The 72,089-nt window shown below is 37.7% G+C and overlaps 2 protein-coding genes across 2 annotated transcripts; one reads left to right on the top strand and one right to left on the bottom strand.

The window, feature by feature from the left end:
• Positions 1-30,381: 30,381 nt before the first annotated feature.
• On the top strand, positions 30,382-31,653 carry LOC131161021 (expansin-A8-like). The gene is made up of 3 exons (XM_058116884.1): positions 30,382-30,520; positions 30,785-31,097; positions 31,338-31,653. Exons 1-3 carry the CDS (start codon positions 30,382-30,384, stop codon positions 31,651-31,653), a joined length of 768 nt encoding a protein of 255 aa, XP_057972867.1.
• A 1,066-nt stretch (positions 31,654-32,719) lies between these two features.
• On the bottom strand, positions 32,720-61,930 carry LOC131161020 (MACPF domain-containing protein CAD1-like). Its single transcript, XM_058116883.1, has 7 exons — positions 60,973-61,930; positions 58,666-58,904; positions 58,392-58,587; positions 58,185-58,262; positions 38,267-38,450; positions 37,968-38,131; positions 32,720-33,604 (listed from the first exon to the last, which is right to left on the bottom strand). Exons 1-7 carry the CDS (start codon positions 61,243-61,245, stop codon positions 32,972-32,974), a joined length of 1,767 nt encoding a protein of 588 aa, XP_057972866.1. The 5' UTR covers positions 61,246-61,930; the 3' UTR covers positions 32,720-32,971.
• Between the last annotated feature and the right edge of the window lie 10,159 nt (positions 61,931-72,089).

The raw sequence follows: 72,089 nt of genomic DNA, 5'->3' as shown, positions 1-72,089 counted from the left end.
TCGACAAGGGCCAGTTTCGTCAACGAGAAGATACCGAGAGAGGATTTTTGGAAGTCTGAAATTCATTGATGAGGGTGTAGGTTCGTTGATGAACTTTCTACAGGACTCGTCGATGAGGTGATGTGACTCGTCAACGAATCCCGCAGTATAAATAGTACTTAAACTCAGTTTTATGTAGAAATTTCAACGCGGATTCTCTCTTCTCTCTCCTTTGCAGCCCTTCCCCCTTCTCTCTTCGATTTCAACCCTGTCAGTCGCCGAATTGATGATCTAAGGCCACCACAACGCTCCTCGGGAAGTTCTCTCCAAGACTGCTAGAGCGGATCGTCAGTGGGACGAAATTGGATTTCATCCCAGATTCAGCGTAAGGTCTTTAGTCAATTTTTGGCCTTTTGGAAGTTGTAGGAAATGATGTAGGAAAAGAAATATTGATATTCTATTCTGGCAAATGTTGTTTTCAGGGTGTTAAGTGGAGAGCCCTACGGGTATAGGACCCGCTACAATAGGAGTTTTTTAGCAAAAAATCAGGTAAGGGAAATATGCTATGCTAAACAGTTTTAGAATGATTTTTAGTATGAAATGTATATTTATCAGATTATTATTCATAATAGAAATTATACAGTTCATCAAGTATATTTAATATGTTTTAAATTACTGTATGGCTTGAGAATATTAATATAGCACAGAAGTATGTTTTGCAGTATTTCAGAGTATGTTATACAGAATATACAGATAGTGAACATGTTTTACCAAATTTTCAGAATACCATGATTATATAGATTTACAGTTTATTACAGAAATACAGTTGATACAGATACAGTTTATAGTACCATGACATACAGTTTTACAGTTCATTTCAAAAATACAGTTGATACAGATACAGTTTATCACGGCGTCATGGTTTATACAGTTATTACAGAATCATGGTAAAATAGATTGTTGTATATAGAGATGTATTATATAGTATCAGACCCTGTTGGACCATTACAGATTACAGAGCACGGTACCGTAGCTACATACAGTGTATAGAGTGCAACCACCTATTCAGATAATACGTGGTATAAAGGTCGATCGTATAGAGCCCATGAGTGGACATGCTCCCTATCAAATATGGGTTGAGGAGGGCCGATCAGACCTATGGAGTATAGTGATTTATTCCTGGTCGGCCAGCGAGGGTAGATCCAGCCTTCGAGCCGCACAACCCTATCATAAGGGGTTAAATCATGATACACAGTTATCCACAGGGAAGTTTTCAATTATTACTATGTTTATACAGATTTACAGATACAAAATATATATATATATATATGTATTAGAAGTATTTTGAGTAAAAACCTAAAGTACAAAAATGTTAAGCAACAAGAGAAAAATGATGGTTATATTACTGGTATAGTATTTTATAGTTTCAGTGATTCATGATTATATAGTAATAGATTTTCATAGTATTGTAACTCATTTGTCACACACTAACAATAGCATATTCCGTCTTACTGAGCATTGGCTCATCCCATTGCTTTAACATTTTTCAGGTGATCCAAGTAGGTGAGCAGACCAAGGTTGTAAATAGAGAGGCCTCAATATTGCCCTGTCAGTAGAGAGTGAGTACGTTTTTGGAGTATTTATGTATCGCCCCAGCCCAGTTGAGGGTATTTTTGGAAACAGCTGTACATGTATATTTTAGGAACATCTTAGCACTCTAGTATTGTATATTTTGGATATGGTTATATGAACTCATCTTCTAGCTGCTTAGGTTGAAAGTTTGGTATCAGACCATTATAAATGTTATAGTATTAAAAAAAAAAACCCAAGTTAAATAGCAGGTCGTTACATAATGAATATATGCCCACACCACGGATTCGAATCTTGAAGGTTAGTGAATTATTTTTATACTACTTTTACCCCTGAATGTAAATAGTTTGTCCATATTATGTGCAACGGGGAGTTCTTTAACAAGGAACCGAATGAGGCTCTATCATTCTTTGATTATTTAGTTGAAAGTGCCCAACAGTGGAACACACGGTATGAACGGGCACCAATGGCAGCATAAACTCTCAGACCAATTGGTGGTGGAGGTAGATACGAGGTCAAAGAGGAAACTAATTTATCGGCTCTTGTTTCCATTTTGTCTAAAAAAATAGAGATTATGGAGTCAGAGAAAATGAAAGTTACAAAATTGATGGAGGATTGTCTGATTTTACTAATATTGTAGGAGAATGGATCTGATCAGATGCAGTCCATAAATTGGATCAACAAATCTCAAAATTGGCCATTCTCAAACACTTATAATTTGGGATGGAAGAATCACCCAAACTTATCATGGAGGAACGATTTGTCTGGTCCATCTTCCTCACAGTTTTAGCAATTTCCTCAATCTTACGCGCTACCTCCGCATCCGCTATATCACTCAGTTGCAACTCCTCAACAGCAGTATCAGTCGCAACAAGTCTCTTAGAGCTACGCACCTCCGAGATTTCAACCAAATTTAGCTCATATTCCATCAAAGAAATCTTCTGATGATAGCATGACGCGGATGGCTAATATGTTTTAGAAATTCATGCAGATTCACTTCATGACCAACAGTCAGAATACTCAAGCCATCGGTGAACTGAGAGACACCATGAATAAGACAAAGTACACAACTGAATACCTTAGAAAAAGGGAAATTTCCTGCACAGCCTCAGCCTAATCCTCATATATATTGACAACAACAGTAACCAGTGGATACTGTTTTAGGGTATTCTATTGAAATGGCAAAGGCTATTATTACCTCGAGGAGCAAAAAAGAAGTTTACCGTCTTGAAATGCCCACTGATAAATAAATAGTTGCTCCAACACCTGAAGTGGCAACTGAGACAGCTGAGGGAAATGAAAAATCAGACGAAGCAGGCTCATATTCAAAGAATTCAGATAATAAGGAGGATGAGACTATTAAGGAATATCAACCTGTGGTACCCTATCCTTAGAGTTTGACATCTGATCAGAAGAATAAGTATCACACTAAGATTCAAGATATCTTCAAACAGGTGAAGATCAACATTCCACTTCTGGATGTCATACAGCAAGTTCCTGCATACGCAAAATTTCTGAAGAATCTGTGCACAGTAAAAAGGAAATTGAATGTGAAGAAGAAAGCTTTCTTGACCGAACAAGTTAGTGCGTTGATATTGAATCAGACTCCTCAGAAGCTCAGGGATCTTGGTTCCCCCACTATTTCTATCATGATTGGTAAATCTTGTATTAGGAGAGCCTTACTTGATTTGGGGAGTAGTGTGAACTTACTCCCATTTTCAATATACAAGCAGTTGGGTTTAGGAGAGCTGAAGAAAACACCCATGATGCTACAGTTGGCAGATAGATCACTAAAAGCTCCACGAGGTGTTATTGAAGATGTGTTAGTACAAGTTGACAAATTTTATTACCCAGTGGACTTTGTCGTTTTGGATATGCAGCAACCTGTCTCAAACATCTACCAGGCATCTATTATTCTTGGGCGACCATTCCTTGCTAATTCTAATACCTTGATTAATTGTCAAAGCGGAGTACTTAAAGCTTACGTTCGGAAATATGACATTGGAGATGAACGTGTTTAATAAGACACTAATTAGGTGTAATGATTCAGAGGTACACGCAGTAGATATGGTAGATGACTTGGATATGTTAGAACTATTGTCAGCAGTTGGTTCTGATGGTGCATTTAAGAATGAAGCTCCTGAGCAACCTGAGGTATTTGAAGAAAAAGTTCCCTTGATGAGAGAGTTACTTGAATCAGAGAGGCAGTCCACAGAGATAGATGTAATACCAGTCCGTGATGTGTGATGGAGACTAAACCCAACCATGATGGAGGTGGTAAAGGAAGAAGAGTTGAAGATGTTAGATGCTGACATCATCTATCCTATCAGAGACATGTCATGCGACCCTTGATTTAATGATATTGTGAACTACCTTGCCACCGATCGAACTCCAGAACATGGGGTAATGTAGGATAAGCGTCAAATCTTTGTAAAGATCAAGATCATACTTGAGAAGACGGGTTGCCCTAATCGAAAGGCCTAGTTTGAGAAACTGGTTGATGCACTATGTGCCTACCAAACTGCATTCAATACAAACTTAGGGGTGTCTCCCTACAGGTTGGTTTATGGTAAGGCATGTCATGTATCTGTTAAGATTTAGCATCACGCATTATACGTTATAAAATAGATTAACTTTTCACTTGATGATGTCATAGGCTTGAGAAAGTTACATGTGTGTGAGTTTAAAGAATCCAAGAGGAAAGTTTATGGCAAGGACCGCATAGTGAAGAAGCGGATGAAGCTGCTGCATAAAATCAAGGATAAACAACTTTTCCTGAATCAGCAAAATCTTCTCTACAACTCTAGATACTATCTATTTCCCGGGAAACTAAGGTCCCAATGGGGTGGCTCGTACATCGTTGAACATGCTCATTCCCATGGCACAGTAGACCTTGTGGATTCAACGAATGATAATAGTTTCATGGTCAATGGACAACAGCTTAAGCCTCTCATGATTCCCTTCGATCCAAATAAAAAGGTCTTGCGAAGGGGAGTTTTCTGACCTCTCTCTCATTACTTTTCTTTCTTTTTCTTTTTATTTTATTTGTTTTCTTTATTTACATTTCTCTTTTCTTTTTCTATTGCATTAGTTGGTAGTTCTTTTCTATATTTTTTTTTTCTATTAGTTTGTTCATACGTGCATAATTTTTCTATTTCCCCTACACTTTCACATTGAGGACAATGTTCCACTTTAGTTGGGGGGGGGGTGAGAATTTACATGTGACAATGTGCGTGTCCACTTGCTGAGTTTTGTATTAATTAAAAAAAAAGGAAAGAAAGAAAGGGTATTGAGGATAGATGATTATGTCATGATTAACACTGATATATACCCTTCACATACTTGCATATAACCTAAGAATTACACACTCGAGCCATTTATGGGTAGTTTCTCTTTATTTGACTTTGTAACTCCATGAAAGTTGATTGGTAGGTCATTCGTATTAATTTGGTTATATAAACTCTTGTATTTACATGGTATCTCATGAGGCTGAATAGATACATTCACGTGATTCATTGCACTTAGGATTCCTTATGAGCACTGAGACAACACCCGTGGTAACTACGATTCCTTGTGAGATATCCTTGAGCTATTTATTATCCTTTTGAGTGTTAACATCAAATTAAAGTTCATGAAACTCAGTTCTCTTTTCTTCTGGATGATTCTTTGTACACTAGTCTTTGTTTTTTGACTTGCTAGCCTAGAGGTGGCATCTAGTGGGGAGATAGAAACCTAGGTCTTGTAGCCTACTCAAGATATGAAGGCTGAGCCACTCCTAGAAATAGACTTAGTTCATGGACTACTGTTCGAGTTTAATTCCCATTGGTGGTATGAACACAACGAAAGAAGTGTAATGATTGTCCTAATTGACAATAAAAAGACAGAAATTGAATAATGAGTAGAAGAAAGAATAAGAAAAATAGAAATGCATATAAAATGAAAGGTTAATACCTGCTCCACACAAATACGCCAAAAATTCAGGAACACGACACATATTCTCTACATATGAAAACTCTTCAACCGCTTAATGCCTCAAATGTATTCATATCTAATTTGTGAATAAGTTGATCTAGGGTGGTTTTAGTTGGATATGGCAAGTAGGTGAGAAGATGCTAGGGTGAAGGACCTGACACCTCACAAATAGGCTAGATCCTTGTCAGACTAGTCCACTCCACATATTTAGTGTTTGTTCCTTGCAATATGTGGAATGTTTGATCCCGACACTCCTCCTCACATATGATGAGTGAACCTATCCTTTTTGAGAGTTTTTGAAAGTATACCAGTTAGGCTGAGTCAAAACGACCATTCTGTAGGTGTCCACTGGTATCTTGGGTGTGACGAGTCATAGACGTTACACATACTTCGAGATTTTGCCTATTTATACTTAAATTTATATGACTACATTAACTCTGAATTGTTCCGCTAGTTAACTTCATGTGAGTATATTGTTCTTAATGGCTATATAATGATGAAACTTGCGTGATGACTTACTTCAGAGTTGCGTGCATTGTATATGATGAGCTTGTGTGAAATTTGGTTATATTCTCATATGTGAATTGGTATGACTGTGTCGCATATGCAGTCTTTTCATGTTTGTTGGAGTTAGTATTTGTAGGTACCGTCCTAAAATTCATTCACGTTATTTGCTAGAGACTAGAAAAATGTTAGTTGGGGTGTGATTACGCGCTTAAATTGCGTAATTTGGTGTTTTAATTTATGCATTAAGAATTATATGTTTAATTAAATGCCTAATTATTCTCAATAATTTAACATTGTGTCTTATTTATAATATTTGGGTTTTATTAAGTAATTTATGAATTTTTGATATTTTTTATCGCAGGGCAATTATTGGAAGCTAAAAGCGACACTATTTTGTATTTTGGACATAACTTTCTCGTCCAAGCTCCGATTGAGAAAATTCAAAATTCTGAGGAAAAGCTCTACGACTTTTGTGTTTCAAGATTTAAGAGATACGGGCTCTAGGATGGTCAAACTCGGGCATGTTTGCTAGGAAACAAAAAGAATAAATAAGAAAAGAAAAGAAAAAATAATAATAATAAAAATAAATGTGATTTGACTCGGCCATGCAGTCGGGTCCTCATGTGGTGCTGGGTAGGACTCCCCAATAAGGAGCTTTAATATTATTATTTTTTTCTACAGCAGCCCCTTTCTCTATCTCCTCGATCCTCTCGCCGTCTCTTCCCTTCTCTCTCTGCTCTCCCCCTCTACTGCATTTTGTCGAAGTCCTTCCCAGCTGCTGTTACGGCCATCCACAGCCAGCCTCCCCCTCTGCCTCATTCTCTTCCCTTCTTGCTCGCAGCACCCCTCCTCCCTGCTCTTTTCCTCTCCTCATATTTTTTTTTTTTTCACTCTCTATTTTCAGCATCCCTCTTCTCTCCTCTCTTCTTTCTTAACTCTCCCTTTCCCTTCCTCTCTCTCCCTTACTTCTCTCCCTCTCTCTTGTCTCTGCAACCCGAGAATACCCGTAGCTACTGCACACGAAGCCACCACTGCTGCTGCCTTTCTTCTTGGCTGCGTGCTGCTGTTGAAACCGAACCACTGCTACTTTCCTCCTTGCCGCTCCTCCTTCAACCTGAGAAACCTCCTCTGCTGCTGCTCCTGCATGAAGAAGTGAAGACCTGAGAGCCTCTTTGGCCTCTTTGTTGTTTTTGCTCACTCACGGCCAACTATCCATACTTCTCTCTCTCTCTCTCTCTCTCTCTCTCTCTCTCTCTCTCTCTCTCTCTCTCTCTCTCTCTCTCTCTCTCTCTCTCTCTCTCTCTCTCTATTAATTCTTTTAAATATTTGGTTGAATATTGTTAATTTCCTTTAGAATTTTAGTTAAAGTTTTAACTTTTAAATTTTGTTGGGTTATTATTATTAAAGTTTATTTATTTATTTTCTTTCTTTTTCTTATTTAATATTATCATTAGTATTAGCTTTTGCTTAGGTTATTTTTTTGTTAAAGTTCAGCTTGATTTTAAAAATAAAATAAAATAAAATATGTCTTCTTAGGATTTAAATTAGTTGTCTTCTTTAAAATTTTATTTTGTTGGGTTCTATTTAGAATTAAACTCATTTAATTAAAGTCCAAATTTTTGTTATCATATTTAGTTATTGTTTAGTTTGTAAAGTCTTAATTTTGATTCAAGTTCTTAATTGCGTTAAAAATTTGGTTTTTCTTGTTTGAGTTTGTGTTTTATTGAGTTTTTTGATTGCATGCTTAAGTTTGTGCTTAAAGTTATCATTTTTAATCTTTTTCCAGAGTTCAACGCGTGTTTCAATTCTTACCTAGCTATTAAACGTAGGATTTTTGTTTCTCATTGTTGAATTTAGTTCGTGTAAGGATTAATAGTTTAAATTTCAAGTTATTTTAATTCTTTAAATAAATTTCAACAAACCAGAAAACTTGAATATGAACTGTGCTCAGTGACCTTTTTGTCTCTTATTTTCTTATTAGAATTACGTAAAATTTGGAATTAAACTGCATTCCTTGAGGAGACAATTTGGCCCTTGGGTTAAGTATTACACGACTAAACTTTTATACTTGGGATAGCTTATGACCTGCTCATTTTTTGAGTGAGTTACCAAGTCAACAAGTTGACTCGTCAAAGGTTCGGTCGCTCGAGGTGTTTTGGACACCTGGGGTTCGGTCACCCGAAGCTTCACAATTTTTACCTATAAGTCCATTTTCACTTCAATTAATTTCCTTGATATTATAAGTGATTTTGGGGACATCTTATGTTGGCCTAATAAGGCTTACAATTTTTATTTTAATGATAACAAATCAATGATATGTTTAATATGTTTCAAGTAAAATTTTTCAGGAAAGTGACAAAGCCCAAGTGCATAAAGAAGCCTATGAATTACAAAGAATTCTTGAAGAACACAAGTATAGTTTATGGATTACAAAGAATTCTTGAAGAACACAAAGAAAAGCTTATGGATTACAAAGAGCATGAGGAATAAAATTATACTGGTAAAAAGCTCAAATAAAAGATTGAAACAACAAAGATGATAGAAGAACAAGATTGAAGATTAAAGAATTATATTTTAGGATGTTCTTAATGTAAGTATTTCAAAGGTTAAACTCAAATATAAAGTGATTTGAAGCTCATAGAAAATCAAAAATATTTTTTTAAAACATATATACTCTAAAAAGTTTTTTTTTTTTTTAATAAATAAAAAGGGCTTAAGAAGGGAAGATTTTTTAAACCATTTTTTTAAACATATATACTCTAAAAAGTTTTTTTTTTTTTTAATAAATAAAAAGGGCTTAAGAAGGGAAGATTTTTTAAACCATTTTTTTAAACATATATACTCTAAAAAGTTTTTTTTTTTAATAAATAAAAAGGGCTTAAGAAGGGAAGATTTTTTAAACCATGTTTTTAAACATATTTAATTCAAAATATTTGGAAATGAATTTTAGGAATCTTTAGGAGTAATGGATGGCTTCTAAAAACATCTATAAATAGTTAAAAGCTTCAAAGGTTTAAAATAATGATCATAGAGGTAATATTGAAAGGTTTTTGAAATTAAGCAATTCTCAAAAGTTTTAGATCCAGAAATCTTCAAAGTTTCAGATCCAGCAATCTTCAAAATTTCAAATCAAGCAACCTTCAAGGTTTTTAGATCAAGCTACTTTTCAAAGGTTTTTAGAACAAGTGGTTTTCTAATATTCAAATTTCTCAAAGGATCTAAAATTTTCTTGTGCTTAAACTTTCTGATTTGATATTGATTTATATTTTTGAAGCAAAGCTTTAAAAAATTAGAACCTTTTATTTTCTTTGAAAAATCATTTGGTAATTCATACTAAGCGTTGAGCTTCAAATTTCTTATATTTGAATTACTTTGGAGTATAAGTGAACTGATCATTGTACTAATCTACTCTATTGTGAAAGTTCTCTTTTGTACACAAATTTCTTTATCATCATTCTTAAACAATTCAAAGTTGTTGAATCGTTGGACCAAACAAGGGGTTATTGTTTGGAGAGGCGGGCTCTAACCTGACAGAAGGAGTAGTTGTAAATTGGTATTGTTCCACCAGGTAACGGAACTGATATAGTGGAATCCTTTGGTGTTTTTCCAAAGGCGAGGACGTAGGCTGTGTTGAAACCGAACCTCGTAAAAATCTTGTGTCTTTCTCTCTGCTTTACTTTATATTATTTACTTGCTATTGTGGTATGATTTAAATGTGCAGGTTGCAGATTCTTAAGTGAGAAAGAAACAAAGATACTTGATATTTAGAAAGTACGTTTTGATTAATTATTTGCGGAAACCTAAAAAGGGAGTACATTGGTTAGTCTGCTGAAATCTTGATCAAGTAAAGTGCATACTAAGAGTTTACAGAAAAATTAACAAAAGCTTTTACATTTTGATTGAGTGATTGAATTATCATGATTTCATTAATTGACTTATAAATTTAAATTTCAATTTTCTTAAGTGTGGTTATCATTCATATATATCTTGTTTTTTGGATTGTTAAAATCAAAAGTCTAAAAATCATTAAAATATCAAAAAGAATCCAATTCACCCCCCCTCTTGGGAAGCTATTCTTCATTTCATCTTATGTGCTTGTGCATGGACCTAAGGTCTTTCTAAGGTCTTTTGAGCTTTTTAGAACTTACATGCATGATATGCATATTATTACAGACCTTGGAATAAATGATTATTACTAACCCAATTGAATGAAAAAATACAACACTTAAAAGCAATAAGGGTCTTCATATTTCTTCGAGTCTTCGGGTGCCATCATATGATATTGTCAATGAAAACCTGCACAACAACTCGGCAGACATTAAATACCTGAGTATTTGTCATAATCAAAACGGTGTATGACCCGTAGGGTCAACAAAGTACTCTGGCGTAATCATGCAATTGAGGAAAATCTCGTGGGAATTAGAAGAAGAAATACGTCAGAGGTACCCACTTTTGTTTAACAAGGCTCAACACTAAGTCAGGTAACCACGACTGTTTGTGTAGTTGCTTGGCTGTTTTGAAGTAGGCTTGTTTTGTTAGGACCGTTTGTTAGGTTTGTTTAGTTTTAGTTTTTCTATTTATGGTTGGTTTTTGGGAGAGTTTTATTGCCTATTTGTAATCTCTGAGAGACTTCGCTTGTAACCACGGTTTCCCTCCCCCACAAGTGAGGGTTTTTAATAAATTTGGGACAAGACTGCAATGAGGGTGACTACCAGCTCTTTCTTAGAGTTCGGTAACCATTTAGATAAATTCCTTATATTTTTGTTAAAAGTTAGGTTAACAGATTTTGAAAACGAAATTTTTATAAGGAGGTGAGGATATAGTGATCCTAAAATAATAATAATAATTATTATTATTATTATCATTATTATTATTATTATTATTTAATTATATGATAATTATTATTAATTAAATAATATAATATAGCATAATAATATATTAATATAATACATAAGGAAACTTCCTCATACTTCGGAAGATTGAAATTTCAATCTCCCCCTGCCTAAAGGCTATACTCTCCCTCTCTCTCTCTCTCTCTCTCTCTCTCTCTCTCTCTCTCTCTCTCTCTCTCTCTCTCTCTCACACACACACACACACACACACTTTCTCTGCCATTTCTCGGCCAAATTGAAGAATGGATAGCATTCCCAGGTCCCAACTCCGCTCTTCAAAGATTTAACCAGAGAAATTTCGTCTTTTGCACACCGTAGGCACTACTTCAGAGTTAGGGTAAGTCAACTAGATTATGTTAGGTTTTTTTTTTTAAATATGTCTTATTTAAATTGATTGTTTTTATTTTAATTATACTCATATGCCTGAGCTAAATTAACCTGCGGAGATTTGATCAAATCGGGTTTTTGGGAATATATTTTGGAATTTAATTAATCTACGGGGATTTGATCAAATCGGGCTTTTGGGAATATATTTTGGAATTAAATTAAACTGCATGGATTTGATCAAATCGGGTTTTTGGGAATATATTCGAATTAAATTAAACCGCAAGAATTTGATCAAATCAGGTTTTTGGGAATATATTGGAATACATGCCTAGGTCAAATTAAACCACGGGGATTTGATCATATGTTTATTTTAATTATATCTGATTAAATTTGAGTATATGAATTTGGTGATACCGGTTTTATTTAAATATTTATGTGAGTACAACCGAAGTACGTAGATTTGACCCTGTCGTATTTTATTTAAATATGTTTGAGTTATATTAAATATGCAAAGGCAATCATACCTGAATTTTTAATAAAACATACTCAATTATATTATTATATATCTTCTCCAGTAATTTATTAAATTATAATTAACACGCAAATTGTGTGGCATGAGTTTAATTTATTTTATTGCTTAATTAAGCATGTTGAGATTTTTACGGAGTTGTATTTATTATGTGTTTTATTATGAATTTTACAGTGCTATATTTATTACGTGTTTTACTGGGAATAATGATGAGAGTATTATAATATTGTATTGCATAAATTGCAATTATGTGTTTTAAGAATCGTGATGGATTTGATGTGGTGAATGCTCAGTACTGTAGCTATAGAGGAATATTAGTGCAATCACACTGTTCTATTAGTGTTGGCGGTGGATAATCAATTTGGCTTGAGTAGGGTTGTACCCACCTATTTCCGGACCAAGATGTGGTAGGTAAATTGATGTTGCAGACATAATATTTTGATTTAGCTTTGGTCGGCCAATCAAGTTAAGTTCAGTCTTCGAACTGCACAACCCATCATGGGGGTTAAACATGACATGCATCGGCGAAAAAGAAGTTCTTTACATATTTGGGTATTTAAGTGATTATGGCCTTTAATAGGAATAAATAATATTTTGAAAGAAAGTACGGATATTTATTTAAATATGTGATCTATAGTTTACAAATGAAATTTTTATTCAAATAAAATGATTATTAAATTAGTTTACACTAAAGCTCATTTTAGCCACACACTGATAATAATCTAGTCCTTACTTAGTCAGAGGTGTCTCACTCCAATAATTAATTCACATTTCAAGACGTTCTGGAGACTAGGCCTAGCAAGCTTCTGGGCATGGTTAGAAAAATATAGTTTAGAATAAGTGCTTGTGTAAAACTAGTTAATTATGTTTTTTTTTTTTTTCATGTGATGTAAATATTGTTACTTCATGATACTCATAATTTTTTTGTGGCTTAGTACTCTAGTATTATAATATTTTAGGTTTTAGATTATTTCGGCTGCTTGCATTGATTTCATTTATGGAAAGTGGCACCCTGAACCCCACTGGGTTCGGAGCATCACATTTTCCATAAAAAAAAAATCCTACAATTATACAATTTGAATTTACAAGACAACAGTTTCTACTTTATCCTTATTTGTGAAATAAAACAAAGTATCTACTTAGGTTGTTAAGTGGTTGGAAAGTTGGATGTTCTTGTTTCTGATCAAACGAGACAATAATTTCCATGAATCTTGAAGGAGAGAGGGAAGGCTGCCAAAATTACACCTTCCTCCTCCCTTTTCTCCCATGAACTTTTCTTTTCAGAATGGACCAATTTGGTATAACTAAAATTTGCATGGAAAAAAGAACATTTAGTCTTGTACACTGTATTTTCTTTATAGGGATAGAGAGTTCCAAAATTTCTTATTTGATAAGATGCAAGCACAACAATTTTAGCTTAATCATGGTTAGATTAATCAAACTTCAACCTTTATCCAACATTCAAAAATAAAAGACCCTTTAAAATAAACTCACAATCAATACATATTAGAAAATTTTTAAAAAAAAAATTTGAATTTTTATTATTATTTTTTATACTAATATAAATATTATGATGAAACAATCAAAATATTTGAAACCTCAAGTTTGGTTATAGACAATCCTCTTTAAGAATTAATTCAATACTTAGATGAGATTAAATTTAAATACGTTTTTTAGTTCATCCACACCAACAATCACCCAAATCTAATACCAATTGTTGTGCTCAACAATCAACCATCAGAAACCAATTTTCGATGCCAAATGTGTGCAATGGAAGACTCATACAAACTCTCATGAACAATCAATGGAGCAAGCAAGCAAACACTCAATGATAAACTATGCAAACCTAGCAATCACTCAACAATGAGAATCAATGAAAGCAATGATCAAAACACAAGAATTTACATGGTTCGGTAATTTGCCTACGTCCACGGGAGCAACGGTTGTTTTCACAATGAACAATGAACCTACAAGCCTAATCCCATCTAGGGTTATATAATGATCATAATATAACAATCTAATGCATACAGAAAACCTATAGTTTATCTAAAACACTTTTGTAGCAATCCCCCAAAGAAAATTCCTCCGATTAGCCAAATCTACTGATCTCAGATTCAAAAATAACTAAAATCTGCAAGTGAAACCATCGACAGTTTAGGCCAAACATTCGATAGTTTGAAGCCGAGAAGATTGCCTTCGTAGTGCTACCTAAAACTGTCAACAGTTACACCCCAAATTGTTGATGGTTTGCCCTTATGGTTGCACCCTGCATCTCTCTCTTGGTCCCTTGCTTCACGGTGCTTTCCTTGGTACATGTGTTCCACTCAGAATATGAGTCACATCCCTAACAATATGCACCTTGTCGAATATTCACCACTTAGTTAAAATCCATAAGCATAATCCCTCGCTGCTCCACCTGAGCTAGTAGATTAGGACCCAAACTTAGAGATGTAAACCAAGTCCAAGCCATGCTTGAACTTGACCATGGTAATAGGAACTCCACCTAATTGAACACCCAACTCCTTGAATAATCCTTTGAGCCACAATTCTACCTTGGCAGCCTTAGCCTCTACTAAGAACTCTGATCCAATTGTAACCAGTGCACCCTGAGACTGTACCCCGAATTTACAATAATTAGGCCTTACCACAACATACCCTGTTGCAAGCCTCCTATCTAGTATCCATATGTAAACCTCACAATAGAAGGAATGCTCTGTTTCCCAATGAAGTACCCCAACTGTACTGGGGTAGGAAACCTTTGACATGACCGAAACATCATCGTTCCCTATCCTCGAGTACTGAGAAGTAGATCATTGTCAGCTTAGATTCACCAACAGTGTACCAATGACCCATTTAGCATTAACCATGATAAACCTATCCAACACCTGATCTTAAAAATCATCCTAAGATAACCACAATCACCATGTGGTTTTGTTCATACAACCACCCTAAGATAACAACAATCTCCCTACAACTATGACTACAGTGTCACCTCGAGATAATCTCAATATCCCTGTAACTTTACTCTTACGAATCTCCAACCCAAGAACACTCTTCACAGCACTTAACATCTTCATGTCAACTTTAATTCCCAATTGAGTCCCCAACTAATTTACCTTAGTCAGAACCTTCCCAACAATCAGCATGTCACTCACATAACACAACAAAATAATTGCCTACTTGCATCTTATCTCCCTCTCCCCTTATAGGAGCTCCACTAACCCCCTCGTTTGATTCTTATATGATAACTCCATCTCCTTCACCATGGCACCTGACCAACTACCCTTCCCTTGGTCGTGCACCACTGCCTGAAAGGTAGTAGGATCCTTCCTGGCAGTAATGGTTGCATAAGACATTATATTATACCTGATCAGTGGTCTGATAACGCCTCTGAGCCCATTGTGGTCCTACTAGTCCCTCGAGCTTGAACTCCCTGCATCATGACCAATGTCATATCTACCCCGAGTTTAAAACTCCACCTGCATTACAATATTCTTTCTGATCCAGTTTATCATGTGATACTGTAAGTCTCATGAGTTAGAACTCCTTGCACTTCTACCCTGAGTCTCCAACTCCACTTGCACAACATACTCATTGCTGCTACTGTAGTTTTATCGCACCCGTTTCTCTCCATCTACCTAAGTATGATGTCCCATGGCTTTAACACCTAAAACCATGTCTCCACCAATTGCCAGTTTGTTTAACATTGGACCACCCAGCTTAAACCCATCTTTCTTATATACTAGAAAGATGCACTTTTCGGATATCACACCAAGCCTAGATCCTACCTCATTAAAAATGTGCATGGCTAGACGTCCAAAGTCTACCGCATAGCCTATCAAAGCCTCTCATGCAACTCTCTCATCTAGTGATACCTTTGCGATCGATTAACTGAGAAACACGCTATACTCGCTGACTTCACCAAGAAATCTCTTGCAAGCCCTGCATACACCATGTCCTGCTCACAAAACTCCTTGAACACCAACGTACTCAACACCAATATCTGACTTGAGAAACTCTCTCTCGGTCTAGTACTCCACCTCAACCACAAGTTATACCTAACAAAAAACTCCAACTTGTGTCACATGAGATACCCCCAGATCTTTCGCGATAATCTCCCGAAATACTCATGTCCAACCCGTGATGCTTCCCCCACCGGTCCCCAAATATCTGTAATAATGTAGTTAAGAATGCACATTGTCTTGTGTGTGGTTTCAATACACAAAATAATATTACTTGACTCAAAATTCTCAGCTGCAACTCCACCTACAAATGTATTACCCTGCAGTGTATAGAGATTCCATGTTATCCTTCATCCCTTCATCACCATCAATACGCCATCACACACCATCATCGTCTTGCCTTTGGACTTGTAACTATACTCATTACAATCCAAAACACCCAATGATATCATGATCTTCCGTAGTTCAGGTACATGCCTTACCTCACATAACATCCTTACCACACCATCATACATCTTGATCTTGATGTCCCCCATTTTGAAAATTTTATAGACTACATCGTTTCCCATCAAAACGGAATCAGGACTCACCAATCTGTAAGTGGTGAACCAGGCTTTGTTGGGCGTTATGTAAAAAGAACATCCCGAGTCTAGGACCCAAGACCTCATGAGGCATTCTTAACCTGATAAAATAGAAAGTATCTTACAATCACTGCTCCCTGAGTCCCCTTCTTCCATTACGTTTGAAGATTTTGATGAACCCTCTTGAGCTTTTTCCTTCTCTTTCTCCCACTCTGGACATTTGGATTTTATGTACCCTAGTTTCCCGCACTTAAAATAGAAAACATCCTTCCTCCTCCTGAACTAAGTTTTATTACCACACAATCCACTCCAGGATTTGGCTTTCCCATGATCCTGAGTACCCTTCGCTGGCCACAAGCCCTTCACCATATGAACCCTCATCGCTGGCCTTCTTCCTTTGCTAAAACCCCAACAATGCACTTGTAAGGTCCTCCAACTCTAGGGTTTCTATCCCCTAAGTCGATGTCGTAACTAGATTCTCATATGTAGGCGACTTAGGTAGGGAATTCAACAGCATCAACGCTTTTTCCTCCTCCTCAAACTTCACATCAACTAGCCATGGATCATTAATGATCTAATTAAATGTGTTGATGTGCTGAGTTAAGTCCAAACCCTCTTCCATCTTAAGCCAATATAATTTTTGCTTAAGAAACAACTTATTAATACTTGGATATGTACCGACACTCTAGTTTCAGCCAAAGCGCTACTAGTGAGTCCTCATCTATGACGTGATACAACATATTATCGGCTAGACATAACCTGATAGTGGACATGGTTTTCTCTTCTAGCTCCTTCCAACTTGTGTCGTCCATGCTTTCCGACTTATTTTTGTATATACCCTTCACCATCCCTTCCTGCACTAGCAAGTCCTTTACCCTCCTCCACCACAACCCAAAGTTTCCTGTTCCATCAAACTTACCAACCTCAAACCTTGCAGAAGAAATCCCAGCCATTGAGTGACAATAACTCTGATACCAATTGTTGTTCTCAACAATTAGCCCTCAGAAACCAATTGTCGATGCCTAATGTGCACAACAGAAGACTCACACAAACTCTCACAAACAATCAATGGAGCAAGCAAGCAAGCACTTGATGATGAACTATACAAATCTAGCAATCACTCAACAATGAGAATCAATGAAAGTAACAATCAAAGTACAATAATTTACGTGGTTGGTAATTTGCCTACGTCCACAGGAGCAATGGTTATTTTCACTATGAACAATGAAGCTTACAAGCCTAATCTCATCTAGGGTTACATAATAATCATTATATAAAATTATAATGCGTACATAAGACCTATAATTGATCTAAAACACTTCTGTAGCAATCCCCTGGAGGAGATCCCTCTGATTAGCCCAATCTACTAATCTCAGATTCGAAAATCCGCAATGTCAACGAGTGAAACCATCAACGATTCGAAGTCGAGAAGATTGCCCTCACAGCACTGCCTAAAGCCATCGACGGTTCGAAGCCGAGAAGATTGCTCTCACAGCGCTGTCTGAAACCGTCAATGGTTTGCCCTTATGGCTGCACCCTACATCTCTCTCTTGGTCCCTCACTTCACAGTGTTTTTCTAGGTACATGCATTCCACTCATAATATGAGCCACATCCCCAATAGGTATTTTGGCATTGAATTACATAATGTTGAATCATATGTAATATGATTTATTAAGTTGGAAGGAAATGAAATTTAATTTGTCAAAAAAATAATTTGATGTATCACGTGCAACGTGCGTGCCCTATACTAGTTATATCTAAAATGTTCCAAAGCTTAAAAGAAGGTTAAGTATATTTTAAACTATAAAATAGAAATACTAGTTTTAGCTCCGAAAATCTCTTATGGGTGTGAACTACTTTATCTTCGTAACGCCTTTCAATGTCAGCCTTGGGAGATTGGAAACATGACACAGACCCCATGTGCAAAGCAGTTAAAGAAGATGACTCCCCCTTACTGTTTTGGTCAATGCTCCCCATCCCCATTTACTACATAGAAGCACTATAGATGGGGAAAATTACTTAATTTCTTTTAATTAGATCTGGAACACATTAACTACAAAACACTATATTAATGTTAAAGCCTACGAATTAATATCATGGAAAAACTTCATCTAACTATGCTTCTCATTTATGTAACTCTAAAAATATTTATAGATTTATTCAAAAACAGCTTGATTTATATATAATAAATCAATGTTAAATAAAAAATGAAGAGCCAATAATTTATGTGATCGAGCATTAGTGTTAGGAATTGGAAAGTCCATTAGCAAGAGCAGCTCTTCACAATATGAGCCCTAGGCGAATGATTTAATTAAGGATCCTTAATATTTTATTTAATTTTTATTTTTATTTAAAATTAATTTTTCTAGATATATCAAATAATTTTAGCTGCATTGTATGTGCACTCCACACACCAAACACGTGAATTCCAAAAATAATATTAACATTATTATATTAAAAAAAATTTGTGAGCTCCAAAATTTTTGGAACCCTAGACAAGCACCTCAGTGGCCTTAATGAAGAGTCGGCTCTGTCCATTAGTGGGACTTACATACATGGATGACCACGAACTTGATTCAAAAGTTTAAATTCATTGGATTTTGAGTCCAAGCATGTATACAAGCACATATCTTCTAACTTACAAGTAAAATTCTCATCAATGAGTAAACAAGGGAATTCGTTCTTTTACTTGGCAAGTAACTCTACTGCTAAATTACTTTACTCCTTGTCACAGCAATAATCCATCAAGGCAACCTTCTGTTACATTCTAATGATTGAACAGACCTCCAAACTCTTTCTAGCCCATATTAAACAAATTAAAAGCTTGTAGAACTTACAAGTTGAGAGGAGAACAGAGAGTAAGAAAACCTCCCCAACCAAATGAAGAAGATAGAAAGCATATTCTGTTCCAAAAAAAATTCCAAAGGACTCTTCTGTGGACTAATTGCGTTTGATTGACTTTATCTTCAAAAAAATATTTACTCTATGTTTGGAGATATCTTTGATTTGGATTGAATTAGATTTAGATAAGATGTATAATATTGTGTTAAAATTTATCTAAATCTAGTCAAATCTAAATCCATGGTTCAAAATTCATACTTCCAAACACTACCTTAAATTCATCTCTTTCCATAATTCTTAGACATTTGCAGCAAGAATAGATAATTGATGTGATTTCTTCTCGCCTTTACATTTTGAATTTTTCCAACTTACCAACTCTTTCTAGGATTTGAGCATTATCTGTTGAAGATTCATCAATTGCAAGAAATGGCTCCATATATACCTACCAAGCACATTGAATGAGCAGGTGATCAAGTCTCCCAATTGTTTCCACAAAGATAATACATTGGTACCAATTGCCAACCTCTTTTATAAAATAAAATAAAAAATTACATATGTTAGAATTTTGTTCAAGGCAGAGAAACAAATAAAAATGGAAATCTTTGACCGAATGAAGGAATTCTACAATGATCTAACATGAACCTCCGCCAACATCCCAATGCTATTATAATTGAGTTGTAAGTAGAAGCTTTTTACCAAGAAAAATACGTTGATGGTTTCCAACAACAAAAATAACCACCTAAAACTAGGCTCTGCTTAAAGTTATTGGCAAACTCATCGCTAAAATGCATTATGTACTTATAAGAGATTTGTCAAATGCGATGCTCCAGTGTAGACTATTTTGGTTTCCACTAAGCACATAAGCTATCTTTGCTTCTTTAAAGGTGGATAATCTATAGAGTTCAGGAAACAAGTTAATAAGTGTGTCCTTAGCTACTCATCTAACATATTAGGAGTTTTCGCTGACCATTACCAATGGTGATCTAATGTGTTTCTAAACTTCCTACTTGACCTTTGAAATATTTCTCCACAAAAAGGCCATCCATGGCTGCAATTTGGTACAGAAGGCTCCTAGAATTCCTTATTATACCATATTTCGAACAAATCAGAGCTCTCCATAAATTGTCTAGCCTCTATTGCAGAATCGCCAAATCCATTTACCTAGCAAAGCAGAATTTATCAGTTTAGACACACCTTTTTGTCCACAACTTTATATAGCACAACCTTGTCGTTTTTTGGTTTTTCTTTTTTCTTTTAACACTAGTTCTTTTTACTTTAATTTTAGTGCTATCTAAGGTCTTTAGCTAGTCATTGTCTCTCATTTTCATTCACTCCATCTTACCATCGGGTTCAAGTATGCAAGCATTAGACTATTTTATAGTAATGAATTTTTTTAATTAATGCAATAAAAAAAATGATAAATAAATATATATATATATATATTTAAAAAAAAAAAAGGAAGCCTCAACAGCCTTTGAACTTCATTGGGTTAGTGTCCCTAAAATGCTGCACTTGAACACACAAAAGAAAAGGGATCCAGTTAGTCACAACCAAATAGAAAGCCCAATGTGGCCTCATTTTGTATTTTTGGGAGCCGTTAATGGGCCTGTGCAAGCATTGGGCCCATGCTAGGTTTGTTTTGATATTAGAGGCCCATAGTGAGCTTTGGTCTGGTCTAAGGTCTGGTGTAGAGACCCGAATAATTATCATAATTTAATAATAGAAGGAGGAAAGGACAGAAGGAATTAAAGAAGAGAATTAAATAGGGTCTCGTCGACGAACACAGGAAATTCTTCGACAAGCACACATGAGGGGCTCGTCGACAGGGATGTGTCTCATCGATAAGAAGATACTGAAAGGATATATCTTAGTTCTTAATTTCATTGATGAGGAATGAGCATTCGTCGCCGAACTTCCTTCTTGACCTCATCGACGAAGTGACGTGGCTCCTCAACGAGAGGAGCCAATGTATAAATAGCCTAAACTCGAATTTTATCAGGAATTTCACACACAAAACACACACACACACTCTCTCTCTCTCTCTCTCTCTCTCTCTCTCTCTCTCTCTCTCTCCTGAGTTCATCCCTTCTCACTTCTCTCTAAGATTTCGGGTCGGATTCTCGCCGGTTTGACGATCTGAAGCCACCATGACACTCCTTGGAAAGTTCTCTACAAATCTACTAGAATGGATCGTCGGTGGGGCTACCTTAGATTTCATCCCAAATTCAGGGTAAGGCTTTTTATTCAAAATTTGGCTTTTCCGTAGTTATAAGAAATGTTGTACACGGAGAAATACTGAAGTATTGTTCTAAGAGATGTTGTTTTCAGGGTGTTGAACGAGGAACCCTGCGGGTGCAAGACTAAATTTTATAGGGGCTTTTCAGTTGCCATGTAAGGGAATAAACTAAAACAGTTATTTTCCATGAAAATTACTATTATTTATTAGCAAATTAATTTTCAGGAAGCATGTATTATTTATATAAGTAGATTGGTAAAAATGCACATTTGGGAAAATACTACTGTTATACAGGAAGTATGATTTTAGAAAGGAAATTATGGTTTTATTCAGTATTGTGTGGTATGAATATTATTTTGCTGAAATTGTATTATGTTAAATCAGATTTACAGGAAAAGCATGTTTGCAGATATTTTAGTATAAAACGGTACCTTATGATTTTAGAATACATGATAAATAATGCATTTACTCAGATCAGTATGTATGATATGTTTGGCGGAAGGCCGTGATTGATAGCCGGCGCAAGGTCGTGGATTATGTATGTTTTCAGCGCAAGTCCGTATTTATGAATGATTTCGGCGCAAAGCCACAAATATGAATGTAATCGGCACAATGCCGCATTTATTTATGTTATTACAGAAAATGCTATCAATCTATTTACGTTAAATAGTATATTATCATGTATTATATGTTATTAGAACCCAGATGGTAGTTCAGTTCAGTTTCAAGAGCAAGGTACCATAGCTATCCAGTTCAGTTTCAAGAGCAAGGTACCATAGCTATCCAGTTCAGTTATTTACAGTTCATACTTGTGCTAACTACCCCTGCAAGTAGAAGGGGTGGGAGATGGATAGTTGATGTGGCTTTCAATGTAGAGTTGTAGACGTCCACCTAATAGTCCGGACCAGGGTGTGGTGGGCCCAGCGTACTTACAGACTTTTTTGACTCGGCAGTGGTCGGTCAGTCATTGTCGGGTCTTGCCTTCGAGCTGCACAACCCGTCATAGGGGGTAAACATGACATCAGCTAACTATACATCCTGGGTAAATTTCAGTATTACTAGTTATATCAGACAATTCGTGAACAGTATAATTTATTAGAATTGTGAAACTATATATTTACTCAACTATGTTATGATCAGTGTTTTCTAATATGTGAAATATACTGTATAACTACTATAACATTAAATATTCATATTGTCACAAAACTGTATTTAGTTTATTTTCCCTTACTAAGAGGTATCTCACCCCAACTGAAATCATTTCAGGGAACCCAGATAAACCGGCAGACCGAGGTCGCCGCTGAGGCAATATTTATCACCCCACTAGGAGGGTAAGTCTTTTGAACTAAGATCAATAGATTTTGTTGTAGGATCCTAGGTATACTTTTGTGGTTTTGGGGATTGTATATAAGCACAGTGTTATGGTGGATTGTAGATAAGTTTGGTATTATGCACTTTATGATTTGGACAATGTAATTTATATTTACTGCTGCTTAGGTTGACGTTGTGTATGGCAGGTGTGTCCCCGTTACCCACGGGTTCAAGTTGACCTTATTAATGATGAATTAATGGTATCAGGATAATAAATGTGATTAATTATGTAGTAAGTTAAGCAGGTCGTTACACCTAGCCTAAGGAGAGGCTAGTTTAAACAAAATAATATAATAAATAAATAAATTTCCTTTTTTGGAAAGCCCACCCTAGTCTAGCTCCCCAATTCTCTACCCTCGCAAGAAAGCTAAAAATGATCTTCCTACCAACTCCCTCTACAGTCATAAAATGGAGCAAGCTCCCTAGAGCCCCCTTTCCTCAATTGGCCTTAACACCCTTCCCTCAATAAATGATGGGTTAATCAAGGAATTTCTTGTTGTGCTCCCTTATCTATAAATAAGAGCTTCCTAAGAAGGAAAAAGGGGACTAGAGGTGGAAAGTCCTATACAAAGCAAGAGAGAAACAAATAGTAAGGATAAAGAGATTGAAAAGAAAGGGCAAAGCTTTGCCGAGGAGGAAAAAGGACAAGTAAAGGCTTCCTAAGGCAAAAGAAGTAGCAAAGAGTTGTTGAGGAAGAAGAATAGAAAATCATAGAAGAACCAGACTAAGGAAAAGGCAACCAAAGAAGGAGGACAAGTCAGAGCACAATAAATTAAACTAGAGGAGGAGTTTAAGAAGGTAAGTACCCCATTCCTATTTTTCTCAATTCAGCTCTTTATATTTGGTTGTGTTTGACTAAGTTGGCAAAATGTGTAATTTCTATCGTTTTTTTTTTTTTAATTTTTCCATGGTCTAAACCAAATCAAAACCTAGAGTACCCTCCCTTACCTAAACCCAAAGCCTTTGCTCCAAAACCTATTAACTAAACCCTTAAAATACTTAGGCCATAGACCTTAATATCTCAAAATCCAAAGCCAAAATCACCTAAACCCCTCTGTAAATACAAAGATAGAACTAGAAATTCCCCAAAAAAAAACCCTACAAAAATCACCAAAAAAAAAAACTTCCACAAACTGCCAAACAAACTTAGAGGAGATATCTAGAAAATTTGAGTCAACCTCACTAGAAAACCATAGAATGACTCGAATACCAAGGTCAACATGACTTGAATATTTGAGTCAAACTACCCAAGATCTCGGTCAAAGGAATTGCAAACCCATAACTGAATGCTCAGGTTAACTTGACCCAGATCCAAGTCAACTCACGTATCCCTAACCCAGGTTAATTAGACTTGAGTCAACACACCCTAAACCTACCCAAAACCAAGACCAAGTCCAAATCACCCTAACCCAATCTAGCTCACAACCCAAACCACCTAACTGAAAACCCCAAGACCTAGGCCCATTCTAACTCCACCCAACTAGGCCTAGTTCCCATTGCCTTGGCCCCCACCAAAATGAGCCCAACCTAAAACCGAACCCATAGCCCAACCTAAACTAAGCCTTGAACTAGGCTTAGTTAACTAACCTAAGATATCAAGCCCATTTAGCCAACCAACCTTAACCTAGCCCAAAAACCAAACTAAACCCCAGACTAAACTCCTACGACCCAACTCAAGCCACATCCCCAAACCTAGCCCAATCTTAAACCTAAACCTATCCAACTCAATCCTAGGCCCACCTCATTCAACCCCAAACTTAACCTATCCAAATTAACTTGGGTTAAACTAACCCAACCTAGATTAAACTACCCTGCTCTAAACCTTGTTTGGCTTGCTAAAAAATGTGAGAAGCCTAGGAGAAATCAACAAAATAAAGAAAGGAGAGGAAAGAAAAATCAAAGAGAAATTGGCATTTTACCTGTGCGAAATCCAAATTGAATGGCTTGGAACAGAGCTTTAATTCTCTACTCCCCTCAAACCCTTGTTTATTGTGCGAAACAAAATAGAGAAAATAATGAGACATGGATTTGAGAGATTCAAAGGGTGAAGCATGAGAAATCAGAGAAATGAGAGGGAATGAGAAGGATCAAATAGATAGAGTACCTTACCTAGTTCGCCATAGGTGATGGTAGCCACCACATAAGCTAGTAGTCGTAGTTGGCTAGCGTTGGAAAAAGGAGAGAGAATAAAGGAGCAAAAGGGAGAGAAGTGAGAGACGAGATGAGAGTTGAGGATGTGAGATAGAGATAGATACTAAGAAGAAAGAGATAGATTGAGGAGAGTGATGAGAGAGTCAAATGGATCGAGAGAGATTGAGGAGAGTTCAGAGCTGAGGAGAGAGAGAAAGAGGATTAAGAGTAAAGAGATGTGTGTGTGTGTGTGTGTGTTTGTGTGTGTGAGAGGGGAGAGAGAGAGAGAGAGAGAGAGGAAGATTTGAAAAAGAAAAGAGAAAAAATTTTAATTAAAAAAATTTCGTCATAGTGGGTCGTGTGTCACCCAATGGACGATGACACATGGCACTTTTTGGACCACATTTGCTATGTGACACCACCCAGCAACGTGGCACAATCTCGATCGTCCGCGCTGTGTTTTCTATGGATAACCGAATTCTTATCAAGTCAGTGATCTGTGTCATTTGAATCTGTCTAATAGTGCGGTGCCACGTGTTTCTTCTCTATTCTCCCAAAAAAATTGAACCAAGTCGCTTCGTGGCTACTATGTGTCACCTCAAATGGGTGACACGTGGCAGTCTTAGCAAGTTTCCCATCTCCTTTGTTTGAATCAAGTCAATCTAGTTTGATCTAGGTCACTTTAGGTCTTTCCTATTTGCCTGGTTAAACAAGTGGAACCATTTTGACCAGTTTTAGTCTACCTAAACCACTATCCCCTTTATTTTAATTAAAAAAATTAAATTTATTTTTAATTCATTAAAAAACCAAAAAAATTGAGAAATTTTCCAAAATAATCGCAAAAAATCAAAAAAAATCAAAAAAAATTCCTTGAATCCTTTTTGACTCAAGGAATCCAAAAATTGAAATATAAAAAATAAATTAAATTGTAGGAAATGCCCTAAAATCTTTGAAAATTCTAGGAAAATCTAGAAAATTCTAGAAAAATTCTAAAAATAGGGATTGTTTTGAAGATAATTTTTGCTTAATTTTGATAAATTTACATGATCATTTGTAATTTTAATATTTGCATGCATTTTATTTTGTGTGCATGTGTGTCTATGTAACCTAGTGATAAAACAGAGTATTAGCCTTAGTGGCTCCATAGTATAATCCTAATTGTCATATTTTGATGATATCAACCCATTTAGTAGTTCGATCCAAGCTTAACTATTCTTTGCATATCATGTTAGTACAGGTACAAGTGCCAAAAACATAAAGGTATAAGTTAAATGCAAAGATCAAAGTGGACACTCACTCAAAAGATCTCAAGCACATCCAAATAAAGCAAATGTAAAATCATATGTAATGGGGAGTGTTTAAGGTAGTAACTAGTGTAACTCTTGCAGTATTGTTTCATGTAAGTTTATTGAGCAAGATTTGATTGAGCAATTGCATATGCATATTAGTTCATAGAGTATATAGGATATCACCAAATCATAAGTTTCATTCTTATGAGTTTTCAAAGACAAAACAATGAGTTTTATGAAAATATATTATACCCAACTGTGTTTTAATATAGGAAAAATGTTAAATGGTCTAAACATTGTACATCTTAATTTACTTGGTCCTAGTTGGGTTAAAACCTTTATTATGCACCTAAAATCAAGTTTGTGAAGAAACAGGGCAAACCATCAATAGTTTGGCCCAAGTGCATCAGTAGTTTTAGCCAAAAATGTAATTGAAATTTAGCCTGGAGGAAATTATCCACGGTTTAAGAAAACCATCGATGGTTTCTGTCAGAATTCAAGACCTAGTGGCAATAAACGACTGCTAGTTTTCAAAATATTAAATTGTTAAACTTATCCAATGGCCAAAAAACAACTATAACTCAAGTTAGCCTATAAATACAAGGCTAAAGACTTGTTCTAGCATTGATCTTAGTATTTTACATCTAGTGAATTTCATTTACAAGAACTTTGCAGTTTTAGTTCATCATTCAAGTGCTCACTATCTCTCTTGCTCTCTAATCTTGCTGGGATTCATTACATGAGAGATTAGTGTGAGATTTTCATTGTATTAGATATTAGCTCATTCAAGGAGCATTGTTTGCTATAATATCTTTGTAAATCATCTTCATCTTGTAAAGGTTTTTTGTGAACCAAGTGATAAGGGATTTGTTCCCTTGCAAAGTTTTTTTGTGAAGGGATTTGTTCCCGAGAAATAATCTCTCTGTGAGCCTTAAGGGATTTTTTCCCTTGCAAAGGCTCCTTGTGAGCATGAAGGGATTTGTTCCCTTGTGGTGTAAAGGCTTCTCCATCCTTGAAGGAGATTGTGATAGTGGATTGAGAATCCTTGAGTGTGCCTCAAGGGTTGGACATAGGCAAAGGGCTGAACCACGTTAATGTCGTTTGTTAAATTTTTGCTCCCTATACTCTTTAATTTACATCTTGTGCATGATTTATAATTTATATTCTGTGATATAATTATTTGTATCTTACCAAGATTTATATTTTGTAGAGAAAAACACAAATACACAAAAGAGTCTATTCACCCCTCCTCCCCTTTAAACTCAACTCTAGGGCCAACAAGTGGCATCAGAGTGAGACGCTCTGTAGAAACCCCAACCTATAAAATAAAAGAAATAAATGAGAAAAGAAGAACGGGGTTTTAAAAAGGGCAAAACAGTAGGGTTTGTCGACGAATCCCCTGTTTTCATCGACGAATACCTTCTGTGTTTCATCGAAAAAGTTCAGTGAAGTTCAAATCACGAAACATCGACCCAACTAATAAGCACAGCTCATAAGGCATGAAGAATCAGCCAACTGATGAGATTAGCTCATGAGGCATAAAGAATTAGTACCACTGATGAGCACAACTCATGAGGCATGAAGAATCAACCCGACTAATAAGCACAACTCATGAGACTTGAAGAATTAGCCCAACTGATGAGCACAACTCATAAGGCATGAAGAATCCGCTCAACTGATGAACACAACTCATGAGGCATGAAGAATCTACCCAACTGATGAGCACAGCTCAAGAGGCATGAAGAATCTACCCAACTGATGAGCACAGCTCATGAGGCATGAAGAATTAGCCCAATTGATGAGAATATCTCATGTGGCATGAAGAATCCACCCAACTGATGAGCACAACTCAATAGGCATGAAGAATCAACCCAATCTATGAGCACAGCTCATAAAACATGAATAATCAGCCCAACTGATGAGCACAACTCATCAAGGCTAAAGAATCAGCCCAACTAATAAGTACGGCTCATGAGGCCTAAAGAATCAGGCCAACTCGTGAGCATAACTCATGAGTCTTAAAAAAAAAGCGCAAAAGACTTTAAAGTCTTCAAACTTTGGAAACAAGTTTCAAAAATTCAAAACTGGAAGGGGGGGCAACTAATATATCTCATTATATCTTCAAAACTATACTTAAAATCAACCCTCATCAACACAATAATTCAGCACAATAATGCTAAATAGATGCTGAATTAATTAACTCTCACCAGCATAATAATGTTGAATAAATGCTAAATTAATCAACTCTCACTAGCACAATGATATAGTACAATAGTGTTGAATAGTTGCTGAATTAATCAACCCTCACTAGCACAATAATTCAGCACAATAACGCTGAATAGATGCTGAATTAATCAACCCTTACGTGCACAATAATTCAGCACAATAATGATATCTTCCTTCACTATTATAAAAAGGGACTTGGAGAAGAGGTAAGCATCTCACTCATACTCATTCTTTCTACTGTTGCAATTCAAAGCCCCTCTTTAATCCCTTACTTAGGCATCGGAGTGATCTCCCAGAGTACACCCCAAGTCCTCCAAGCCATCCTTGCTTTGTCTCTTTTGGGTAGTTGTGATCAAGGAGCAATTCCCGAAGATTGTTCAATTTTCAAGCAGCAACAATAATACATTTTGATATTTATAACATTGAAATTTCAAGCAACTTAAAAACATCAAGTTGTTAAAAAAGTACCCAAAAAAATGCATTGTCAAAATGTTCAACTATTTCATATTAGAATGGTGATCCTATATTCAATTTCCTTCCTTTTCAGGTTTTTTCGCCATTGGATTGTGATTCTCATCACCCTTTTAATGTCTAAATTAGAGGCTATTTTGTGCAAGAAAAGGCGTGTTAAAGTTTAAACATAAGAGGCTATTTTGTATATTTCTAAAGTTTTTGTCGCCTCAATTTAATTACATGTGTTCTAATCCTTTACTACAAGCTTTTTAAATATAAAAAAGGTCATCTGACTATATCACTAATTAATTAATTACTAACACTTAGTCAACAAAGAAAACTAAAGAAATATACATAAATTTATTAGCCATTGATCAAGTTAGAATGTGTCATGATCTGACATGCACATGTTCAATCTTCTGATATGCACAAATCATGTATGCATCGTTTGAATTTTACAATAATAATAATAATACTTTTGGTTTTCAAAGTTAATTATCTTGAATTATTGTTATGTCAAAAATACCACGTTTTTAAAATATTAAAAATTAATATTTTCACAAGTTTTGAGATCTAATACCACCTTTATAAATTTTAATTCCCATGTGCACCTTAAATTATAAGATCAATATTTAGCAATTTGAGATAAAAAATTATATAATATAATATTATGATACACTATACCATTATGATTTTTATAAATTATCATAATATTAAAAATTAAAAGCAATAAATATAGGAAGTAAATATTATCACTATATATATGTTACAATTGTTAAATTAATTTTGAAAATTCTAAATGCTCAATCTCAAACCCTAAAATGTGACCCACCACGGGACCAATTATCACTATGAACTATAATTTTAATACTCTGAAATATTTAGCATTTAATTTAAGCTGCGAATTGAAAAATAGATTATGGCAACCAGTCCATATAAATGTAACTAAATTATAATATAATATTAATTTAAATCATACTATTATCATGAATCGCTATATATAATATTTGCAATAATAAATTATTAAAAATACGAGATAATATTATAATTATGTTGTCATAATATAATACAATTCATAATACTTTATTAAAATACAATGGCATAATATTATAATATTAAATTTATATACTTGTATTTAATATATACACGCATACATGCATGAAGATATTTAGCATAGTTATAATGTTATACTGAAAAGTAAAAATTAGGAACCATGAGAAGTAAATGTGTGAGAGGGCCCAAGCTGCAGCACTTGCATGTGCAAATATAAGATTTTGTGTAATGACTTTGATCCGCTGGTCATAAGGCTTTGGCCGGCCGGCTCCAATGTGAGAACCTTAGACTTCTTTGCTTTCACAGGAAAAAGCAATTAACCTCTCCCCTCCCTCCTTGTATATATATTTATCCTCGCCACCCATGCATCATCACACATTCCTCTTAACACTTGCATACATTTGCTACCCATCCATCCTTTTTCTCTCTCAGCCTCATTCCAATGGCCACAAGGGCAATGCAACTTCTTCCATTTCTCTTCCTGCTCTCCAGCTTGTGTCTCCATTGCACCTACGGAGACTCCGGCGGAGAGTGGCAACAAGCCCACGCTACATTCTACGCAGGCACTTCCGGCACAATGGGTAAGTTTATTTATGTTGCAAACTAGCTCTTGAACGGCCTCTGGGTCGATCTGTCAACTCATACCTCCAAAGTTCAATTTTCTTTTATGACGAAACATGTGTTATAGCTGATCAATTTACGGGCGGACTTTCAAAATTTTACAAGGAAAAAAAAAAATTGTGATTGTGGCCGCCCATTGGCATTGCATTGGACTAGCTAGCTAGCTAGCTAGTTAGAGTTAATTTGTAATGAGGTACTAATTAATTGTAGGTTGTGATTGGCAGGGGGAGCATGTGGATACAGCGACTTGAACAGCGAGGGGTATGGGACGAACACGGCAGCTCTGAGCACAGCTCTATTCGGCAACGGCTCGAGCTGCGGAGGGTGCTACGAGCTTATGTGCGTCGACGATACCCAGTGGTGCAACAACGGCAGCATCATTGTGACCGCCACCAACTTCTGTCCCCCTAACAACGATCTCCCCAGTAACAATGGCGGGTGGTGCAATGTCCCTCTCAAACACTTCGACATGTCTCAGCCCGCTTTCACCCATATTGCCCGATACAAAGCCGGAATTATCCCCGTCAACTACAGAAGGTATTAGTTAATCATCACTTTGTCGCACACGCATGCGCGCGCGCGCACACAGCACTAGAAACCTTCACGCTATAAGTTCGCCGATCTACAAACTCCGAAAAATTATTGACTAAATCGGGTGTATATACCACCGGACTCCATATAAGTTCATCATATATTTATATTTTAACTAAATTAAAGAATTATAATTATTTTTAATATTGTGCCTAATATTTACTTTATCAAACTGCGAGCATGCAGGGCGCCATGCCAGAAAACAGGAGGCGTAAAGTTCAGCATTGACGGCCACGATTATTACATGACGGTGGTGGTGTCGAACGTAGCGGGAGCGGGTGACGTCCAGGCCTTGAGTATAATGAGCAGCAACACCACCGGCTGGATTAGCATGACTAGGAACTGGGGCCAGAAATGGGAGACCAACTCAATCTTCGATGGCCAGGCCCTCTCCTTCAAACTCACAACCAGCGACGACAAGACCCTCATCTGCAACGACGCCATACCCTCCGACTGGGCTTTTGGAAATACTTACCAAGCCAAAGAGCAATATGCTTCCTAGCTTCCTCCATATGCATACAATTAATAAATAACGATAATAATTATAATAATGATGGGCTTTCCCTGCAGAGGTGCCAAACTGGTCGCTACCACCCGCTGGGTTTTCTGTGCGAGGAACTGTTGTGGATGCATATACATACAAATGCGGCTAGCCACTTCAATCAATAAGAACAGAGGAAAATAATGTTTGTAGATTTGTTTCCCCATCTTGGTTGCAAACTGGGCATGGCAAAATAATTTATAAGTTTTACAGTTTGTCTTGTCCTCTACCAAACATATTCTAATAACAAATAATATTTAGCTAGTGCAGTATATTTCATGATCTATGTGCCTATACAAACACTTCCACAGATTCCTTTTTCCCTTTCTTCCTTTTCTCTTGGGTTTGGTACTATCATTCTGCAGCAAAGCGAGTTTGAAATGGATGTGGCCGTTGGATGCGTAGGGCATGCTTATAGCATCTTATTTTCATGTTTCTTTTAAAAACAAGTGAATATTACGTTCGCGAAAAATCTCAGAGCAAACCAAATATAGAATATTACTTTAAAATAGCATTTTTTTTTTTTTCTCAAAAGAACTGAAATACAAATGTTTCAAGTAGCGCAAACTAAAGAAATTTGTTGGATTACGTCAAAAATCATTTCCCGGCATCTATGGCTGCAAGCAAATGACCAATCATATCCGTACATTTTGAATAATTTTTAATTAATGATCATTATTTTAAGGTAATTTTTAATATATATCATCAAAATTTAAAAATATAACATAACTAGTTATTTAAAAATATGACATAATTAACTTTATAATTTCTCGTAAAATAAAAGGAAAATGATGTAAACTATGTTGGATTAAATAGGTGGAAAAGCACATACCCATTAATTCAAGGGAGAATTATTTCTTCTTTTCATCCCCTTTTCTACTTCCCTACAACATTTCTCCTCCCTTTTTTTCTTGCAAATCACGTTTCCATGTCACAATCCAAGTCAACGAGCTCTAGAGGACAAAATCACTAGCGGCGCATCCTCCAAAATCTAAGCAAATATACAGGCATATATTCAGATCCATGATGAGAAGAATAACTAGCATAGGCTATTGACATTTTCTACAAACTTCAAAACATTTCCCTTTGACACCAAAATCGGAAATTTGGAAGGAAACAAATCCAAAACCACCAGTGGACACATCCCCGTCACATTGATGAAACTCGGTTCATCGAAGTGCAATAGTTTACACGCAAGATGAACAGAATTACATGTGCTTCAAAAACACCACCTCTAACCAACAAACTGCACATTAGAGGAAAACCATACTTTGTAAATTTAATAATTAAGCAAGGAGTATTTCACTCTTAAAACAATTTTCCCTTTCTCCACACCAAGCTTTCCGCCTGTCACCAACCAATGACCAGGAGAGTCCTGAGGCCCCTTGCTCATCTCAGTCATATCAACAAACTTCACCAGCTTGTTGCCGGAGATGCTCTCTCTCGAACCTGAACTCGATTGGCTATTGGTAGTACTCCCAATATTGGCCACTTTCCTTGATCTGTCATTTGGGGTATGGTCCCACAAGGATCTTCGTATTGTGCAGCCCGGTAGCCTGGAATACAGAAGCTTCATATACAAGACATTTCTTGGGCCGAAATCCCACACCCCAAGCTGAGCTCCGGTAACTATGTACACACCAGAGAGGTCACCTGTGAAAGTTTCCGGGTTCTCAATTGGTGCAGTGCTAACATGAGAAAAGTTTTTCCATTTCACAGGCTCAAACCATCGGCTGTCTTGCTCCTCAGGTCCCTGCCACTTGGGTGCACCAATTGCCACATGGGTGTCCCAATATGGCTGTAGAATCTTTGGAAGAGATGCCAAGTGTTGAACAAGTATACTCAGCCGATTCTGCTTAGATCCATCAAGGAATAACCGCAAGCCAGTCACAGGCTTCCGGCCTACTGATACCTGCATTTTCATGTTGAGATGGGAACCAGCAAAAATCAAGAAGGCATCACCGCTTAATTTGCATCCCCCGACGTCTACATTTTATGTAAAAATAGGAAACAGAGAGAATTAAGGTAGTGTGAGAGCATGGATTTTGGAAAACTTCAGTTTCAATGTGTGGAGTTGAAAAAAAAACACTCAATACAATTTTATACTACTTTCTGTCTAAATTGTTAAAATTTCATGCTCCCAAATGCAGGGTAACTGGAATTCAATGTCTAATAGACCTAGCTGGTTGTTGGTAACTAGATCATATTCTTTTATACCCATGGAATCATGGGGACTCATTAACATTTATGGCATTCCCATCTCATATCATTTCTTTAGCATCTTGCATCATTTTTTTTCTTTTTTTCAATACTGGGACCAGGAAGCAACAGAACAGAGAACAAAACATGGTCTGAGATATCCAGAGGCACCCAACAGGCCCTCAACAAAAAAGGTACAAGCCCACTTAGCTACATTATGAACACACTCATTGTCTAATATTGAGACTTCAGAAAACACCATGCACTGAAACGATGCAAAATAGGCTTTGAATGTTCTCCCGTGAAGGAATAAGGGAGACTGGGCAAAAAATTTCCTGTTCAAAAAGTCCACAAGTTCCTGGGTGTCTTAAGAAAATGCAACTATTCAGAGCAAGAAAGGTATAAACCAATTTCAGCCCTTCAACCAGCCCCAGAACTTCAGCTAGAAGCGTCAAGTCACCTGAAGCCCAGTCCATACCAAACTCCTCCAAGCTACCACCAGATCCAAAAAGAACAGCGCCTCTAACATCCCAACACCCTCCCCCACCACCCCCACCCCGCTGCATAGCAAGCACCATTGGTATGTCAACCAAAAAATCAGGGGAGAAGCCAAACTGTCAAGCCATTCTAATGATGTCTTTCCTTCAGACGAAAATCCCACAGGAGAATTGTCAAAACCAATGTTACCTAGAAGGCAAAACATTTTGTTTCATGAAATGGTAACCGGATCATGGTACGCCACATGCTCCAAATGTAGAAGGGACTTTATTTAGTGAAATAGATTAATAATGACTGAAATTTGATTTTTAATATGATTCTCCACTTCAACTAACAATATGTTATATGAAAGATATTGAATTAAAACTTTGGATCACCAGAGTGTTCCAAAATGAAAATATACCACATTTTGGAACGTCCATGCCAAACTGTGGTTTGCTAGGGTGTTAGCTTTTTTCTGGTTAGCAGTCTCAAACCATTCAGACTCCAATGTGTTATACAGGCCATTTGCATATTAAAGTAGGCGGCATAAAATGAGGTTTTGCACCACAATAATAATAGAAAAGGGATTCCCCATTCTACAATTATTTTTGGCCTGGTTTTTTGAGTTTCAAAAATGCCACTATAGCCACAACCTTTATTATTTTTATTCAGAAAAACAAAAATCATGCACAACAGTAAAAATAAGAATGCAGTTATTTCTTTAAACTAAAAAGTAGGGAAATTGGATGGAGCACTAACTCAGCATGCCCATGGCTAAAGGAAAAGATCATCAAAACACCCTCCACAAAAGTTCACTCTAAAAACTCAAGAAAAATATCTTGCTTTAGGGAAACCCCAAAAAATAATTTTTAATTGAAAATAACTATTTGCTGTTAGCTAAACCACAATAAACCACCACTACAAGAAAATTTTTCAAAAACTGGGTACCCAGAACTCTTCACCATGAAAACCTAACAGATAATTTTCCTTTGCATGAGTACTAAAAGAAGTATAATTATTTCATTTTTTTCTGAGAAGAAGAAATCATATTTGGGGTTTTCCAGATGCAAGTATATTTTCATAATGAAACTATATTTCATGGGGTAAGAATAAGTGATTTAAATCATGTAAAGGCTGTATGAGGGGAAGAGGTGGCCCTTTGGCTGAGGTAAAAAATATTTATTCCAGAAAATAGTTTTCCCATTTTCTTTTATTTGGTAACTAGAGCATAAATAAAAGATAAAAATATATTTTAATAGAAAACATCCTCAACTTAGGTGTATAAAATCATGACCGAAAAACATATAACCTCAATTTCAAGTGTACAAAGTCAACAACTAAAAAATATAATCAGTTATAAAACGACTTTCCATAGAAAAGAAAGTATTTTCTCTCCATGCTAATAATGATAAATCAAAGAAAAACTACTTTTTTAAGGCTTAACTGTGTTGTTGCAACTATACTTTCAAGGGATCTAAAAATTCAAACCATTAGGAGTTTTTGGATGTTTTTTCCAGAACAACAAACACCCAAAAGAATCCTAATATGGTTTGCATTTTATACAGTTATCAATGAAAACAAAACAACTAAATAAGAGCTATGAAAAACCAACAAATGCACAATTATAATGCTATGCAAAACACAAAATATACAATGGATGCGCATATATTTCTGTTAAAGGTAGGAACCATTGAAGCCCTTAACAATCCCCAAAAAGGATCAAATAAAATTGAAGCCCTTTAGGTTTCCGGTGACGGCATTCCAACGAATAATGCTCATTCACAGGCCTGTGACCATTACGGGTCCCACATGGCAGGATTAAGTAGGTGGGGCCCACTCCGTTTCACCACCCTTATCCTGCCATGTGGGCCTGTGACACTCAGCCTTCTCCCACTACAACACCCTTCCACACCCCCCCAACCCTTTTTCTTTCCTGAGTTTCTCGAACCCTTTGTGCAGGTTTGTCAGTTGATGCCATTTAGCTTTGAAGTCAATGAATTTACCCTTGTTACACTTTATGCTTTGCAATTTTTTCTTTTCATTTTTTCCTTCCATTTTCACTTCTTTACACTATCAACTATGAATGCATTGCCCATCAACCTAGTCAGGCTCGAGCTTTTCAACTAGGATGCACTTTTGGTGCACCTGTTCTTAGGATGTAAACAAAGAGGTTTACAACATAGCCACTAAATATGGTTACCTTTTTTATCAATGGCTCTCCTGGCTTTGAAAACGAAAGATGATCATGGACTTCCATACTTTTTTTTCCAGACAACCTATCATTGCAATTTTTGGAGTAATGCACTGCCTAATTTTAACTTCATTGATGAGGTTAGTTATTTTATCTATGGGAAATGGATGTTTTACATTTTTTTTATGAAAGGCAACTAGCAGCCATATGTATAGTGCGATGCGACATGCAATGCAAGAAGAGTAATTGGGTTAAATAGCTAAATAGTCACCTATTTAAAACTCATGGATGATTCCAAACTCAATTCCAAAGTTATGCCATGTTTTCTGAGTCAATGGATACCATGTTAATGAATTAAAAGAATATGCTTACATATCTTTTAATAGAATTCAGGTAGTATAATTATTCTATTGCAATGCTAGCTCATTTAGTAGACACTTTCATTTCATGCTTATGCTCTGATTTCCAGGTGTGACCACACTATTTGATGCTTGTATCAGTTGTATGCTTTCATAAATAAACAAATGCTATTGAACTATATAACCAATTCTAAACTCATTACACTTGACCAATGGAAGAAGGGGCCTTTGTGTCACTCAAATTTATATAGTCAGGGGATTCAAAATGTTTAAGAAATCAGGGGCATGGAGTGTCACTATCAAAAACATCCAAAAATAGAGAGAGAACAAAGGGCAGTATTAGAGAATTTTACCCACTAATTTGTTCAGCAACCAAAGGATTGTAACTAACAGTGGATCCCAACCAGAAAAGTTTAATTCATAAGTTAGAAAGACAGAGGCATTTTAAGAAGAAGAAGAAGAAGAAGATGGAGGTTTTCCATTAATTGGAAAAATGCAAATTCTCACACCATGTGTCTTGAGCATAATTACCAAAAAATGCTAACAAACGACATATGGGTATGAACTTTCCAAAATGAGGTACATTTCATTCCAGAATGCTAAATCGAACAATCAAAAGTTCTAATTCAATATTTTTAACATAACATAATTTTTTAATAGTTAAAAGTGGGAATTATCACATTTTAATTCTATTTTCTGCCATTATTAATCTATTTCAGAGCGAAAATCTCTTCTATGTTTAGGAATACCTCAACATCCTCTCCAAAACGTACAAACTCCATTACACTTTTTTCACCAATATTTCTATTTTAGTGTACCCCTAGCATCCCACATTTTAGCACATGTGACATACTTCGATCCCATTCCTGTTCCACAAAACGTTCCACGTTCTAGGTAACATTGGGGTTGAGCAGGAAAAAGAGTTACCCAAGTGGATGAAGACACATCCCATGCCCTAACATGGGATGGGATGGGATGAAAAGTACTCAATGAGGATGATGACATCTGGTGTAGAAATTGAAAGAACGAGCTACAGAAATACATACCTGCTCTTGACTGACATAAAGCTTTTGACCCATTATACTAAACTGCAAAGATGGGCAAACAGGTTCCTTCCTTTGGATACCAGGAAGTTTATCATGTACAGGGGCCCATACCCGAGGAATCTGGAACTCTAAAAAGTATCTTAGTTCTTCAATCCGAGGCTTGTCTGCACATAATTATCAAAAAGAATTGTAAGCAGTTATATAGATTGTAACAACTGTCACGTGTGATGCTGTGTAAAAGGGAAAAGAAAAAGGAAAGCCTTCCTAACTCATCCATGATGGAATTTAATAAGTCTTACATTCAAGATAAAGATCAATAGCACGAGCCAGATAATCCTTTCCGATTACCCCTTCAAGAAGAGAAGTGATGGGAGAGAACGTCATTTCAATGACATCTGGAGAGGACCAGATAGTTCTTGCCCAATGGGTGTGGCTTTGCTCCAGATCATCTCCACCCCTCCGCCTAAAAATGACGGTGACATCCTGCACCAGTAATGATCCCAGAAAATTTTGAGTTCAAGATTGCAGTAATTCAACTAACTAAAACATAGAGTTAGCAATCAATAAAACAGCTACCAAATGGGTATGACATACTTTCAGAGCAGAATAAAATGGCATTGCTGCTCATACAAATATCAAACTTCAGGTTTGCAAGACATACTCCCATTAGTGTATTACATTTATAATCATAAGAGATAAAAAAAAGAAAAAAATGGCAGAGGCATGTCGCGGCTTGTCGCCACAACATTCTGCAGCAGAAATTTTTTTACAAAACCACCTTCAATAAAAGAAGCACAAAAGATAATCATAGAGCTGGACGAAAAACCACATCAACTTCGTCAACCAAACTCAAGCTCTAAATTACCTCAACAACCTAATCTGACATAAAAATGACAAAGCTTAACCACTCACTCAATCCATCTCAGCTTGTAACAACAACCTAATTTCAGTCTCATCAACTCAGTCAAGTGATGAAATACATAATGACATAAGAAAACTCCTTTACCCATTGGCGCACAAGGCGCTGGAATAGAACCATGTGAATAAACATGCCAGAAAGTCACTGACACACACACACACACAAAAAAAGCAGCCAACTTTTGGGAGCATGTGATAAGAGACCAGTGATGCATTATGCTTATATGATGTCACTTGATAATTTTCTGATATGAGATAAAGAGCTAGTGTGTCATTATGCATGAATACAACAGATATCCTCAAAAATATGATTAGATTCCCTGGGAGACTGGTGGGTTGGGTAAATTGCATGAACAGTCCCTAGACTACGACCCCTTTCATACTTGCCCCAAACTCACCATTATCCCAAAAACTTTCAAATGGTTTCAATTTCGTCCCATTGTTGGTCTCAACTGGGGATTTTTTATATAACTCTAGGCTGGCAGTCACCATGACCAAAACTAAATTGCACCTGTAATCCCCAAACCATTGACTAACCAGTAATCCCCAATCTATTGACTAAAGTTTCATGTTCATCCCCAAAATATCGATTTACAATATTAAAATTTGGAGACAAGTGTGAAACTCAGACGAACTATGGAACTGCTGCAACATTTTGGAGTACTGTCTAAAATCTCCAATTGAGTGAGACAAAATTAGAATCATTTTGGAAGTTTCAGGATGGTAGGAAAATTTGAAGTTTGGGAACAAGTATGAAAAATGGGTCATAGTTTGGGGATTATCGGTGTAATTTACCCTGCTGGATTTATGAGATTGATCCCGAGAAGGTAAGCCCACTTATTGGGCCATATAACTCTTTTGTGCAGTACGCTTGCCTCCTATGATTTTTTCATCAATCAAAATAGTCTTATATCCTTGACATATGCTCATTGGATGGAACAGATTAGTGGGAAGATGGCAATCCTTCTACATATTTCAGAGCTCAGTTTGTATTGAATATTCTAAAGGTGAAAAAATCATTGGTAATTCAGATGTTAGAGATTTCAGATATGTAAATTTAAATGAGGAGATTCCAGTACTTCCAAAGATCGAATTCACACAACAAAAATTTACTGAAGCTTTGAATCATCCAATGAATGTAAGATGGGAAGGAAATATCTCATACCTAATTGACTGATGCACGTATGGACAAAAAAATAAAATTCCTTTCAGAAATATTTGAGAACAAGTAGCTTCGGAGAATTTCGTTTCCAGGAGCTTATACTTTAGATGCTACATCTTTACAAACCATCTTTCCTCCGCTGCTGAAAGAAAATCCTGGAGATAACAGCTCAAGTCTCAGAAGCAACAAGAAGGAAAAATTGTTGCTGAAGGAAAGGAAACCTTGAGGACTATGATCATTCTTGTATGCTACAAACATCAAGGGGGAAGGACATCTGCTTTCCACTTTTTAGTTACCCGAGTTTTTTGGCGAGTCTTGTTTGCTGAGCCTGGCATTGGTGTTGGGCCTCGAAGGGTGGACTTCAGCAGGGTGCAACAAGGCTTGACTTTTCATACCCTTTTTACTTTTCCTTAATTTGGTGACGAATGTGGACCATCCATTGCTAATTTCATCCTCCGATTCAGATGAAGATGCCCAGACCTCAAGGTCATCGGTCATGAGTTCATATAGAGTCTGGATATTTGGGTTACCATCCCGGGGCATATCTGGATAAGCATAGACTTCATTGACATCTTGGTCTACTATGAATTGGACGTGTATTGCCTCTTCAGGTGACTTGGGCCCTTTTCCTTTTGTCTCGGTGGGCTGCTTGGCTTGTGGAAGTGGTGTTTCACATGGCTCCCTTTTACCGTCGGGGTCTGTCGCCTTTTGTTTGCTGCATGGCAGCGTACTTCGACAGCATTCCGCAGGTGTGAGACACTTACAGGTTCCAAGGTTCCAAATTGGATGAACCATAGATCCTCCATTAATGTAGTACTTTGTTGTGTAGGCCTAGAGGCCTCGATGGTGAAGGTGGCATGATTTGCCTCGACAACGTCATCCTTTTCTAGGACAATCTTGTTTTGATTTTTCAACCTCATGATCAGCTCCTTCAGCACGAAGCATTTCTTTGTTGGATGGCTAACTATGCAATAATATTTGCAGAATTTTGGGTCTTCGACCTTGTGCTTTTCATGAGGACGCTTGGGCTCCAACAGCTCTATGAGTTTGGCCTTCAAGAGCTGGTCCAAAATATCTGGTACATCAAAGTCCGAGAATGGATATTTCTTCTACTCCAATTCTCACAGCGTCATCCTTGACTTCTCTTGCTGCTTTGGTGGATCAGGCAAGATTGGAGTATTTGCTTTAGTCTTTGCCCCGATCTTGACAGGTGTGGCGTCGATGGTCATTGTTTCCTTGCCTTTGGCGGGCTTTTCGGTCCTTTTGACCTCCTTCCTTTCTCGATGTTGGTCCACGTGGAGCATTGGCTCTTCGCCCCCAGAGGTGGCGATGCTTATCTCCATGTCATGAGCTCGAGTTTCAAGTTCCTCAAAGGTGCGAGGTTTGATACCTTGGAGAATGTAGAGCAACTCCCAGTGCATCCCTTGGATGCACATCTCCACAACGGATGTCTCGGTTAGGCGGTCTTTGCAGTCCAAGCTCAGCGTGCGCCATCTGTTGATGTACTCAACAACTGGTTCGCCTTTTCTTTGCTTCGTGTTGGTGAGCTCCATCATGCTCAAAGTGTGTCGGGTGCTGAAGAATCTATTGAGAAACTCTCTCTCAAGTTCTTCCCAACTGTCAATGGATTCTTGTTCGAGATTGACGAACCACTCGAACGCATTGTCCTTCAGAGACCGGACGAATTGTTTCACCAACAAATCATCGTATGTCCCCGTGTTGTTGCAAGTTTCGACGAAATGGGTTATGTGTTGCTTTGGGTTACCTCTTCCGTCAAATTGGTGGAATTTGAGCGGTTGATAGCCCAATGGCATCCTTATCCGCTCAATCCTTTGCAAATAAGGCTTCATATAGGTTTGAGAGCCTTGGTTGAGCCCACCTTGTTGTAATCTGATGGTGTTACCTATCATATCCTGCAGTTGTTGGACTGATAGTGAGGCGACGAAGGTAGATGGCGCAACATACGCTGGTTTAGCTTGAGGTCTTTTTGTTGTATTAGTGTTGGCTAGTGTGGCGTGTGGAGCAAAACCGGGAGGATACGGCTACTCTTCGCCGGATTCAGGATCAATTTGGGCTTTCCCTTTTAAGAAAGCGATCTTTTGATCCTTCTCTTCGAGGACTTTAGCTAGCATCAATATCTTGTCTTCCAACTCTGCAATCCTTTCATCTGCATTTGCCGCGTTTGTAGTCATTACTGCGACGTTGGCGTAGACAGATGATCCTCCGTGGAAGATTGAGGTAAATGGTTCCGTTGCGCCATCATTGCTTGACCTAGCGGAGTGGTTTACGATTTGCTATCGAGGGGAGATTCAAGGTAAGTAGTTACCCCCACGCTCGATGTCAGTCGATGTAGACGATCGACTTCTCAATGATTCGAGAGAGTCGGGTGACAATTCTACAATTTTTTTTTTTCAAGGCCCTTTTTTAAGGCATTTTATTTTCTTTTTGCCCTTTTTTTTTCCAAAGAAGAAGAGATAAGAGGCAAAGTCGTCCCACCGGGTGTGCCAAGAATTTGTTTACTACAAATCTCACACCCTTTGGACTTTGTAAGGAGACGAAAAAATGCAAGAGAAAATGAAAGGAAATACAAACTACAAAATTATCCAGTAGAATGTATATTAAAATTTTGTAGGTACGACCTTTGGTTTATCCTCTGATTAATCCTCTTTTCAGATTCCGTCAAGAGCTACGGTAGCTTGATCTCTGGTAGAATATATGGTTTGGGGGTTGGAATAAAAATAGCTGGATCTTTGGAGGCACTGATGTGCGGAATTTAGGGAATTTGAAGGACAAATTTGCAAGGATGATGAAAACCATTTTTTTTCTTACCGTTGGTAGACAAAAAGAAGAGAGTTTGACTTTGCCTTTTGCCTTTTGCCAACAAAGTGATTAGGATGTAGGAAAAATAATGGACGGGTGTGTAGAAAGGATAATGAGTGGGAGTGTGGGAGGAATGATGAGTGGGGTAAGGCCTTTCACTTTTCTCTCTCTTGCTTTCCTTCTTTCTTTGGTGTTGGAGGAGATGCAAAAGCTTTGTGCTTTTGCTAGAGCTGGCAACATAAGGGAAGGCCGGAGCTGCTGAAGATGGACAGCGAAGGAGGAGTGAGACCGGGAATTACGAGCAAAGTTGTATTTTTTTTTCTCTTCTTTTTTTTTTTGGATGCCTTGGCTTGGCAAGAGGCTTGGGTATTTATAGGCGAGATCCAATCTCGCCATCTTCATCCGGTGATGTGAACGCACAACGAATTTCAAAACCGGAAACACCATTTTTTTCTTCCCCGATGGTGACATTCTTGATCAGACACTTCAAATTCGACGTCGCCGACGAACGTCTTCTACTTCGATGGCAACATTTTTGACAAACGGGGTTCGGATCGGGAGATTTTCTCAATTTCGGCGGCGGTGCTTTTGACAAAGTCGCAGATCCAGCAAGTCTCTCAATTTTGGCGGTGGCATTTTCGGCCAAAGTCGCAAATCCAATGAGTTTCTCAATTTTGGGGGCGGTAATTTAGGCAAAAGTCACAGATCCGCCAAGTTTCTCAATTTTGGCGGTGGTATTTTCGGCAAAAGTTGCAGATCCAATGAGTCTCTCAATTTTGGAGGCAGCACTTTCGACAAAAGTCGCAGATCCGACACCGAGTGTGATTTTTCTTCCTTGACTTTTGTATTATTTGTTCACATCTTTGCATCTTTGTATGCCTAGAGGGCGTATTTTTGTACATATGTATTTTTTTTGTTCCTTGTACTCCTACAAAGTATACACACACACACACACACACACACACACACACACATATATATATATATATTTATATTTATATTTTTCTTTTCTTCCATTTTTTTTTTTTATTTCAAATTTTTAGTGTTTACACTTGGTATGCCTAACTTGTTGGACCAATGGACATTTATAAACTTAGCTAGGCATCAATTTTTCCACTATGAAACTTATAATCCTAATCATATCAATTAAAAGAATAATAAACGAGGGTTATGAATTCAATTAACCAGAACTACTCAAGGGACACAAATGAAATTAAAAATAGTAACTTCTAAGACTGCAAGGGTAAATTCATCAACCTATTTTGGTATAGGTCCTATAGGATGACCATGAAATCCACATTTTGCTTTTAGGAGTAGTATGATTTTGTTGTGAGACAGCCAATTAATTTCATCTAGGTCGGGTAGAATATTTGGCCATGTAGGGGTTTGGCCAATTATGTAAGAAACTTGCTTGATGGCTGCTTCCTCATCTTGAAAATCATGATATGAATCTGCAGCTGTTGAGAATGGAGAGATTTCCTTGTATACATGAGATGCATGACATGTTTTGTGTTGTACTCTCTCTCTCTCTCACGCGCGTGCACACACACGCACACACACAAACAGACCGTCCTCCCACCCCCTTAAAATACCTGCAGGGATTGTTCTGTTCTTGATAGGAAAATTATGTCTTTACTCCTTTATTTTGCTTGTTTATTTAGTAAAAGGAAATTTACCTTTTGCTCCTTTTAAGTAATGTGGTTGTTGTCTCTCTCTCTCTCTCACACACACAAACATACCATCCTCCCACCCCCTTAAAATACCTGCAGGAATTGCTCTTTTTTTTATAGGAAAATTATGTCTTTACTCCTTTATTTTGCTTGTTTATTTAGTAAAAGGAAATTTACGTTTCGCTCCTTTTAAGTAATGTCATTGTTGTCTCAACATTTTTGGCAAAGTGTTGGCCTTACAAGGCTTAAAATCTTATTTTAATGATAACAAATAAGATGAACTTAACATATTTGGTTAAGTAATGATATTTGAGGACTCAAGTATGTGAATACAAAGTCAAATGCTCATATGGATCATTCAAAGCTCATACTTCAAAAAAAGATGATCAAATGAAGTTTAAAGAGTCAAAGCATGAATTCAAAGATGATCTAATAAAGCTTGAAGATTATGAGAACATGGATGTTTAAGAAGACTTGCTAAAAGTTTAAAGTATATTAAAGCTTGAAGTCAAGATGGAGCCAAAGGAAGACAAAGCAAAAGAGCTCAAAGAAAGACAAGCATGAAGACTTGAGTGTTTAGAATGTCAAAACATCATAAGAAGTCTTTATGTAAGTACTTCATATTTAAATATCTTATGGAAATATGATGAAAACTCTTCTAAGGTCAATTATGGACTTAGAGACCTTATTTCAAAACCCGAAAAATGTTTTATAAGAAATCAAAGCAAGAGAGCAAAAAGGATTTTTAAAACCAAAAATGAAAATTCTGAAGTTGGTATGCCCAGACGACTGAGGTGTACCCTCACAAGTCTGAATATGTACCTCAAAACGACTGAAATTTTACTTCATACATCTGAAGAATTTCCTCAGAAGATTAAAGAATTAGTTCAGTCAACTGAAGATTTATTTGTTGAAACACAAAACAGAAAGAACACCCTCAGAAGACTGAACCCTTAGTTCAGTCGTCTGAGCTGGGACTTCAAAAGACTGAACCTGCAATTCAGTCATCTAACCCTGTGTCCAGACTATAATTTTCAGGGCTTTAAGAAACATCAGAAGACTGAACCCGATAGTTCAATCGTCTGAACACTGTTAACGGTTAGAAATTTTAAATATTTTAAATTTCAAATATAGGTTTCTTGTGTCCCAAAATTAATGACAACTTGGGAGATATTCCAAGTAAACTTGGGCATCACAAAATTACTTTTCTAAGCCTATAAATACATGGTTTTGCAAATCAAATAAAACAACACCAAGAAAACAAGAACAAAAGAATTGAAAAATCTTTTTGTAAGCTGAAAGCTATCTTGCTACTCTTTCTTGCTCAACACTTTGCACAACTGAATTGCTGAATTTCTGAAGTGCTGATCCATCCTACTTCTGAGTCCTGAGTTGCTAATTCTCATCTAGAAGGAACTTGGTGATAAATTCTCTTGAGCTTCATTGTATTTCAGATTGATATTTAATTATTGAAGTACATAGTGATTGAATTTGTACTAATCTGCTCTTTGTGAGAGTGTCATTGTACGCAGCTATTGTTCTTTATTCTTTAACGATTCCAGGTTGTTGGATCGTTGACCAAGTGTGGGGTATCACTTGGAGAGGTGTAGCTCTAGCCTATTGAAGGAGTGACCAAGCGTGGGGTATCGCTTGGAGAGGTGTTGCTCTAGCCTACTTAAGGAGTGACCAAGTGTGGGGTATCGCTTGGAAAGGCGTTGCTCTAGCCTACTTAAGGAGTGTTTGAGCGTGGGGTATCACTTGTAAAAGGTTTGTTCCACCCAGAAAGGAACTGTATAGTGGAATACTTTGTTGGTATTGACCAAAGGCGAAGACGTAGGCTAGGTATCATCCTAAAAGACTAATTTTATTCTCTACAGGGCTTGAATCAAATTCATCTATATAGGACTACAAAAGCTAAAACTTGTATAAGAGCTGGATTTCATATCTTGATTGAATATTTTGTGATTGATTACTTTGAGTTATTAAAGTGCTGAATCTTGAAAGCATTGTTGGAATCAATCTAACTTATTGTTTTGATCATTTTGGTTGAATTGAATTGTTGGAAGAATATCTGAAAATCTACAAAGTATTCAAGTTACCATACTTACACTTGTTCATAAAGCCTTATAACTGAATTAATTTTCGGCCAAACTTGTGATTATAAAGCAATTTTGTTTGTGTTGTGTTAAAGTATTGGTTTGTGGATTGATTGTCCAAATAAGGTTTGGCTGTGTGATTGCTAGATTAGCAAGAGGTTAAGAATTCACGAAAGGAATTAAAAGAAATTTTAATAATCCAATTCACCCCCACCCCCTTGGGATAACTCCTTAACTTTCACAAAGAAACTATCAATCTTATCCACAAGGAACCAGAGGAGGGATGGACTGTGGTGAAGGCTAGAAGACCACGTCCAGCAAAGAGGAAATCAGCAACGCCATCACCACAAAGAATGAAGCAACACAAAAGGTCTCACCCACCTCGACAAAAAATAAGTCTCACAAGACGACAGTCGAGCGAAACATTGACACCAGGGATGAGGATGAAATGGTGCAAGGAAGGCCTACTCCCATCACCCTAAAGGATTTCTTTCCGAAAGACTTCTTCGCACAGACCCAAAGTGTCGCAGTCCATATGATGTCCATAAACGTCACCGAGGAGGAGCCTAAGTGTCAACAGCATGATAAAGGCAACCCAGTGGAAGATGAAGTATCAAAAACTCTCCAAGATCTCCTCGTCAACTCCCAATTGCATTCCTTAATGCAATCCTTTGAGATGGTACGAAACCAAGTCATATTTACTCTTCATAAGTTGGCAAGGCTTTTGACCTAGAGTGATGCGCCAGTGCACAACAATCGGGCACAACAGGTTTGTGCAGCGTGTTACTCAACGATCACATTTTCAGACAAAGATCTTTTGTTGGGGTCAAAGCCCCACAAACGGCCCTTGTATATCTCAAGGTATGCCAAAGAACAGAAGATCAGACGCATCCTCATTAATGATGGATCCGCGATCAACATCATCCACCATGAAAGAGCTCAGCATCAACATCGACGAACTGTCCAAAAGTCAATTGATGATTCAAGGCTTCAATTAAGGGGGTCAACAAGCGATCGGCATGGTCTGCCTAGACCTTACCATCGGCAACCTCACATCCAGCACTTTATTCCATGTGATCGACACGCGAACAACATACAAGATGTTGTTAGGCCGCCCTTGGATCCATGGAAATGGGATCATTTTGTCAAGTCTGCATCAGTGTTTCAAGTACTACAAAAACGGTGTCCAAAAGGTCAACGCTGACCTAAAACCATTCGCCGAAGTTGAGGCCCATCTAGCCGACGCATTATTCTACAAAGATTCAGGCAACTGCGAGGTCATCGCATCAGAGGTTCTGACAATCGAAATCAGCTCAAAGAAATATGAGTCATGCAACAAAGAGCAATCCTCCTGTCGCCATATTAATCTCCGACCAAAGGAAAGATGTAGCAGTCTAAATCCCAAAGACGTTCGTGTTCTGAGGGATGCACTATCCCTACCAGTGCCAAAGATAGATCCAGTGGTGACCACCAAACCATTAAAGGGATTCGTTCGGCCAACAAAGCAGACAATCGAACATGGCGCACTCCCGAATAGGAGAACCGATGAAGGGTTTGACCCTAATGCCTACAAACTTTTAGCCAAGGCTGGACATGATTTCAAGAACCCAAAATCAGTAAGCCCACTAGTGGCTAAATGCACCAAAGATGTTGTCGCTCAACCTCCTAAGACTCCGCCAGGTTGGGTTATCAACAAAAGCCTCCCATTCGCATCACATTAAGGAGTAATAGGCAATTGGCGGACACATGCGTCATCACGATTCTGGTGACCAACGAAGAAGAAAACTCCCCTACGGCAGCATCTCACGGTTCGGTGTTTGATCACATTAGAGAACCTGATCTCGCACAAAATCAAACGATCAATGGGACGAAAGAGCTCCAATCATCAAAGCCTCAAGGAACATTGTTCAAAGCCTCAAGGAACATTGTTTGAATGCATTGGAGGACCAAATCTTAGACCTCGGAAATCTGTGTTCAAACGACTTTTAGGCACAAGGTGAACGTTGGTCTTCCAAAGGCTAGGCAAACCATCGCCGTCAAACCAACATGCCTATGAAGTTGCTGATAAAGTTCCATCTAGGAGAAGGAATAGGATGACCATAGAAGTCAACATTGAAGAAACGCAAACAAACAAAGGTCGAATCAACACCCAAGCTCGGAGGCTGGTCATGACAAAAGAAAGGAAGGGCCCTCATACACGTCATACCACATCACGATCAATGAGAAAACTGAGTCTGATTTGTCAGACGGCGAAATCGAGGGCGCTCCTCCAGAGCTAGAGGATGGTGGCCAAGCCACCGTTGACGAGCTCAAAGAAGTCAACCTCGACACTCTAGAGGATCCTTGACCTACCTTCGTAAGCGCCTTACTCACACAAGAAGAAGAAGAAGAGTACATCCAAGTACTGAGTCAATACAAGGATGTATTTGCATGGAATTACAAGGAGATGCCTGGCCTTGACCCAAGAATTACGCTGCATCATTTGGCTACAAAGAAAGGCTCGCGACTAGTGAAGCAACCCCAACGCCGATTTCGCCCAAAGCTTATCCCGCAAATCGAAGAAAAAGTGAACAAATTAATCAATGCGAGTCACATCCTGGAAGTCACATATCTGACGTGGATTGCAAATATAGTTCCTGTCCGGAAGAAGAATGAACAACTTCAAGTCTACGTTGACTTCAGGGATCTCAACCAAGCATGTCCAAAAGATGATTTCCCCCCACATAACAGAAATCACGGTGAATGCAACTATGGTCACGAGGCATTATCTTTCATGGACGGGTCTTCTGCCTACAATCAAATAAGGATGGCCCTGAAGGACAAAGAACTCATAGCCTTCTGCACGCCAAAAGGGATTTACCGTTACAAAGTGATGCCCTTTGGGTTAAAGAATGCTGGTGCTACGTACCAGCACGCCATACAAAAGATCTTTGATGACCTACTCCATAAGAAGGTGGAATGCTACGACAATGACCTCGTCGTAAAGACAAAAAAGCGTAATGAGCACCTGCAAGATCCCAAATTGGTGTTCGATAGGCTTCGAAAGTACTAGCTAAAAATGAATCTGCTTAATTGCACATTCAGTGTCACATCTTGGCAAGTTTCTCGGCTTTATTGTACGCCATCGCGACATCAAAGTTGACCAGTCAAAGATCAATGCCATCCAAAAAATGTCAGAGCCCAAGAATTTAAGAGAGCTGCAAAGTCTTTGAGGAAGGTTAGGGTACATCCGACGCTTCATCTCCAATCTGGCAAGGCAATGTCAACCCTTCAACCAATTGATGAAAAAAGGAGTTGACTTTGAACGAGGCATGCACCAAAGCTTTTCAAAGCATAAAAGACTACCTCTCAAATCCATCAGTCTTAGGTAAGTCCATCCAAGGAAAGCCATTAATCATTTACATCGCCATGCAAGAAAGATCCTTAGGAGCTTTACTTGCCCAGAAAATGAGCAAGGAAAGGAGGTAGCACTCTACTACCTAAGCAGAAGGATGGCTAGCCCGAAACTAAATTACTCGCCCATTTAAAATACGTGTCTGGTACTCTTCTTCGTTGTCAATAAACTAAAGCATTCCATGCAATCCCACATGATCCACCTCATTGCAAGAGCTGACCCAGTAAAATATGTACTATCCAAACCGGTCCTATCCAGACGACTCGCTAAGTGGGCAATCATACTGCAAAATTACGACATCATCTACGTGTCTCAAAAGGCGGTTAAGGGACAAGCTCTTGTCGATTTTCTGACAAATCATCCGGCTCCATCTGATTGGGAATTCAAAGACAACCTCCCAAACGAGGAAGTATTCCAAATAGACATCTTGCCGCAGTGGGCAATGTACTTCGATGGAGCCGCACAACGTGATGGTGTTGGTGTTGGTGCTGGTGCTGGTGCTGGTGTAGTATTTCTTACTCCTCAACGCCAAGTGTTGTCGTACGCATTCATCCTCTGTGAACTATGCTCAAACAACATCGCCAAATATCAAACATTGATCATTGGCCTCCAAATGGCCACTGACATGAAAAATCCTGTGCTTGAAGTATACGGCGACTCACAACTCATCATCAACCAACTCTCTAGACGATACAACATCAAAAAGGAAGATCTTGTGCCATATCACAAGTACGCCCAATGTCTACTCGAAGAATTCGAAAGCATTGTCTTGGAGCATATCCCAAGGCAGCAGAATTGTCAAGCAGGTGCGCTAGCCAACTTGGCCACATCACTAGCCAAATTAGATAGCCAAACAGCAATTGTTACTGTATGCCAGAAATGAGTCATACCACCAATCAAAGATGAAGAAGAAAAGGAAACAAATGTCATATCCGTCTATGTCATCGAAACCGAGGACTAGCGACAACCCATTATTGACTATCTGCAGCACGAAAGGCTTCCTGAAGATCGTCGTCAAAGGACAGAGTAGCGTTGACGCGCCACCCAATACATATACTATAAAAATACATTGTATCGAAGATCCTTCGATGGACTCTTCTTACGATGCTTAAGTGGCGATGAGGCGAAGCAGGCTTTAGAAGAAGCTCACTCTGGGGTGTGCGGCGCACATCAATCCAGACTGAAACTTTACCATAAAATCAAAAGGATGGGGGGTACTATTGGCCCACGACGGTGCATGATTCCATGGAATACGCTAAGACCTATCAAGCGTGTCAATCCCATGCAAATTATATACATCAACCACCAGAGCCTCTACACCCAACTGTAGCATCTTGGCCCTTTGAAACATGGGGCCTCGACTTAGTCGAACCACTGCCAAAGTTCTCCCTTGGCCACCTGTACATACTAGCAGCTACAGATTACTTTTCTAAATGGGGTAAAGCAATCCCACTTAGAGCAGTGAAGAAGGAGCACGTTACGAACTTTATCAGGACCCACCTGATCTACCGCTATGGTATTTCGAGGTTCATCGTCACCGACAATGGAAAGCAATTTTACAACAGCTTGATGGATAGAATCTGCGAGAAGTTCAACGTCAAACAGTACAAGTCTTCCATGTACAATGCTCCTACTAACAGATTGGCCGAAGCGTTCAACAAGAACCTTTTCAACTTACTGCGCAAAGTGGTCTCCAAGACAAAACGGGATTGGCATGACAGGGTTCCCAAAGCATTATGGGCATATCGTACGACTTATCGTACACCAACCCAGTCAACACCCTACACCCTTGTTTACGGCATTGAAGCTGTGCTCCCGCTTGAGAAACAAATACCATCACTGCGCCTAGCGATCCAAGAAAGTCTCATTGAAGAAGAAAATGCATGCCTACGATTGGAAGAGTTGGAGGCTCTAGATGAAAAAAGCCTCCAAGCACAACAGCAACTAGAGTGCTACTAGGCTCAACACACCAAGGTCTTCAATCGCAAGGTCCGCCCGTGATCATTCCAAGTTGGAGACTTAGTTCTCGCAGTACGACGGCCTATCAATCTGAACCACCGGCCTAGCGATAAGCTCACCTCCAAATGGGATGGTCCATACCTGATGGAAGAAGCCTACACAAACAATGCTTACATGCTACTCGACCATGAAGGCATTGGCATTGGCCCAATAAACGGCAAGTTCCTGAAGCGCTACTACATGTAAGGCTCTGCTTTATGTACGCCGCACTCTTGGCCTGCAAGAGTATAAACTGTGAACGGCCCAACAAAAAAAACAAAGCATGTGGCAGGCAAGGTAAGGAGGAATAATCCAAAACAGTCGGCTGCTGCTCCATCAATCTTTGCGACACCAGCGGCTGCTCTTGTCGGCGCCAGCTGTCCACAATGTCAAAAATAAGCAGCCTACCAATTTTGATTTTTGATCAATTTTGCTATAAAAGAGGCGGGTATGGTTAAAGAAGTGAGCCACTCAAACTCGTTCTTCCTAGCCATCCTACCCAATCATCTCCATCTTTCTTCCGTTTGGCTAAGGCGACTTTCGCCGCAAAGATGATGCCAAACCGCCCAACGGCACAAACTACAAGGGGCAACGCAAGTTCATCAACCCCTAGATGGATACCTGAAAGGGAACAACTAGAAATCCTAGAGGCAGCATTTCACTCCAACAAAGGGGAGCTTCCTTCCCCAGAGCTAGTCTACTTGCTCACAACAAACCTTCGATGATATGGCCCAATCGAACCAAAGGATGTGTGCTTCTGGTTCAAAAATCGACGGTATCGCAAGAAGGGGCCGGTCAAGGGGATCGCTAGCCAGACCCTGCTGACCATTGATCTCACTGCTGCTACCACTACTCCACTGGCCCTTTATCTCACCACTTTCACTGTCGCCACACCAAGTAATGCTCACACCACTACCTCGCCCACTGCTCCTCTTGCTGCCACTCTCGCCAACAATGCTCCGACTGTGGAGCTTACCATCCGATAGGTTAGTGTATATGCTACTCGCACCGCAATCACCACGACGGGGGTTTCTAGCGATCCTGATCTGCACTACCATTTCCAGCAGGTTCATTATGCACTAGGTCAAACGTACTGGCATCCAAGGGGCAGCTCGTTACTAGGAGGGATGACTTCCAGTCATTTTGAACATCCCAACCCCATGCCAGCAAGAAGAGAAGGAGACCCTTCTTCTCACGCCAAAGGAGGTACCCTTCTGCTTTTCCTGGCTTATGCCGGTGACATCACTAGAGTCTATTGCTGTCGGGCAAGATTCGATCCAGAGCAAGTAGCAGTGACACTACAAGCACTCCAACCGATGCTGGCGTTGACCTAAGCCTCAGACTCGAGCCCCCACATATCCACTAAACAGAGACATGAAGGACTCGATCTGTCTCAATTTATCTAAGAGGATGTAAAAAAAAAAAAAAAAAAGATTTAATGTAGCAGTAAAAAATAAAAAAATGGTAGCCTCGTAGGTGGATGGATACTCATCAGCTATACCTCACTTACGCCCGAGATAAATACAGGGTATGAGACCACTTGGACAAAGCGGGGGGAGCCGAAAACTCAAACTCATGACCTCTTAGAGGCACGACAGGCTCCTTGCCACTAGGTCACCAACCCAAGTGCTGGCCAAAGAGAGAGATTAATCACATTTAAAGCACAAGTGATGTAAAGACGGACAAAGGTCTTGAGTGTCCGCCTTGAGTTCTTAACAGTACATAATCCCAACATCCCGAGCACCAAGCTCTCTCAAGACTGCGTGAGCAAAGAAATTTACTACGCATTTTGCTTTCAACCAGTCAAGATTGTCCACAAGGATCAACAAATCTGTAGAATTTCAAGACTCAGTTCGAATCGCGTCACAAGCTACGCGCCGCACTGAGACTTGAAGTGGGGGCATTTGTAAACACTAAAATTTTGAAAAAAAAAATGAATATATATACATATATATGTGTGTGTGTGTGTGTGTGTGTGTGTGCGTGCGCGCGTATGTGTGTACACTTTGTAGGAGTACAAGGAACAGGAGACAAAAAAATGCAAGAGAAAATAAAAAGAAATACAAACTACAAAATTATACAGTAGAATGTATATTAAAATTTTGTTGGTACGACCTTTGGTTTATCCTCTGATTAATCCTCTTTTGAGATTCCGTCGAGAGCTACAATAACTTGATCTTTGGTGGAATATTTGGTTTGGGGGCTGGAATAAAAATAGCTAGATCTTTGGAGGGGTTGATGTGCAGAATTTAGGGAATTTGAAGGACAAATTTGCAAAGATGATGAAATCTTTTTCTTTTTTTTGATCGTTGGTAGACAAAAAGAAGAGAGTTTGACTTTACCTTTTGCCAGCAAAGTGATTGGTGTGTAGGAAAAATAATGGACAGGTGTGTAGGAAGGATAATGAGTGGGTGTGTAGGAGGAATGATGAGTGGGGTAAGGTCTCACTTTTCTCTCTCTTGCTTTCCTTCTTTCTTTGGTGTTGGAGGAGATGCAAGAGCTTTGTGCTTTTGCTGGAGCTGGCAGCAAAAGGGAAGGCCGGAGCTGCTGAAGATGGACAGCGAAGGAGGAATGAGACTGAGAATTAAGAGGAAAGTTGTATTTTTTTTTTCTTTTTTTTTTTCTTTTTTTTATGTCTTGGCTTGACCAGAGGCTTGGGCATTTATAAGGGAGATCCGATCTCGCCATCTTCATCCAGTGATGTGGACGCGCAACGAATTTTGGCACCGGCAACACCATTTTTTTCTTCCCCGATGATGACGTTCTTGACCATATACTTCAAATTCGACGTCGCCGGCGAACGTCTTCTGCTTCGATGGCGACATTTTTTACAAACAGGGTTCGGATCAGGCGATTTTCTCAACTTCGGTGGCGGTGCTTTTGGCAAAAGTTGCAGATCCAGCAAGTCTCTCAATTTTGGCGGCAGCGCTTTCGGCAAAAGTCGCAGATCTAGAGAGTTTCTCAATTTTGGTGGGGGTATTTTCGGCAAAAGACACAGATCCAGCGAGTCTCTCAATTTTGGCGGTAGCACTTTCGGCAAAAGTCACATATCCGGCGTCGGGTGTGATTTTTCTTCCTTGACTTTTGTATTATTTGTTCACATCTTTGTATCTTTGTACACCTAGAGGGCGTATTTTTGTACATATGTATTTTTTTTGTTCCTTGTACTCCTACAAAGTGTATATACACACACACACACACACACACACACATATATATATATATATAATATATATATATTATTTTCTTCCTTTTTTTTTTCCAAAATTTTAGTATTTACAAATGCCCCCACTTCAAGTCTTGGTGTGTCGCGTAACTTGTGACGCAATTCGAATCGAGTCTTGAAGTCCTACAGATTCGTTGATCCCCGTGGACAATCTTGACTGGTCGAACGCAAAACACGCAGTAGATTTCTCTACCCATGCAGTCTTGAGAAAGCTTGGTGCTCGGGATGTCAAGATCATGTACTTTTAAGAACTCAAGACCTTTGTCCGTCTTTCCATCAATTGTGCTTTAAATGTGATTAATCTCCCTCTTTGGCCACCACTTGGGTTGGTGGCCTAGTGGCAAGGAGCTTGTCGTGCCTCTAAGAGGTCACAGGTTCGAGTTTTCGGCTCCCCTAGCTTTGCCCAAGTGGTCCCATGCCCTGGATTTGTTCGCAAAAAATCTCGCACCCTTTCAACTCTATAAAGAGACGAAAAAATGCAAGAAAAAAATAAAGGGAAATACAAACTACAAAATTATACAGTAGAAAGTATATTAAAATTTTGTAGGTACGACATTTGGTTTATCCTTTGATTAATCATCCTTTGAGATTCCGTCAAGGGCTGCAGTAGCTTGATCTCTGGTGGAATATTTGGTTTGGGGGTTGGAATAAAAATAACTGGATCTTTGGAGGGGGTGATGCGTGATATTTAGGGAATTTGAAGGATAAATTTGCAAAGATGATGAAAACTTTTTTTTTTTTTTTACCGTTGGTAGACAAAAAAAAGAATGTTTGACTTTGCCTTTTGCCAGCAAAGTGATTGGTGTATAGGAAAAATAATGGACGAGTATGTAGGAAGGATAATGAGTGGGTGTGTGGGAGGAATGATGAGTGGGGTAAGGTCTTTCACTTTTTTCTCTCTTGCTTTCTTTCTTTCTTTGGTGTTGGAGGAGATGCAAGAGCTTTGTGCTTTTGCTGGAGCTAGCAGCAAAAGGGAAGGCTGGAGCTGCTGAAGATGGACAGCGAAGGAGGAGTGAGACCAAAAATTACGAGAAAAGTTGTATTTTTTTTTCTCTTTTTTTTTTTTTTTCTATGCCTTGGCTTGACAAGAGGCTTGGGCATTTATAGGCGAGATCCGATCTCGCCATCTTCATCCGGTGATGTGGATGCGCAACGAATTTCGGCACCGAAAATACCATTTTTTTCTTCCCCTATGGTGATGTTCTTGACCGAATACTTCAAATTCGACGTCGCCGGCAAACGTCTTCTGCTTCGATGGCAGCAATTTTGACAAACAGGGTTCGGACCATGCGATTTTCTCAACTTTGGCAGCAGTGCTCTTGGCAGAAGTTACAAATCCGACAAGTCTGTCAATTTTGGCGGCGACACTTTCGGCAAGTCACAAATCTAGCAAGTTTCTCAATTTTTGTGGCGGTATTTTCGGCAAAAGTCGCAGATCCGACACCAAGTGTGATTTTTCTTCCTTGACTTTTGTATTATTTGTTCACATCTTTGTATCTTTGTATATCTAAAGGGCGTATTTTTATACATATATTTTTTTTTTGTTCCTTGTTATTCTACTGTATAATTTTGTAGTTTGTATTTCCTTTTATTTTCTCTTGCATTTTTTCGTTTCCCTACAAAGTCCAAAGGGTGCGAGATTTGTAGCGAACACCAAGTACCCCAACATGGATGGAGATCAAGATTTGAAAAATGTTCTATTCGAAAAGGATATTTAATCACATCAAGTGCAAAATATATAGAATTTGTATGGTTGTCATGAATTTATTCTCTTTAAATCTAGCCTTGCCATCCTCTATAACACCCCACACCACCCCCATGCTCCCTGAACAACTAGTCTCTCTAATTTTTCATTTTTTCCATAATAAAAGTTATGCAAATATTCACTGTTTGCAAAATAGGAGTTGTTTAGTCACAATTGAGCCAAAATTAACTTTTATAGTTTGATTTTCACTATCATCTTCTATTAGATTTATTATAAAAATAATACAAGCCATAATTTTTATTTTTTTTTTTTTTTTTTTTGTAGGTATTTGTCCCATCAAAACTCCAAGATAATATAAGGTTGAGGCTCTAATTGCTATCCCTCAAATTGGATTTTGGGGCATCCATGTTAAGGGCAATTGCAAGACATGGTTCTTTGGAGCTTGTGGTTCTTTAATGGATTTTTTTTTTTTTTTTTTTTGGGTGGGGGTAGAAATGTGATGTTCTTTGGCATGGCAAGGAATACATTTTGGGAGTATCATAAACCAACTATATTGTTCAGCAGAATGTGAGTACAGTCATCTTTACACATGCACATGCAAGCACACACAAAGCATATATTTAATTGAATAGTTATGATTATTACACTTTGTTAAAACCTCAAGCTCACTGTTCATTTTCCCATTTACCAATCATTTATTTTATAATGCAACCTAACTAGTTACATGAAAAATGACAAGAGACCTCCAATTGTACATAGGAATCTGGTGTGACACACACAATCAACACTATGACGCAATGCTCTGAATCATTTAATTCTTTAAATACTTAAACAAGCAAATTTAGCACAGATAATCACTTCTAGTTTGCATAGAAAAATTCTTAAGTGTAGTTTGGATTAAATTTTAACTAAAAGGGATAATAGTTTATCATTTAAATAAATATATGTTTGATGTATGCCACAGGCCAACCCCACTTAGTGAGACTAAGGCTTGGTTTTGTTGTTGTTGTTGATGTATGCCACAGGCCCATATACAAATATGCAATCCGAAAGGCAGAAATGCAAAAGCATTCAATTATTTGACACTTTTTTAATCAATTGTTGAAAACTTTAAAGTGTATATAATAAACCCAAATTTGAAAAACATCATTAATCAAAAATGGGTTTGAACTTAACGTAAATAGTGAAGCACCAAAGCATATAACAAAGAAATTAGACATTTGCATACTTCTTTCCCACTAAGATAAGGTCCAGGAGTGGGTTGGGGATATATCCCTTGGCTGTTGAACAGATAAGGGTCGACACCCTGCAAAATTCATTAGAGAAAAAGGTTTTTGATGACCAATAAATCATGATGTATTAGGAAAGGAAGAAAAGCATAAAATTTAAAAATAAAAGAAAGAAGGAGAAACAAAGAAATGTTATGGAAACTAGCCTTATCCTTGAGTATCAGGGGACCTGAACTTGCATGTCTTTCTGCATCCGAGAACCTGTAATTTCCAATGTCCTGAACATAGTTTTTAATCTCCATGGTTGATAAAGGTGATGACTGGTGCTGTTTAACGTAAATCACGTCTTTACCGCCAATAGTTACAGAAGTAATAACATGCGTCCCAAAGTCCTCAATAAAACTGCAAGAAAAATAATATTAGGATACAACAACCACCTCTATTCATCAAGCTTTTTTTGGATAATTGGAGCATTCATACCTTGCTAAAGATGGTGGATCCCAACAACTGGGTACTGCCCGTTTGACATTTTCTTTCAACACTATCGGGCATTTTACAAGCTGAAACTTGGCAAGAAGAATGAAATACCCATCCATAGAAAGGTTCTTTGTGGTCAAAGCATCAATATGCTTTGAACCAGTAAAGCTAAAAGCAGAGTTAAAACTACCAATAGGAATATTTCCAGAGAGATTAGCCTTTCTATTATAATACTCCACCATCTGCAGTCATTCATCATCAGAAGTATATTAGAATAAACTGAACCAATATAAGCACACCATAAGCACTATGAATAGCCTATATGGTACTACAAAGTTCATAAAATAACTCTCTGATTGTTATTCTGCAAATCATCCTTGATTATAGCTGAATTTGGAGAGAGGGAATAAGTCATTCTTTCACCCAAGGTTAGTTAAGAAAAGTGCCTCAAACTATATGGAATCATCTTATTGATTTTCCAAATTAAAATGCAACCCAATGGTAAGAGAGCTACACTTAAACCTAAACATGACAAGTTCAAGTCACAGAAACAGACTCTCTAAATGTTAAGATAAGGCTGTGTGCCTCATGCCCTACCCAAGCCCCAGACATCCCCCAGATATTGCATGGGAGCTTTCAACATCATTTCAGTCTTGATCAACATAACCCATGTCTCAAAACCAGATTAACATCATCTAATTTTTTGACTTCTTTCCGCTTGCAGGTCTTTATATTATTGAGTTCTTTCCTTGAAACCTATATGTAATAGCATGGTCGCCTGCCTCCTAATTTTTCAAGAAATCACTTCATATGGAAGGTATCATAGCACATAATAACCAACATAATGATGCAGATAAATGGGAAAGGCTTCAAAGACAAGCTGAAAAGTGACAAGAATTGCAATAAAAGGTGCATCTGGGTGAGGAACTTCCTAGACTACCGCACATTTACTAGATTGACCCTATAAATCATAAATGCTGCGGGAAAATATTCTTAAGGCTCAAATAGCCAAAATCAAGTCATGTTTTTGTTACACTCCATTTTGCAGGGGAGATGTGGAGTGAAGCGAAGAGAAAAAAATGGATTCCTTTGCACTTTTCTTGTTTGGTACACAGAATGGACAGAAGAAAAGAAGCAGAGAGGAAAAAGGGAGAAAAGTCACTTTGATTTCCCCCCAAATCGGAATGAAATTGAGAGAAATCAAGAGAGATAATACTTTAAAAGACTAAAACATCCTTACACAATATTTGTAGGCCTGTACGGAGTACTACTGTAAATTAAGGTGGACTTTTGTTTTTTTTTACCCCAGATTTTTCTCCAATTGAACCAAAAGCAGAAAGGAGAGACTAAATTCATTTATCTTCTCTTCTATTCTCTTCCTTTCTCTCCTGTAAGTTTCATTTTTTGTTTTAAATATCAGATGAATGTTTCTTTCAGGCAAGAAATTTCAGTTTAAAACATCTTTTTGAGATCTTTGTTGACTTCTTCAATGCGCTTTTTTCAGTTGAAAATCTTGTAAAATCTAAAATAATAATAGGCAAAGGGACGAACTGTGAAGTAACACTAAAATCATTTCTCATCATCTTTTACTCTTTGTAGAATTCCTCATGGCTTGTCATACTTCATCATGGCAGTTTGTTCCATCTCCTCACGTATTTTCTCTTCTTGCCACTAGGGTAGAGCACAAATGGTCTGTATGCAATAATAACACTAAACAATATTTAAAATGACAAAAGAAGTGAGTAGCATGAAAGAAGATTAAAGAAGTTTGGTGGCTGGATATTTTTTCAATTTCACCCATCCATTTCTTGCCAAAGATATCCTTTTTTGAGAGACATTCAATATCCAATGAAATTTTTTTCCTATCAAAAAAAAAAAAATCATTTAATACTACTTTGCTAAAATCAATAGAGAGACAAAGAAAATTTCGTTAAAATGGATAAAGGGAGTGAAAAAGTGTCCTTCTTTTCTATATTAGTAGAAATTAATCTCATTGGTCCAACCATCATTTCTTAGCTCTTAACAAAACATTATTATCATTTTAATAAACTATTTGTGACCGCAGATACTTCTCAATTTTTAAGATCCTAAATTCTGAATGCAACATGTCCATTTCGCATCAATAAATCACATACACAGCCCCTAAATTCCCAAAACAATCACCACAAGGAGAAAAATTTGAGGAAGATAATAGAAAAATCAAAGACGGACCATGTATCAATCACAAGGATAAAACGTGTGTGATCCAAACAATCCTATTGTAAGAGACGAATTTTATAAAACTAAAAGAAAGGGGAATGCGTAAGATACCTCTTGAAAACTGAAAACGCCTGAACTCTGACGCCCACCAGTTTCCTGGAAACTCTTTATGTCCCAAGAAACATCGGGAACTACCAAATTATCATAAAATCGTAGATCCCTGGTGTGTTCTTCATCAATCTCAACTATCCTAGACCCTGTTAGTCCTTTACAGTACAGCAACCTAGTATCAAAATTCACATCGAACCCCCTACCTAAAGCCTGTACAGAATTCAAAGCAGTGTGCAAAGCTGCCGCATTTTCCCCCATTTCATCACCCCGCATTTAAAATCCTTCAACCCCAATCTGATCTCCACCAAACGGAGAATCGAAGCTGAGGCCAAATCCAAAACCCAAACCCCAATTCGGATTCTCGATCATACAATCAACACGTACACTTCAAAGTTCAAATCCACCAGATATTGAGCAATTCCAACGATTTTTCCCCTTTCCTCCGTTGAAGAACTCGAGAAACTTGCAGACGATTCCATGACTCGACCCAATTCCCTAAACCACCTCCCTCCCTCAAGCTTCCTGGTATGGGTTGACTCCAAGAAGTCCCCCGATAAAGATCAGAACAGAGAAGCGATAAGAAGTCTCCTATACGTAGATCTTGTGAATGAACTCCAAGAAGATCAATCTCTCTCTCGCTCTCTCTCCACTGTGTACTTTCCACTGTATGAAATATGAATGTTACCACCAAAATGTCCAAACGGGCATTGACTCTTCGGTCCTCGATCTTGCTGAAAAGAGGCGTTGCTGTTCTGCAGGAGTCCGTGTCCCCGAGATCTGAACCGTTGAATTTTCCACCGTGGGACTTAGAGATGAATAATCGAAAGGGTCGAAAGGCAATATCAGGCTTAATCGGACGGACGAAAGGACGGGCTGATGTACGCGTTAGTAAACTTTCTTATTCGATTTCCACGGAAGTACTTGACGGGATCCGTGCGCAGCGCACACAGCGCCTTCCTCATTGCCAAATTTTATCACGGTTTTATAGAGAAAAAACTTCCAGAGAGTTGTAGACACCAAATAGAATTTTTAAATAATAACTGACAAATTTCATTAGAAAATAATTGATATTTGTATGCTCACTTGTGTTATTGCTGACCTTCTCTAGAATTAATGGACCCTAACTTAAACTAATTATGTCACCTTTCTCTCTCTCTCTCTCTAAACTATTTAATCTATTTGTTAAGTATGAAATATATATCTTCTAAATTATTAAATTTGATACATATTGAAAACAAGAAAGTGACTGATTAGGGCATGTTCTTAATGATTCATATTTTATTTATATTACTATCTCCTTAGTATGGATTTGATTGCTTTGGTTGTGTCGATTTTCAAATACTACCTTTTTTTGTCAAATACGGCAATGAAATTCTTTTTCCTTTCTATTTTTAATAATTCTTTACCTTTCCTTTTCTTTTCTTCAAATGTTTTTAATAGAACTATTTTGTATGTTCACTCTCATTGACCACCTCTAGAATTAATGGCTACTGAACTTGAATTAATTATGTCAACTCTCTCTATCTCTCTCTCTCTCTCTCGATTATTTTGTTTTAATTTGATAATCTATTTGTTATGCATGAAATCTATATCATATCTTTGATACACATTAGACAACCAAGAGGGTGGTATAAATTGGACATGTTCTTAATGGCCCACATTTATTTATATTAACCATCTCCTTATTATGATGCATGCATTTAAATTGATATGGGTTTGCATGTTTCCAAATACCATCATCTTTTTATCGAAAGCATTTTTTATTTTATTTTTTCTCAAATCATTTTTAACAATACTATTTTGTAAGATCAGTTGCATTTGTAGACACCCCAATTCATCCGGGGCTTATATAAAAAAAATTGAATAAAATTTATTTCATGGAAGAAAATATAAAATAAAATAAATGAAATACAGAGAAAATTCTGAATACAACAATTTTACATTGAAAAGAATAGTAAAATACAAAAAAAATGAAAAATATACACACAAAAAAAAGTATAGGAAAATTCGGATTGTCCAAGTCCATGCTGGCACTTGCACGCATGCACGAAGCATGCAATTAGGAAAATCGGCAATAAAGATTAGTTTATTTGTTTCTTAATTTGATTGATTCATTTTTTTATTAGATTTTAATGCTGGTCAAAACTCTCAAACCTATAAATAGAGGCTTTCCGAGAGATACGAGACACATTGACAAGCAATCACAAAGATTCGCACATAGTGAGAGCATAGGCAATCACGAGAGAAATCAGAGAGCTCTGATTGGGAGAGTGACCGTCAATTCAAAGTGGGCTAAGAATTTGTATTGCTGAAGAATTGAAGAATGGAGAACTTACAGACGGCCTGAAAGAGCTCCACGACAAAGACTTAGAGTCTGAGGTTCGAGGAACAGTAGATTAAAATTCTAGGAGCAAAAAGGAGTCAAAGAACTAACATTGGACAAGAATACTAAAGGAGTTGAAGACCAAAGGTTGGTTTTGTTTTATTTTTATGTTTTGCTCTATTTTCATGTTCAATCATATAATTCAAATAATGCAAAAATTGTTCTGAAATTGACCTATTAAACTGACCCATTAAATCAAAGGCGACTCGTTGACCTGACCCACTTTGACTGGTGGACCCAAAGACCTGAGACCCAGGTCCAATTTAGATCTAGTCCATTAACCTTTGATTCTACTTTCAACCCAACGGTGACCCAATGCCCCAATGGGCCAGACCCAAGTTCGTCCTCAAATAAAATAAACCCTATCAAACCAGGTCCATAGGTCTGGCCTAGCTAACAAACTCAAGCCCAAAGCCCATATCCCAAAACCAAAAGCCCAAAGCCCAAATCCCAGAAACCAAAAGCCCAAAGCCCAAGTCTTAGAATCTTTAGCCATTAACCCACCACTCGACCCAGCCCTAATTAATCTGCTTAAACCCAAATCTCAAACTGGGTTCAGACTAGCCAATTACATATTTAATCCTACGATCTTCAACCCAATCACAGGTCGAGTGTAACGCCCCAAAAAATATCTGCTGATATGATAATAATATTTATAATAATACATCATCGTGACATCTCTGATGCCATATTTTTACATTCCCATTTTTTTTCTTACATTTTAATCACAACACACACACATATATGTATATATATATGATAATATAAACATTACATCTGCCCATTTACTGCTTGCGGAAGCAAAAATAGACCTATCCATAACTGTACATACCAGAGTACTACCTCTCAACCATTACTATACCATCTTCTCAGACAGAACTATAATCCAAAACTCTAAACATTTATATACACAGATCCAAATTAACACTTACCCTATCTGTAATATCTACCCCTCGTCCCTGAGCTCCTAGGTCTAAGTACCTGGTGATCCTGAAATGTTGAAATATTAACAAGGTAAGACACCTCTCAGTAAGACGGAATAAATTAGTGTGCTAGTGTGTGGCAATGAGTTTATATATATTCATCTCTTAATTGACTTAAATGAAATAGCAATTTAAACTATACTCATACCTATACAATTTCATAGCACATATATATATATATATATATATATATATATATATTTTAGTTCATAATTCGGCTCAAAAGCCCTATAAATATAAAACCACAAGTTATATGAAATGTACACATATAATTCATTCGCTGAGATTGAGGCGTTTCGTACCACCGTCCCCCAATCTAGCCATTCATAATCAATTCACAATTCGATTCAAAAGCTCTATGCATAAATCCTCAAGTTACATAATCTACACACATATTAACATTTGCTGCATGATTGAGGTGTTTTGTGCTGCCGTCCCTCAACCAGTTATTCATACATTCATTTACCATGATTGAGACGTTTCAGACCGTTGTCCCTCAATCAGCTATTCATACTATACCCTCGCTGAGTTTGAGGCGTTTCGTACTGCCATCCCCCAAACCAGCCATTCATTCCATCACTTTAATAAACACCAGTATGTTTTGGTAAATGTTTTCGTCGTGTGGTTTTATTCACAAGTTTCAATTATCCTAAGCATAATTTGTGTGTTATCGTTATTATTAAATATATGTTTCAACTCCTACTGTGTGAAGAAGCACTTAAGACTTTTGTGGTCCATAAAAATCTCGCACTTACCATCATACAATTAGTGCCTCTAAATTTCAACACATATTCCACTACCACCAAATACAAAACATGTATGGAATAACTCTTCCCATACTCATTGAGTAGCCAAGAAACTTATGCTACAACTTTCTCTTGTTGCATCAAAACGCATCCAAGCCCCTTTCCGAATAGCATCATTGTAAATCACAAAATTATTTTCCCCTGAAAGAATTGTTATTATTGGCGCAGTGATGAATCATTGCTTTAACTCTTAGAAATTTTGTTCACATTCATTTGTTTATTCATACTTCACATTCTTCCTTGTTAACTTATCAGAGAACCTAATAACTTAGAAAACTCTTCCATGATTTGGCAATAATATCCTATCAAACCTAAGACTTAGAAAACTCTTCCATGATTTGGCAATAATACCCTATCAAACCTAAGAATCTTCTAATCTCATGAGCATTCTTCAGTTTCCTTCAATCCATTACTGCCTCTATCTACTTAGGTCAACTGAATATTCTCTTGTCTTGACCTTCACCTTATGGTACCCTGTTCGAAGTTTGATTTTTGAGAAGACTTGTGTTCGCGAAGTTGGTTAAAACAGAGCAGTGGGTACTTGTTCTTAACTTTCACCTTACTTATTTCTCGATAATTGATATACGTCCTCAACGACCTATCTTTCTTTTAACAAAAAAAAAAAAAAACCAGTGCTCCCCATGGTGACACACTGGGTCAAATGAATTCTTTATGCATTGACTCCTATAACTTATCCTTTACATCTTTCCAATTTTATTGGAGTCTTAGAGATTGGTGTCGGGATATCTTCCAACAACCTTAATTCCTCCTCCTGGCACTTCCTTCACATAGGTCAGGTACCCCTAGCATCTCTCCAGAGGCAACCTCCTTGCTTGATTAGCTGACAACATCTATGGCAAGGCGCGCACACACGATCCAACAAATTTGTACTCCTACTCCCATGGTGGTCTGAACACCGCTTCCTTCTTATAACAATCAATACTGGCATAATTGAAAGTTAGCTAGCTCCTTCCCAAAATCATGTCAAACCCATGCATATCAAAAACCATTAGATTAGCAGGTAGCGTCTTCCCTAGAATACTAATTGGATAATCCCTGAGAACCCTTCTACAAACTACCATAGTCCTTGTCAGTGTGACCACAAATAAATCTGTATTTAATAGCTAAACTTCTATTACACACAATTCGACATATTCCCAAGATATAGATGAGCGTGTTGCCCCGAAATCAAATTATAAAACAACTTTATTTGACAAAAATAATAAAATATTACCTATCACCACGTCATTTGTACTTTCTGCTTCTCTAGTGTAGGATAATAGGCATGCGCCGGGGCGGTGTTCCTCTGATGGCCATCTCGAGATGCCTGACTATCTCCCCGGAATTGTCTAATAGGGATGGCGTTAATTGGCTATGCACAACAGCCTCATGCAATGTGGTCTGGCCGACCGCACAAATAACATACATTCGTCCCAACCTGACATTCCCCCGGATGTCTCCTTTTACACCTGGGACAAAGAGGGTGTAACAGAATACCCTGCCCAGCTCGATTTCGCATCTTAGATCTCTGGCCCATATTGTATCTCTTCCACTGCCCCTGACTAGTACTTGCCTGAAATCCAGGAGGTGTGGGCCTTTTCCTTTGTCTCCATACCCTTGTGCCCCTCTGCCGACTTTCCTTTGCTATGGTGGATTTATCCATCAGCTCTAAGAAATCCCGCACCTGTAAAACTGCTACCTGCTCATATATTTACTGTCTCAACCCCCTTTCGAACCTCTACATCTTTCTAAATTTATAAGGAATCATATATGGAGCAAAACGAGACAACTCCACGAACTCGGCGGCATACCGTGACACTATCAAATGACCCTGAGTCAGATTCAGAAACTCCTCCATCTTAACATCCCTGACGAAGGCAGGAAAGTATTGGTCAAAGAAAATCTCTTTAAAGCAGCCCCAAATCAATGCTACGGGTATTGGCCTCTATTCCTCCAAGAGTTTCACCGCTAACCACCTTCGCTCGACTTCACCTGTCAATTTGAATGTAGCATAAAGAACTTTTTGTTCATCAGTACAACGTAGCACTGTTAGTATTTTCTCAATCTCTCGTACCCAATTCTCTGCAATAATTGGGTCGACACTTCCTGAAAAGCTGGGGGATTTATCCGAGTATACTGCTCTACGGTGCAACCCTGATCAGTAGGTGGGAAACCCTATCCCCTAAAGTTATGTGCAATTTCTACCATGACCTGCTGCACAACACTACGCAATACTATATCTAAATCACTGTCACCCCTACTAGAAACCCCCACGTTGCCACTACTCCCAACATTTGTGTCGTTATTCCCAGGGTCCATCCTAATATTTGGACAGAAAACAATCTTAAAATCACAATACCTTAATGTAACTGACACAATTATCAAAGTAAGAAAATAGTTCAACATCCACGTTCTTAAAGTAAACCTTAACACACAACTCAGTCACAAAACCGCCGATGATTTATACTTGTCACATAAAACTATCGTCAGTTTGGCCCAAAACCCTTCACCATGCCCTTAGCCATTTTAAGGACCAAACCCTGAATCCACAGAAGTTATGACCTATCCAACCAACTAACATCTCAAGTTCCAATCCCTCTGCTCAGAAACAAAAATCGTCAAGGGTTTGTCATAATTTTCTTGAAACCTTCATCTTAGGAAAATCATAGAAGACTGTCAATGGATTTCTGCCTCCACACTGCAAGATAAAACCTAAAATTTCAACTTACTTAGGATATTCCATTTCACTATACATCCTCTACCAAATCCACCTTACAACACATAAACTATTCCATTTCTACTCCCATCACCACTCATTCCTATACTCTAGTAGTATTATCCATTAAAGTTTACAGAACCTATCAATCTAATACCACAATTGTAACGCCTCAGAAAATATCTGCTAATATGATAATAATATTCATTATAATATACCATCGTGATTTCTAATACCATATTTTTACATTCCCATTTTTTTTCTTCCATTTTAATCACAAAACACACACACACTGAAATGCCCCAAACCCTTAAACCCGAGTCCGGCGCGTTATACCTGATAAAATCCCTAATAATCCATAATCAACATATACGCAGCGGAAAACATAAATATAATCTCCACAAATATAATACCAGAGTTTTCTAAAATTTATCTACACATCGTAATAAACCATGCTTCCACCTGTATTCAACATATATACATATCACCAAAAAACATCCAGTATTCACAATCATTCCTTTCTTATCATCCTTAAAACATAAGACATAAAATATAAAATATTAACATTCCCAAAAACATCATTAAAATGTTTATACCCTTTTTTTTCTTATATCTCCCAAAAATACTATAAAACCTTGAGCTCTTTAAGCTCGATCTCAATGAGGTCCTGAAAAAAAAATACATTTATATTCAGGTGAGACACGTCTCAGTAAGGGAAGAAACAATATATTAAAACAGTGTGTGGCTAACATGAGTTTATATAATAACATAAAATTTAACATTTGAAAATTGTTAACATAATTTTCGAAATCATTCTCCGATCCTAACCAAACACTTGCAAAAGATTTAATCCACGAGATTACCCAAGGATAGAGGTGATTACCCGCTCATACAAGTAGCACCCCTCTACTCTGATACCTAAGCAACCCAAAGGTCACAACTAAAGCATACCAGAGCACTCACCTTACTCAGTAAGCCCTCAAGTGATAAATTGATCTCGTACTCACACAGTTCATACCAAAGTTTACCGGTGAAGGCTCCCAAGAATAGGGAAATCTACCCGCCCATACAAGCAGTTTCCCTCTGCCCTAGCACGTTATGCAGCCTACTGCTACACCTGATACAACCAGGGCACTTGCCTTTTCAACAAACCCTCGGGTGAAGAGTTTGCCTCGCCCAAACGTAACATGTTCTACTAGCATAAATACTGTCAATACCATAATACATTAATCTGTATATCTGATTGTATAACTGAATAACTGAGTATTATGGTTCTGAAGTCATGGCATCCTGAAAAATACTTTAAATCATATTTTCTAAAAACTGCATATTGATATTTTCTACTAATATATTGTATAACATGATATCCATAAAAATATATAAATATCGTACTAAACTTTAATGAACTCATGCCACACAATTGAGTAATTAAAATCTCGTGCTCTAAAATCAGCATCTCCTAATATATTAATAATATTCTGAAAAAACTGATTAATAAACCGATATACATATATACATAATTTTCTGGTAAACTTTTAAAAATTCCTAGCATAGCATATCTCCTTTACCTATCCGACTGGGAGGCTGGCCTCCACTCCACTCCACTCTCGCACCCTCGGTGTACCAACCTTAAAAACCTGCATTTACATATACAAAATTTCCAGTAAATCAATACACCCATAATTCCTGAAATTGCCTATTCATAAATTTCTTAAATTATAATTTTCCTAAGTTCCCGAACAGATACTTGCTGGGGTCCTCAACCTATGACTATAGGGGCCCAAAACACCCTATTCCTGAAAATATGACACCCCAAATTTATTCCACAAAACACCAGTATATTCTCATGGTATAAAATATCTGGCCCCAAATAATACTGATAATACTGAAAATACCTAAAAATTTACGTACCCAAATTTTAGGACGGTTCTCAAACTACTCAAATTGAATTTTTGCTCTAGCTAGATTGTAGACAAACTCCCCAAGATCATCGTGGTAGCTTCTGATCGTTGAATCAAGTAGAATCGGAGCTAGAAATCTAGAAAGAAGTGGGAGAAACCGTTTTCTAAAGAGAGAAAATGAGAGAGAGAAAAATTTTCCACTGAAAACTCGTTTTCTTCATATATATAGGTGGCTGGCCAAGTAGCCTCGTCGACGAGCCACGTCGCCTCGTCGATGAGTCCATGAAGGTTGTTCGTCGATGAAAATGGTGCCCTTGTCAATGAAATTCAGACCCTAAGAACAACCTCTCGGTAATTTCTCGTCGACGAGACACACGTCCACGTTGACGAGCCCAAGAAGACTTTCTGTCAACGAACGCTCTGTGTTCGTCGACGAAGCCCTGCTGCGTCCCCCTTTAAAATTATTTTTTCCTCTCTTTTCTTTATTATTTAATTCCAATAATTATCCGAGTTATTACATTATCCCCTCCTTATAAAATTTTTTCCTTGAAATTTACTATATGTATACCAAATACCTGTATTGAACATCATCCATTAAGGAAAATAGGCTACTTATTTATTACTTACCCTCACTTATGGCGGAGGAATACCGTGGTTACATTCAAGGTCCTTGGGGATTACAAATATACTCATAAAAGAAAATTTTCCTAAAACCAAAACGTTACCTATCCTATAATCTAAAATATAGCCATATATGAATCACTCTACACTAAACAACTTTGTTTTTATCTAAACAACACTGACTAATACTATAATTCATTAAATAAGTATGGATACTTCTGTCTAATTTCTTCAAATAAGTATGGATACTTCCGTCTAATATCTTCCTCAAGCTCCCACGAAACTTCCTTCTATAGCATGGTTTCTCCACAAAACTTTCACCAGCTGAATTTCCTTGGTGTGCAATTCTTGTGTCTTTCGATCTAAAATCTATACCGGTGCTTCCTCATAGGCTAGTGAATCTCTAAGTTCTATTTCTGCATAACTGATTATGTGAGACGGGTCTGGAATGTATTTCCTTAGCATGGCAATATGAAATACGTCATGTATTCTAGACAAAGCCAGTGGCAGAACTAGTCTGTAGGCAACTGACCCCACTCTCTCTAGTATCTCAAAAGAGCTAATATACCTAGGGCTCAGTTTACCCTTCTTCCCAAATCTCATGAAACCTCTTAGAGGAGCTACCTTGAAGAATACCCAATCTCTCACATCAAATTCTAACTCCCGGCGGCGAGTGTCTATGTAGCTCTTCTGCCGATTCTGAGATGTACTGATTCTTCCTTTAATTAGTCGGACTTTATTATACGCTTGTTGCACCATCTCCGGACCCAAAACTCGTCTATCGCCTACTTCATCCCAGAAAAGAGGAGAACGACACCTCCTACCATAAAGTGCCTTGTAAGGTGCTATGCCGATGTTGGTTTGGAAGCTGTTATTCTAAGCAAACTCAACTAACAACATAAATTCGGTCCAGCTACCCCCAAAATCCAGCACGTATGCACGTAGCATATCCTCTAATATTTGAATCGTCCTCTCAATCTGACCATCCGTCTAAGTGTGAAAAGCACTGTTGAATGCTAACTGTGTCCCTATAGTCTCCTGAAACCTTTTCCAAAATCGTGAAGTAAATTAGGGATCTCGGTCTGAGACTATGGATACCGGTACACCATGGAAGCGAATTATTTCTTGAACATATATGTCTGCTAGTCTGTCCATGGAATAGCTGACTTTAATAGGGATAAAGTGAGCGGTCTTCATCAAATGATCAACAATCACTCAAATAACATTCAACCCCTGTCGCACTGGTGGTAGTCCAGTAACAAAATCCATAGAGACATGATCCCATTTCCATTCTGGAATGAAGAGTGGTTACAATTGCCCTGCGGGTCTCTAGTGCCCAGCCCTTATCTGCTAGCACGTCAAGCACTGCTTTACCAATTCAGCGATATCCTTCTTCATGCCGCTCCATCAAAAGGATTCTCGTAGATCCCGATACATTTTAGTACCACTTGGATGTATAGTGTATAGAGATCTGTGAGCCTCCTCCAATATAGTTCTTCCGATCTCGGGATTTGTAGAAACACATAGTCTGGTACGGAACCACAGGGCTCCGTCATCTGATATGCTGAAATCATCTTCCTATCCGTCTTACACTTTCTCTCTTAACTCCGCTAACTCTGGGTCAAAATTTTGGTCAGCTTTAATCCTTTCTTGCAACGTAGGCTGAATCACCAGGTTAGCAATGAATAACTGGTGATAATCCTCTAT

The sequence above is a fragment of the Malania oleifera genome, chromosome 7 (assembly GCF_029873635.1).
Source record: "Malania oleifera isolate guangnan ecotype guangnan chromosome 7, ASM2987363v1, whole genome shotgun sequence".
NCBI classification, from domain to species: domain Eukaryota; kingdom Viridiplantae; phylum Streptophyta; class Magnoliopsida; order Santalales; family Ximeniaceae; genus Malania; species Malania oleifera.
This window is presented reverse-complemented; position numbering and strand designations above follow the sequence as displayed.

Coding starts and splice junctions, on each gene's coding strand:
- LOC131161021 (XM_058116884.1), top strand. CDS start 30,382: ATGGCCACAAGGGCAATGCAACTTCTTCCATTTCTCTTCCTGCTCTCC. Junction 30,521..30,784: donor AGGCACTTCCGGCACAATGG/GTAAGTTTATTT, acceptor TGTGATTGGCAG/GGGGAGCATGTGGATACAGC. Junction 31,098..31,337: donor ATCCCCGTCAACTACAGAAG/GTATTAGTTAAT, acceptor GCGAGCATGCAG/GGCGCCATGCCAGAAAACAG.
- LOC131161020 (XM_058116883.1), bottom strand. CDS start 61,245: ATGCGGGGTGATGAAATGGGGGAAAATGCGGCAGCTTTGCACACTGCT. Junction 58,905..60,972: donor GCGTTTTCAGTTTTCAAGAG/GTATCTTACGCA, acceptor GAATGACTGCAG/ATGGTGGAGTATTATAATAG. Junction 33,605..37,967: donor TTTATGTCAGTCAAGAGCAG/GTATGTATTTCT, acceptor ATGAAAATGCAG/GTATCAGTAGGCCGGAAGCC.